Genomic DNA, 72,089 nt, shown 5'->3' on the forward strand with positions numbered 1-72,089 from the left:
CGGCTCACCAGGCGGGTGTGTTTGCCCCAACTGTAGGGTGCTTGCTAATCGATTCACCTCGATGACCGGCAAGAACACCAAGCGTGTCTTCCACAAGTGTCTATACTTCTCGGTATGTCTTTGTTCATTGGTCATGTTCTTGTTTGTTCCTACTTCTCAAGTGCTTGGTTCCTACAATCTGGTGACTATTTTGTGCTCAGGCTGGAGGTTGCCAGTTCTATCAGTGGAAGGATGAGATGGATGTCACTCCTGAACAAATTGCAGCTCCAGTGGCTCTGTAGCCAGTTGCAGCAGGACCTACTGCAGATCCAGCTCATTTGCCCATCATCCATGAAGCTACCCAGGCTGCTGCTAGAGGTGAAGTGGAAGACAGAGCTGATGGGGTTATGCAGCAGCTAAAATGGATTGAGAAGCTAGTCTTTGTTGCCATCTTTCTTGCCTTGTATGCAATAATGAAGAAGTAGGTGTGTGTTTGTGTGTTTGGCTGTGCTCATCTATATGCATGTATGAATGAACAATGATGTATCAATGAATGAATCAATGTTGGAATGTCATTACAGACCACACAATAGTGCTAATTTATGGTGAACATTTCATTTGACCAAACTGATGATACCAACATTGCACAGGCATAAGTTCAACATAGTATTTCAACACAGTCATAAGTTCACAACACAGTCATCAGTTCACATCACAGGCATAAGTTCAACATAATGTTAACATGATAGGCATAAGTTCACAAAAAATGGGTGTTCTCCAACATGAGTTTTTTCAAAAGGACAAGAGTTGAGTCACCTAGCTGAGTCACCTATTTTTTAATTAAGATGAAGCTTTTCTCTGCCTCTGGTATTTGCTGCTGGGCTAGATGGGTCAACTGCACCCTATAGAGTGGAAGTAGCAACCTTCTTTGGAGTGAGCTTCTTCTTGAGACCAATCTTCCTCCTCCTTGGACTGGCAACCTAGCTGCTTCTCTGCTTATTCAATGATGCCATCACTGTGGCACTGTCTGTGGCTTCAGTTGTGGCTTTAGCTGGGCCATGGTAAGGTGCCAAGTGCATAGCTTAGATAGGAACAGGATCATTTGATCCAGTTCTAGATCTTAAAGAAGTAAACACACGTTCAAAACATTGTCCACAGTTAGAAAATTAAAAACATGACAGGGAGAGGAATGACCATCATACCTGCTAGAAAATTACTTCTGAGATGTTGATGCACTTGTAGATGTGGATGAGGTTTTTCTCTTCCTTTTCTTGGTAACAGCATTGTCCACAGCCTCATTTGGAGGGAAAACCATCCCTGCAGCAGGTGTGACCACCACAATACTTGTCTCTGTGTTGGCTGCAGTAGCTTTCTTTAGCTTCTTCTTTGGCTGACTCCTGCAGTTAGGACATCATATTAGAAAAATTTGCAAGATGACTCAAAAAATGCTTACCTTTCTAGTTTCATTGCAGCAATGTCTGCTGGATCACCATTCTTGCAAGTGTACTAGTGGTGCCCCAACTGATGGCATATAGGACACTCATGCCTCTTTATCTTCCTACTGCTTCCTCCTAATGCTCCTTTGTGTTTGTTCTTCCTTCTTCCTGCTGTGGACTTCAACAATGGAGGATGCATAAAAAAGCCATGTGTGGCTTTGGGCCACATAGACTTGTCTGGAATGGATGGGATCACATCATCATATGCAGCTCTGAACCTCTCCACTGAATAGCAGTCATCCACATAGTCCTCTAGCTTCTGTCCAGGAATGAAAGTGATGTAGGCAATTGCATGCTTGCATGGTATTCCTGTTCCTTGCCACACCCTGCAGACACAGGTTCTCTCCTTTAAATTCACCACAAACCTAAATGCTGTATCACTGCTCCCCTTTGCACAAACTTCTGCTACTCCATCATTCTCTATAATGACATCAATGTCTAGGTTGAAGCTGTTCTCCCTCAACTTCTGCACAATGTGGGGTAGGATCTTGCCTTTAAACTTCTTTGCAACTTTTTTCCTGTTATTCCATTTAATCAGCATCTTCTGTCTGATGGTATCCATCAAATCATCTAAAAGCTTGCCCTTTTCTTTCTTTATCCAATCATTGAAGGACTCAGCTAAATTGTTGGTCACATAGTCAACCTTGCTCTGTACTCCATACTGGCTCCTATTCCACAACTTCTTATGAGTTTCTTGCAGGTACTTCATACTCTCTGGTTTGGCTCTAGCCATAGCATTGTAATGCTTATCAAACATGTACCTAGTCCAAGAATAAGAGGATGCCCATAAATGATCAGCAAATATTTTGCCATTGTACCTCTTCTTAAAGTTCTGCACAAGGTGGTACATGCACTCTCTGTGCTCAGCCTGTGGAAAAACCTCACTAACCCCATGCATTATAGCATGTCCACAGTCTGTGCTTATTGTCAGACCATCTAGGGTGCCTATTGCATCCTTCAGCCTCTCCATAAACCAAACTCAATTCTCATTTGTTTCAGAGTCTATGATACCTACAGCAACTGGGTACATCCAGTTGTAACCATCAACTGCACATGCTATGCATAACTGTCCCCTGAACCTTTCATACAAGAATATGCTATCTACTGCCAAGTAAGGTCTACAACCCCTAAGGAAACCATCAACACAAGCTTTCATTGCAAAAAAAGAACCTATTGAACCTTAGCTTGTTGTTGATTATGTGGTTATCAATCACAACCAATGACCCAGGACTCTCACTCTCAATCTATGCCTTAAATCTATACAAGTTGTCAAAACTTTTATCCCATGGACCATAAATCTTATCAATGGCAAGATTCTTACCATTGTACACTCTCATGTAGGGCATCTCCACCTTGAAATGTTCCTTGAGTTTCTTGATCAATTCAGTAGTACCCAAAGTTCCATCTTCTTTGAGCCAGTCCATAACTTTCTCACAAACCCAGTACTGGGTGTAACCAATAGGGACTCCAGTCCTCCTCTTGCTCTGACAGTCATGGCTGGCTAGGTTCACCTTTACCTGTGAATCAAATCATCAAAGTTAAGGCAGTAGACTATGTTAAATATGAACAAAGAATAATGCTAAATACTAATGAACATATATATCACCTGAATTGTTTTACCATCCCTCATGGTTGATGCATGGATTCTCTAGGGACAACCATCATTCCTCCAGTGGCAGTACACTGTGTACCTTCCTATATCACTCTTTTGAATAAAATATCGATTCTCTCTTATTGCAGCATGAGTAGCTAAAGCCATCTTAAATTGAAACATGTCTGCAAACATATTGCCTACAGCCATAGAGGGGTTGTTTCTGTCATAATCAGCTGGTGCCATCAGATTAGGCTCATGGTCTTTCACCATTTCATCTAAGTCATCAGGGTCAATTTCATAGTCATCGTCAGAAACAGCTCTATCAGGACTATCATCAGAAACAACTCTATCATCACTGTCACTTTCATTGCATGCAGCTCTATCAGGACTTGGGCACTCATTTTGTGTGATGGTAGGTTGAGGCTAAGACTGAGGTTGTGGAGGTGGTGGGTGCTGTGGACCAAGGTCAATGTACAACCCTTCCTCATCAACACCCACATACTCATTCTCTGGGTTTGGGTTTGCAAGGATTGCATCATCTGCATTTTCACTGTTTGTTTGACTTGGTTCTGCAAAGCTAGGACAAGGCATGGAATGAGTCATGGTGGGTTCAACAGATTGCTTAGCAGTGGTATCCCAAGAAGGAATGATAGGAGGGTCAGTGTTGGGTTTATGGTAGGCTAAAGTCGTGTAACAGCACTTGCTAGCTTTATTTTTGGCAAACATCTCAAGTAACTACTGGTCATTGGTCAAGGGGATGTTCATCTTTGTGTCATGGCACCAGTAAAACAGACTGAAAACATCCCCATAACGCCCAGGATACTTATCCACAATGCCAGACACCACATTTGAGTAGTTTGCAACATCAGCATCCACAACTTCGTTCAAGCTAAACCACGGCGCATGAGTATTTTCAGCAACAATCCAAAATTCTATGTTGTAGCTACTATTTGGATCCGTCCTACAGATGAACAACAACGATCACAAAAGGCAGCAATCACACATAACACACTTAGACCTAACTGTCCACAATCACCACGAACAAGCAAGCAAGGGGGGGAAATAGAACTCACCCTTCTCGAAACCAGGAAGGTCGGTCAACCGTCGCCGTGTTCGCCTTCATGGGCCGCCAATGCAGAGGATGAGCAATGTTATCTTCGTTGCACCACTATCCCATGCCGAGGCTCAGGAACGAGGGATCGATTTCTTCTCTCCCCGCCGCCGCAGCTAGTGACTGTCCTATCGCCGCTAGGGCTTGGGGGGTGGGGACAGAGGAGGAATCAAGCGAGATGGGGAGAGTAAGAGCGGTCAATACCGGTCAACATGGAGACCTATTTTGTCTCTATACCCATGGGCAACTAGGTCATTTCTCATGCCTGACCCCACATGTCAGGCCTCCCAAACGGCAAAAAACAAGCGGAGAGGCGATAGAATGGCTTGGGCGAAAGAAGTTTTCAAACCTAGGGACGACAGTGATAGACCCAACTTTGTAGGGGCATTGACGATTAGGCCATCTTTTTTTACTGGCACTGGCGTAAAAGGCTCCTGAGTCAGAGGGGAAGCCTGCGACCGAGTGCCGGTAGAAGCAGCGGAGTCGGAGGGGAGCTCGAGCGGAGGCGGGGAAATGATGGAAGGCCGCGAGCGAGCGGAGACGGAGAACTGACAGAAGGCCGCGAACGAGCGAATGGGAAGCGGGGCGCCGCAACGAGCCGTGCCGGGCGAGCGGTGGCGGTGGCGGTGGCGGGTGGAAATCGTCTCGCGGCGGGGAGAACGCGGCCCTCCCGCGCGGTACAGGCAGGGAACGTGGCTGGTAGTAGTGTTTTGTTTCACCTCCCGCTTATCTCAGAATATAGAGGTGCTTGGGTGGGACTATTGGTTATTTTTGTCATGATTTTGATTTTAAGCGGTCCTATGTACCTTCGCCGCAGCGTCAAGACGACGACGGACGGTTCGGATCATAGACTAAATCTTGAATCGGGAGACACTTTTTATGCCAAAACTGCAACGGGTTCGAATCGACAGCTGCGGAGATCACCCGCTGAAAAGCTATCTCTCGCTTGTGTTAAGTAGGCAGGGACTCGATTTGTAGTAGTAATAAATCCCTGCCTCCTCCGCGCTCCAGCTCCTATTTCAGACTGTTCATGAGTTTGCCGTTTAGTGTTCCATCAGTTTTAAATAGAAAAAGTCTACTTACCCCCACACCTTTCATATTTGGTCTACTTCACCCCCAACTATGAAACTGTCTGTTTTACCCCCCTGAACTTTTTAAAACCGTCTATTTTATCCCTGGGCGGTTTTCAACGGCGGTTTTGCCACAGTAACAGCGGGGCTGCTACAGCAACAGCGGGGTTTGCTACAGTGTCGGTGTTTTGAATTTTTTCCCTTATTTTTGGTGAATTTTTAAAAAATCATAGTAAATCATAGAAAAATCATAAAATGAAAAATCTAATTTTATTGGACTCCACATGAGTAGATCTACACAGTGAATATATAATACGGTATGCTTTAGTATAATTTTTTGTAGCTTTAGATTAATTGGAAAATCTAATTTTGTCTGTAATTAATTAGAATAATTTATAGCTGCAGCTTCTATGGTCCAATTATGGTGAAATTTTTATGGTACGCTAATTATTGTATGCTTGAACTATAGTAAAAATTTCGTACTCATTGGACTATGTATAACTTAGTTATAGATAAATTCTAATTAATTACAGACCCGCTGTTACTAAAGCATACCGTATTATATATTCACTGTAGCAGACCCGCTGTTACTGTAGTAACCCGCCGTTGAAAACCGCCCAGGGGGTAAAACAGACAGTTTTAGAAAGTTCAGGGGGTAAAACAGACGATTTTATAGTTGGGGTGAAGTAGACCAAATATGAAAGGTGGGGGGTTAAGTAAACTTTTTCCAGTTTTAAATAGTCCCCAACTAACTGTTGTCCATCATTTTTTACTGGACATCCGTTTTTACTGTTCACTGATATTTTAGCACCACGTTTTTACATATTCCCCGTTACTGTTCGCGTGTCTTTAAGAGTGGGCGCAGCCGCAGCGCGCCTACCGGGCTAGTACTTTATGGGGGGAAAACATCTCGGCTCAGTCTAGGTCGTTAGGATCTCTAGCTCAACTAGGCTCGGTATCCTAATAACGAGCTAAAAGTTAAATTTGGCTCGGCTCGTTCTCTGCCTCGAGTGAGCTCGTTCAGCTCACAAGGTAAAGCTAACTCATGCTAGAATAAGAAGAGAAAGTAGCACTTTGATTCGATTACAATAAATAAACAGAAAATGTAGAACAAGCAATTAATCATCTAAAAAAGTGAAAACTGAGGCTTAGACAGTGGACATTTTTTTCAACTTTATTGTTTAATTTAGTGGGAGATACTCTATCTATCATGCTGGATAGAACCAAAAGCAATGGTTTATTTAAAGGCCTTGTGCCACACTTAATAGAGGGAGGCTTAACTCACCTACAACTTAGATTTAATTGGTATCGTAGGGCTCTCAACATAGGAAATAACCTTCCAGTTCTCACTAGTCTCGAGTCGGTGGATGACACTCGATTAATTAACGCAGCTTACCCCTACATCTCCCGTGTAGAAATAACGCCCCCCTTAAAACTAGCTTGTTCAGCTTCTTTTTTCAGCCGTTGACTTTTTTTTTAATCAGAACAATATTTTTCTCTCACAATAATTTATCCAGAACAGTGTTTTCCAACCAGTTTCAGCAAACCAAACGGAGTCAGCGTTTTTCTCTCACAATAATTCAACCAGAACAGTATTTTCTGCTAGTTTCAGCGAGACAAACAGAGCCATACTCTAAGCGAGATCATCATCTGCGACACAATTGCGTCTTTATCAAATGAACTGGTGTTTCACGCACCAAAGACAGATCAAAGTCTCGGGTAAAAATGGAATACAGCCACACCGCATGACATTCCACACCACATATCATCATGCACAATTACATGTAATTATAAATTATATATATGGTTCCTAATTCAACACAACATATATATCATCCGGTTACGGTCCGTTTGAAGCTGCAAAGCTAGTGGAAGCAGGGCGCGGGCTCCCACGTTCCACCACCACCTTGCCACTCCCTCCTTGCGGGCAACACTCTCCCTTCTCTGAGAATTGAACAGATTGCCGCCATTGTATACAATTTACAGAAGAGAGCTTTCTGCCGCTATATGCATCACTTGGACCTGGTAATGTATGCATTTCGTACTTACCTGCCTCAACTGCAAACACGCCTCAACCGGCCTTGCCGAGACATTAAACCAAGGAAATAATCAAGTCATATTGGATCAATCAGTGCTAGAACTCTATCTTTAACTGCTTTTAAAACTTGTGATGCCACAATCTATACCTATTTGGTGTCATAAATCTTTATAATTGTCTCTATAATTTTTATCAAACTTGAGATGTTTTGACTCTCCGAGAAAGTTGGAATGACTTAATATTTAGAATGGATGGAGTAATACAAAAGCCTTTGATTTACGAAGTGGCATTATCATAGTCTAGTGCGCTCATGCAAAGGAGTATGTCAAATTGGCAATGAACCTTCACATAAAAAAAACAATGAGGTTCATAACAAAACAGAGGTTCCCTTTGCCGACAATGCACAAAGTCAGATGGTATACAACAGTGTGCACCTGCCACATAATCATAATCAATTGTCCGGTCAGATATGAGAAAGATAAGCTATACCAAGAAGATCATTCCAGCAAAAAAAGTCCTAGCAAGTAGCATTTAGTAGCCTCTCTTTCAATACCATGAACAAATATTTCACTTGAACCACTCCCTCTATCCCAAAAAGAATGCAATTCTCACTTCCTGAGAAGTCAAACAATTTCAAATTCGACCAAATCTATATGAAAAATTACTAACACTTATGATACCAAATAAATATCATTAGATTAGTTATGAAATATATTTTCATAGCAAACCTATATTTAAAGAAAGCTTGACTCATCTCAAACCTACAATTGCATTCTTTTTAGGACTGAGGGAGTAGCAAACATTCTCAACTTTGACATTTTGTCCACATAAAGCACATTAATTGCAAACTAGGGAATATTATTTTAGATATAAAAAAAGAGAGAAATATCAACTTTGTTAAGAAATAGACCTGCATTGCCTGCAAATTAGGATGGCAACTAAAATGACACTTGTCAATGCAGAGTACAAATTATGTCTAAACATAACAACAGCTTTATGGTACAAAAAAAGAAAAAAAAGGTGAAAACAGAAACATAGTAAAATCCACAATGTTTTACAGCAGTCTTGCAAGCCACATGATCGCCTCTTTAGAAACCATACATATAAAACAAGAAACCATTGTCGTTAAATAGCTCAGTGCTTTAAACCCACAGGAAGTCTTTTACAACAGTTTTGCAAGCCTTAAGTTGGCCTTTTTGAAAACCGTACAAAAACAGTAATATCTTTAAATACCGCAGTGCTTTAAATCCACATTAAGTCTTTTACAATAGTCTTGCAGACATAAGATGTCCTTTTGAAAATTGAAATAGTTGTACAAAGCACTGTTTCGTTTTGAAATGATAGGTGGAGGGAACTAAAGTTCCTATGAAAACTTTGACCACAGGCATAACTGAGTAGCCAGAAACAGCTTAAAACAGCAAGTTTATATAAGTGCCAAGCAGGAATATGTAGAAATCATCTGGCCACAGTAAAATAGTTATAACCATCCTGTCAAATAGCAAGATAGATTAAAATAAGTGAAACAGTTCTCAAAGATAGTATTTGTGTACAAAGACAACCTTCCCAATAAAGCATAACTGTGGTTTGTGGTCTGGGCTGTCAGTTGAAAACAAGTAATACAAAAATAGGTTGTCAATGCATACGCACTATCTGCATGGCAAACAAAATAGTGCAAATTGGAGACACATGAAAACAATAAGACTTGTCATGAAACTAATTTATGCTTGCAAAGTGCAAACAAAATTTGCCTGCCAGGCATACTGTACGCCAATAACTGAACTAATGTACTACGATGAAGGTTACACGTTAAATGAAGGAACAGCAAAACTGACTCACATGAAAACTGTAGGACTTGTCACAAACCTCAAATATGTAGATAATGAACTACCGAGGACACTGTACAACCAGATGAATAAATACCTCAAACCTCTAGCTAATAGCACAGCTATCCCATATAAGCAGCAAACAGCAAGACAATAGACAATTATTGAAAAATGAAAATACTTCGATGAAGACATTAATAGTTCTCAGGCCATGAATGTAAATTTCAAACTCTAATCCCTGACATACAAACTGGCCGTTTCAGAAAACTAAACCTGAAAAGATAACTAAATTTCTACTGGGGACATGCTAATTATCATCATAAGTACCTGGTTAACCAGAAAAAAATCTAACCATGAAAACAATGCAAATGAAAGATTACTTTTATACAGCAACAATAACGAGGATAGTGGTGAGTCTAACATCTATGGACATGCAAAACCAATTTCCGTATCAGAATCAGAACAAGTAAAATCGCAAGGTTTCTTTTTTTGCAAAACAAGTTTCCTGCAGTTCGATGCATCTACCTGCCAAATCTTACCTAATGACCCATGTAATTTCTTCTGGGGCCTCCTGAAGCAGCACCCCCATACCCACCAGAACCACCATAGCCACCCATATAACCACCTTGCATCCCCGGCACACCGCTACCACCCAATGCTCCAGTTGCCCCATGCGGAGGCAACCCTGATCCATTAGCACCGACCCCCAGAATGCTATTCAAATTCAGCCCAGCCCCCTGCTGGGTGGCAAGCAAAGCTGTCAAGGCCTGCCCCAGAGCAGGATCCACGCCTGGGGCAGCAGAAATACCACCAGGCAGTGAAGCCAATCCAGGTGCCAGAGGTGACATTGGCTGGACAATACCAACAGTTCCGGGCAGAGAATGACTAGTAGCTCCATAACCAGCAAACCCCTTGCCCCCACTTGAAGCCCCAGCACCAAAAAAGCCTCCAGCTCCTCCTAATTTGCTCGGCTTTGGTCCATCAATCGCCTTCTGGCAGTGCAGCACCACTCCATCAAAATGCTTATGTGGCTCCTCAAGAGCCTTCTTGGCACTTTCAATGGTCTTGTAGACAAAAAGAGCAAATCCCTTGGGTTTCCCAGTGACTTTGTCAAGCCCAAGCGGGCCTGCCTCGATCTCACCATACCTTGCAAAGAACTGAAGCAGTTTGTGCGGATCCATATCTGCACCAACATTGCTGACAAATATCTTCCGTTGCGTATACTCTGACACTGGTGGCAGCTGCAATTGAGCCGGGGCTGGCACAGCGCTGTTGGCTGCACCACCAGGGACAGGGCCAACAGAGGCGAGCTGGCAGGCGGTGCTGCGGTTACCAATCTTCTTCTGGGGCTCGCGTAGCGCGGCTCGGGCACCAGAGTGGTGACGGAAGAGGATGAACCCGTACCCCTTGCACTTGCCCGTGTTGCGATCGGTGACGACCCTGAGGTCCTCGATCTCGCCGTATGGGCCGAACGCCTCAGTGAGGGTGTCGGTTGTGGCGTCCCAGCCGAGGCCGTGGACGAAGATCTTCCGCTGAGCCGGGTCGGCGTCGGCCACGTGCCGGATGGCGGTTAGCACGTCGCCGTGAGCGACGGCGGCGTCGCGTAGCAGCTCGACGAGCTGGTCCTTGGGGAACGAATCCAGCAGCGCCTGGATCGAGGCCGGGTCGCTCTCACCCTCGCCATCCCCCTCTTCCACTTCCACCTCCTCCTCGACCTCCACCTCCTCCTCGATTTCCTCCTCTACCTCCTCCTCGCCGCCTGCCCCCTGGGGCAGCTTCTCCTTGGCCGCCTCAGCGGGGGCGAGAACCTCGGATAGACCGGCGGCCTTAGCGGTGGCGGACCTGTTTGCAGCGGCCGAGGAGGCCTTGGTGGTGGTCGGGGAGGCCTTAACCGGCTTGACGGCTGCCGCCGATTTGGGCTCGAGCTTCCGCTTCTTGCCCATGGCGACGGCGATACGGCGTGGGAAGCCGGGGATTGCGCGCTAGGGTTTCGATGGATAGGGGATTTGGGGAGACGATGGGACGACTTCGCCGTCTCGTACGGGTAGTTAACGGCGGCGTCGGACGGGGCTGTCTGTGCATCCTGTGTCCTGGGCCTGAATAATGTAAGAAAGGCCCACTAACAGAGTTGGGGGTTAGTTTTTCTCTTTTTTTTTAGGGGCGGTTCGGATTGAAGAAATTTTGGAGGAAAAAAAAGTACATGAAATGTAAAATGGAGAAAAGAAACTCGGAGAGAGTGTTTAGAATGTAGGCAAGATCGTTTTCTTTCCTTTGAAATACTATTGCCAGCCTACCATTTCGAAGGAAAATAAACATCCACTCTCACCCTTGTTTTGATTTCCTTCGTGAAGTTTGAGGTGGCCTGCTAACTAAAAATATATTCCCTCACGGTGTGAGCAACGGAGCAAGCATGCTGTAACCATGTTGAGAAGCATTAATAAAAAAACTCGACCGGGGTTAAGACTGCCCCCGCAGCATTATAAATAAGAAGAATGACCTTCTCAACCGGCCGAGAAAACTCCCGAACCCCCGCCCCCACTCTTACGTGGTGGCTTTCCGTCGCCCAAGTGAAAATTGGGGCGGTGTGCCCCAGTGCTTTAGTTATGGAGACGGACTAACCTCAGCCTGAAATTCGCTCTCACGGGAAGTTGAACCTAGAACGAGTGCCGCTGGATCACCTAACCGTTTGAGCTAGACGCTCTTTGGCTGAGAAGCATTAATGAGACATCTGTGTATATTTTTTGTGTGTATTCCTGTTTGCTCGTTCCTATGATTCAATTCTTTTTTTTCCCTCGAAAGCTATAACTAAAAATATATTCCTCTTTGCCGGTGGGAACTCATCTTTTGGATAACCATCATTGGTAAGATCAGCAAAATTGAAATACGAGTCTAAGGAAGGCACGTTCCTACTTCCTTCTGTTTTATTAGTTCCTCGAAATCCTCTACTAGTCATTAGTTTCAAAGCAAAGATATCAAGACAGGTTAGTGTTTCCATAGATGCTTGTGGTAAGTGCAAAGCATGACGAAAAATATGGGCTATGGAATGTTTGAATGTTTAGCCAAATCTTACCTCGTCTAAGTAGCAAAAAGATCAAATCTAGTTAAGTGTTTGGATGCAGCTAAAAAATAGTCGTGCGTGCGTTAGGCACGCATGGCCGCCTTCAACCTCATGCCCCCTTTTTCCTCCTGTTAATGGCTGCACTAGTACCTCGTCCTCGGCCCTAGTCGTCGCTCGCGCCCCGCCACGGTGCGCTAGGGTTTGGCCAGAGCTCCGCGTCCGATCGCAGCCGCGGAGCTCCGGCCAAACCCTAGCGTGCCCCGCGGTGGCCGCCTTCCCCCTCCCCCCCCTCGCCGGAGCTCCCCCACCCCGACCTGGCCCAGCCGTCTTCGCCGCCACTAGGGCCCCTAACCGCCCTCTAGCCATCCCTACCGCCTGACCGGCCTTCTTCCCCCAAACCTTCCCTTCTAAGCCTGTCGGAGTTAGGGTAGATGAGAGGAAGAGCTCACTAGAACCCTAACTCGGAGATCCATGAGGAGGAGGAGGAGGAGGAGGCCTACCTCGTCGGATCCACCATGGCCGCCGTCGGATCCGCCGAATCCCCCATGGCTGGCACTGGGGGAGGAGCTCGCGCGGGTGGGGCGTGGACATGGGGAGGAGATCGTCAGGGAGGAGCTCGTCGGTCGCCAGAGAGAGAGAGAGAATGCAGGTGCTGGGAGTACGGGAGTCGGTGGGATGTGAGTGTGCGCACGGGCTAAAAAACTGTAGTGCGTATGAAAGTCTTTACCTAAGTGTTTAGATTGCTGACGAACCTCCTCATTTTCTTTATTGTTGAGGTTTTTTCTTGCCATCTCAGGCTACCTAGCTCCCTCACTATGGCAAGGGCTAGTTTGTCCTAGTGAGACAAGATGAGGTTATTTGATCTATGGGCTTGTTTGGTTGTCTCAATTAGTTTGATTCAAATCTGTGCAGTGCATTTACCTATATTAGGTTACTTATCGAGGTTCTTCTATAGACTTGTACAATATTCAAAGCACATCAAAATACAATATTAGTTAGTATGCTAGTTTTAGTTATATTAAGCAATGCAGATTTTCACGAAGGCAACATATCAGGTGCAAACCAACCAACCAGTGCAAACTTGAAAACTACGAATCAGGACCACTAGATGCTGATCCAATAGATGGGGTGAGGGGGCTTAAGCGCAAAAAAAAGCCGACGGGTAGGGGGCTTAAGCGCAAAAAAAACCCACCTCTCACCCCATCCATTGGATCAGCATCTAGTGGTCCTGATCGATAGTTTCCAAGTTTACACAGGTTAATTGATTTGCACCTGATACGTTGTCTTTCACGAAAGGCACAGTTGATTAGACAAACAAATATAAAATATATTCTCACCTTCCTTACATCTGCTAAAACATAAAGCCTCTAATAGACCATACAACCATAGAGAATACTACATGCCACATAAAAAACAACCAAATATAATTTTACCAAATATATTTTGCATGTACAGGACAATTGCATATTGCCTTGGATTATGCATTTATGTTGTATAATATCTAATTGAAGCTAAGGCTAATGCAAGCACCATATATGCCTATATACTTACCTTGATCGACTAGGTAGAAAGCAAATACCTTCTCCGCTCATATATCCTTGACTGATGAGGCAAAAACTATACAGCCGTCCGTTCCCGTTCATAAATACTTTTCAACAAAATATGATCAAATTAAATATTTAGTTTGAAAATACTGAAGATGTATTTCTCTTAAAATATACTCCATCTTAGAATATATTTACTCCGTTCTAAATTGTGAACCGTCTTAGATTTTCTAGATACACAGTATTTAGAGTTTGATTAATTGCCTACATTAACCTACAGCCAACCATGTGCAATGCAGTCTGCCCATGATTTTTTTATTAGACAATGTAAATTTGCATAAATCGTTGGAAACATAAAACAAAGTATGTCACATTCTTTATTTTTACTATAAATTTGAGAACTCTAATAGAACATATAAGATGACTATATGCAATAAAATATAAACAAATAAATATAATTTTATCATGCAGGACAACAAAACACAAAGACAATTTATATGTTGACTTAAATTGTGTTGCATAAGGTCTAACGAGACTAAGTCTAATATAGGCAACTATATTGTATAGTTACTTAGTTAGAGGTACATAGCCGAGACTTGTTCGTTTGAACTTATCAGTCATGTAACAATATTTTTCTCTCACAATAAATCAGCTTCAGTCAGCCGTACAAACCATCAGCTAAACAGCCTGATTTGAATACAATTTGAAATAGAGAAAATGTTTTTATACGAAGCTGTTCGACTGATGATTTCTGTGACTGATAAGTCGGTTAAAACTATTTTGTTGTGAGAGAAAAACAATGTATCATAGCTGATAAGTCAGGCTGGTAAGTTCAAGCGAGAACAGGGCATTTGTTGGAATTTAAAAATACATTACAATAGAAAAATAATGATTGAAGGCGACATCCGTGACCATGTCTTGACCGGAGTATGTATGTGTTCATGTATAGCTTCAATGGAGTTACCAACGCAAAGAAAAATCTTTCAGCTAGTACGAACACTGTTATTAGCACAGATCAAACAGGCTGCACCATAAAAAGGGTAGTCTTGCAACATGATTCTCCCGGGTTACCACGTTAGGGCAAGATTTACAGACTCCAAGATGTGCAACATAAACTGGCGATAAAAATCAAACACCTAACATGGGAACCTAAAAGTAGCCTTGAGACAACCACTCATTAAATCGATCTAAGCTCCTTTAACACTCAATTAGTGCTTCTTGGTTCAAAACATTCATTGGTCAAAGTTCGAGGCACCAAAAAAGGAATAATCTGGGTCTGCTGATGATCCTAGCAGAGGAATGTACTCTGAACCTCTCACATGAACACTGAAGCAAGCTGAAACACAAGCATATGCAGAAGTTAAATGTTTCTGAGCATGTAATGACTATCTTTAAAAAAAAATGCTAGCAATTGAACTAATCAATATCAAATATCAAATATTAAAGAATGGATGGAGTGCAATACTAACAAACTGGAAACACATGCCTAACACGATAGTATCACGGTATCACAGATATGAATATCTTTCAGAAAAGCAAGCAGAAATATTGACATCTTTCAAAGAAGCTAGCAGGAATGTGGGCATCTTTTAAAAAAATATATAGCAGACTAAGGACACCAAATGTTGCATTTCAAATATTTCATATTTGGTTACTAGTCATATTGCAAAAAGAAAAGGTAACATAACAAAAGGTAGTGACTAGGATAACACTAGCCAACAAGAACAGAGTGCAAATATGTTCTCAGAAATTTAAGCATGTGAGGTAACTACATATGGACCACTGAATCTATAACTCTTATAAAGCAAAACCCCACTACAATATTTTTCTGCAATTCTGTGAAGCCACGTCATCTCAAAGCCCCACCAAGTCACTAAGCTCAGTTACAAATTACACTTCCACCAAATCTATATCTATACTCCTCCTTAATGGCACACTATCCCTCTTCCAGTTCTTCTCCTAGCTCCCACTAAACGCATGATGGAGTCACATAGAACGATAGAAACTGCCTCCACTATATGTGTAATCGAAGGGTCGCCACTAATTAATGGCATTACCTCTTCTCCAGTTTATATTTCCTATAAAGCAAGAGGTATCACACTCACAACCTGTTTTATTTTTTTCCTATAAAGCAAAGAGGCAACCCCTTGCTCCCGCTCATCTTCACTTGCTCCTAGCTATACAGGATGTTCCCAGTCATCTTGAGCTTGATTTGATAGTCGACCAATGCCATCAAATATTGGGGAAGCTAACCTTGGTTGGAAAAAAATCATTGTTGTTTTCCTCCTTCCCCACAAATGGAAATCGATGCACAAGTTCATGCTCTTCATATGAGTCGATCTAGGTGCAAATGGAGACCACCGAAGAAGCAGCGTCACATTGCACTCGCTCCCAGCTGTCATTCATAGCCGGATCCCCAAATCCATGCAACTTTTGTTCTGACCACAGTTCAGGTAAATCTCTCTTAGATGTTTGTTCTGAGCAGAACCAAGGGCCTGCTCCTCTCCCTCTCTCACTATGTCTGTATGTGCAGGTTACGCAAGGAAGCAAATCATTTTCTTTTGGCCTGATTGTCACCGATTCACAACAAAACATACTTTCACATAGCTACAGAACCAAACCAAGCTAGAGGAGAGGATATGACAGTCTTTGCATTTTTAAAGCAAAAACACTTATGGATTCCTTCCTACGCAATTTCAATTTTAGCAACGCATGGTACATGTTCTTTAATCACATATGCCGATTCTTTTTACTTTTGTCTATCTAAAACCAACCAAATATTCTTTAGAAATTTCCGCAGCAACGCACGGGGAACCACCTAGTAATTTAAAACAGCAGAAGACAGAAAGATGTTCAGTGACAAATTATGAAGACATTCATGTGGGTAACTCGTGATGTGGAAAAAAAATTTCCTATCATATTATCAAGTGCTACATTTATAAGACTAAAATCTTTTTCTTCATTGGGCATAACGACTGATTGAGGACACACGAATTTAGGAAGGCAGCAAGACTAGTACATGTCATGTTTGTGTTTTTTCCATCGTACACGTGCACGAGTCTAAAAACATCAAATAAAAAAGAACAGAGACAATTATATATACCACATCTCCTGCTGGGAACAAGCCTCTAAAAGCAGCCATTTCAGGAAATGTGCACAAAAAAAATATATTTCACTTAGCTTCTCCTATATTAGTATATAAGTCAGCATCAGTACTCAGGTCTTGTATTCCTGGTGATATGGACTAGTGCATATCAAAGGGATCAAAAGCTATATAGTATGCCATGCAATTGAAATCAAAGATATTTTTACGTTTCATCTTTTAGTTGAGGCATGCCTGAAGCTTTCTGGTTGGTTATAGTCTTATAGGAGTGAATAAAAAATATTAACTCTGTCAGGCATCAATCAAATAATACCATTCTCAATTTTTACTACACTTTGCAGCATGACCTCCATTTTCTTCTTCATCTCATTATTGTCATCCATTAGAGGCACCACAAGAGTCAGCTCCCTGTAAATATCACGTACAAAAGCACAGATAGTTTTTGCATATTCAACTTCCCCATCAGATATACGGCCTATTGCGAGCCTCATAAGCTCTCCTGACAAATCAGCAACCTAAGACATGGAAAATGCAGAACTGTTAACGGCTTCAAACAAAACAATATTTGACATTGAGAATTGAATTATAGATGTACAGTGTATTTACCCCTAAAAGATAGTCAAGCACATTTAACTGTAAGGGCTCAACAGATTTATCACTTAGTGCTAGTAAAGAATCATTAATTTCAGCAAGACTTAATAGAGTGCCAGTCTTGCAAAATCTACACAGTGTTGCAGCTTCAACATATTCTTGTACCTGCAATGGTCAAGAGCAAACATATCAGATCTATTACAATTTAGAGTAAAGTAAAGTGCACCGCAGGTCCTCCAACTTAGCTCGGGGTGTCATCTACGTCCCCAAACTTAAAAATGTACATCCAGGTCCCTAAACTTACTAACTGTGTCATGAGGTCCAAATCGCCATAACTTGTGTTAATCCGCCCACATGGCAAGCTGATTACGGGATGATGGGGCACCGACATGTGTGTCCACATGCCGGTAGGGGAGAGAGATGAGCCCGGCATGTGGGCTCCACATTTTTGTGCCATGTCATCGTGCAATCAACTTGCCACGCAGGCGATTTGATTCTAGTTTTGGTGATTTGGACCTCACACAACACGATTAGTAAGTTTAGGGACCTGAATGTGCATCATGGAAGGACCGGCAGTGCATTTGATTCTACAATTTATAAACAAATGTAGAAAAGTAAGATTGGTACTAACACCAAAGGTGTAGGCTCTTCTGAGCTTCCAGAAGTCAGTTCCTTGTAATTCTTTTACTAGTTTTGCAATGTATTGATTAACCACTGCAGCAATATCATTTTCTGCCTTGGAGAGAACTTCGTCCCTGTTAACTTTTGTGATTCTGAAACAAATCAACAGTATATGAAGGCATATGAACTCTACAGCAAAGAAACCAGTAAAACAGTTGGACTATTCGGTTATGAAGCCATGATAAAGAAGCTTCTTGGCATGGTATCAGCACTCAGAAACATAGACACTCAACATTTAAGGACACTTGCACATGGCCAACTCATTTGTTACAGCTGGTCTTTTTAGTATAGCATCAAACGATTCACATTCTCACAGGCATTACAATTAACGGAAACATGCTGTCTAGTGAAAGTTGACTTTAAACAGAAATTGATTTTGATCATCAACATGAGAAAAACAAATGATCCAAACAGCTTAACTAATGTATATTTCTTGATTGTACACACAGTAAGACTTAGCAGCATGGGATAGGTTTTTGTAAACCCATGTTTTTACAGGGAGGCAAAAAAATCCAACTGGTATATAGACATACGGAACGTGAACAACTCCGATGATGTGTTGCCACATGTTTAGGTGCTACTGTGCTACCAATGAACGGTAGCACCACTAAAATGTGCAACAAAAATTTCTATCAGCTATTTGAATGAATAGATCTTATCATCATCTAACATCATGCTAAATTTGAGGTTGAACAAAAACATTTGCAAGGAGGAAAGAAAAAGATAAATCAGCTTGTGAATAGCGGTGAATTGTGGCTTCAGATATGAACAGTTGCACCCTCAAGCTGCAACTATTTACATGCTGATTTCTCTTTCTCCACATGCACAAAATTTTATTCAACCTCAAACTTTGCATGATTGTTGTTGATGATATGATATGTCCATTCACATTTTTTGTAGATTTTTTATGCCAGGTGCTACCATGCAAGTGTGATAGCAAGATATACCTATTCATTAACAAGGTTCAGAGTGACCAAGTGACTAGACAATCAGAATCTCTGCCTACAAAACTTACATAAAGCTTCTTTACTTTTTTTCACACAAAACACTGAAACGCGGACAGTATAATGTTTAATACTCAAATTGAGTAATGGCATGGAGAGATCTATGATTCTGAGGATCACAGTCTGCCATTAAAAAGTATGTCCTTTTCTTGTCCTTTTTTTTGCAAAATATAAAATAATGCAGCAGCACAGTTGCTAAATGTTGAAATCAAGCAGAGGTACAAAGCCCTATACTGCTTACCTGTGGACCTGAAAGATGACCTTTTTGCTGTTCATTGTCACATCCCGACTAGCTTTCACAAGCCTTTCTCTCTTGTCATTCTACAGTAAACAGAGAGAAAATATAAAAAAACATTGATAATTTACACAATATTGTCGAACATACTATGTGATAATGATTTCAGATTGTAAAAGGAGGAAAGGCTTTGACAAACTATAAAACTAGTGTGACGATGCCAGGTGCTCGAAACACTTTAATCAAATTTAAAGGAAAGCTAACCAAATTTGTAGCATATGGTTGAAGTGGCTTTGAAGAGTTAAAGACTTGGTCTCATATAAATTAAATGCAATTAACTCGGATAAGAGGATATTTGCAGAAGCGGCAATGTTGCAATGTTGAAATATATTTTGCAGCCATACGCATGGTCAAGTACAAGTATAATTATAAATCACCTATATTGTGACTCGTCTGTGTGTGAAAACAACATGCTAAACAAAGTTTGACTTCAATCAGGAGATATCATGGCTGACATCGCCTGCAGAATACAGTATATCTTGGGAGGAGTTTGGTGTCAACTCTAGACGAATAATTGTATCCAGTGAACCATAGTTCTCGCAAAGGCCATTGTCAACTCTAGACGAATAATTGTATGCCAAACTAAATAGGGGATCGACTGCAGGTTGGCCTGACGCAAATGAATTATGTGCCCGCAAGGTCAGCACACTTGCCTCTCAGAAATATTCTCATTCAACAACATTGATTTAGGGGGTGTTTGGTTCCTACAGAAAAATTTTAGTCCCTGTCCCATCGGATGTTTGGACACATGCATGAAGTATTAAATATAGACGAAAAAAATAACTAATTGCACAGATTGTGGCTAATTTGCGAGACGAATTTTTTAAGCCTAATTAGTCCATGATTTGACAATGTGGTGCTACAGTAAATATGTGCTAATGGCGGATTAATTAGGCTTAATAAATTCATCTCGTAAATTAGTCTCCGTCTATGTAATTAGTTTTATAATTAACTCATATTTAGTTCTCCTAAATAGCATCCGAACGTCCGATGTGACATGGACTAAAATTTAGTCCATGGAACCAAACACCCCCTTAACCTGAACTCCAATGTGATCCTGCCAATATCAGTTAAGTGGACGCCTAATCCAAAATCTGGATTCGTACTAATTCCCCCAAACACCTAGCGCGCGCGCACATTAGGCCCTGGCAGCTCATTTCTCGCACCACCCTACAAACCTATACGATAACCCCTACTCTTTGAGCGCATCGCGCGGGACAAAAAACTCGAGAAGCGAAAGCTTCTCGCTTAACACAAAAGCGGAGGAGCGACACATAGACGGGCGCCGTACCAGGGCGTTGAGGTACTCGGCGTGCTTGGCGAACTCCGCCTTCATCGCGGGGCAGCCCCTGGCGGCTGGAGGATCCGCCGCCGCCGCGACGTCTGTGGCCATCGCCCTGAACCTCTTGGGCACCGACCCGGAGAGGGGAGCTGGAGAGAGCAGAGAAAAAAGTGAGTGCGCGGAGAAGTGGGGGCGAGGGAGGGGGACGAGATGGAGCAGGAATGACGTTGGGGTTTCAGAGGTCAAGAAGACATACGCGAGGGATTGGGGCTCGGGAGGGTTTTACCAGGTTGCTGGGGCGCCGCCATGGAGAGGAAGGAGGGGAAGCGCGGGTGGCGGCCGAAGCGGTGGCAGACGCGCAGAAGCACCATCTGGATTGGCCCAATTGTGAAATTTTAAAGAGACAATTTCACATTACAACTTGGTAAGTACGGATTCGTAAGAGAACAAGCAAGAGGTAGGGATCACTTGTCTTGCTAATTTAGGACTTTATCCGTAATTTTATTTATCTGCTTTCTGATCTTGATCACCAAATAATTTCTGTCTTCCGATTTCCTCAATTTCTGCGAAGACCGGCCTTGTGGAGACTAATGGCTTGGAGCTTGACGTTTGGATGGTAGGAGGGATAGGGTACCGGGAAATATAGAGCTGGTTGGTAAGGGTTATGGACCGGGAAATAACAACATGTTCATTTGGCTGTGGCTTGTTGTAAATGATCGTAAATTTCTAGTCGAAACAGTATTTTTCTCCCACACAAACCAGTCAGCAGTACTTCTTCACGAACCAGCAACGATACGAACCAGCCAACCGAACAGGCTATAAGGTGGTGTTTGGTTCATGGGACAAGGGGGTGGGATAGGGATATCATAACCCAATAGCAACATAACCCATGTTTGGTTCATTGGTTTGGGGGCCTCTCGTCCCACCAAATCTATCCCAGTGGGGAGGGTGGGTTACGAAAGGGATAGCACTGTAGCGACGAGATTGGAGCAGCGAGGCGAGCAAGAACCACAGGCGAGCAGCTCGATTCCGACGGGGTGGAGATCGATCCGACAACTTACAGCTCGATCCTAGCTCAAGTTGGCATATAACGTCGCCGGCGCTGGCACCATGCTGCCTGACATGCGGAGCAGCAGGCGCTGCCGCCACCACGGAGAGGGACGTAGTGGCGCTGTCCATTTGCTCTCCGGAGGTCGATTGGGGGGTGCTGGTGGCTAGTTCGCAGTTGCTTGGATGAGCACCGTCGACCCCGACCTGGCTGCCCTCGAGAAGCTGTGGCAAGAGAGGATTGCGCAAGCCACTGCTCTACGCGGATTGGCAGCCTGGAGAGGGCTTGGATGGTGACGGCAGATGGCAGATGGGACCTAGGACGAGGAGCTCGCGGGCGACAGTGGGCTTGCTGCATGGAGCGTGAGCGGCAGCGGTGGCGACGGCTCCTACGAGCGTGAATGGTGGTGGCAGGTGGGAGGCCGGGGAGATTTGGGAGTCGGGAGAGTCATGGGCTCACGGCCTCACAGGCCACGGTTTGCATTTTTTAATAGAGAAGGCATGGGTCCCACTTCTAAACCCAAACCCATACCCAATCTCATCCAAACAAAGGATTTGCCTTCCAACCTTTATTTCCCCGTCCATAACCAGCTCTATATTTCCCAGTCCATAACCCTTACCCTATCCCTCCTACCATCCAAACGCCACCTAAAGGTTGGAAGGCAAATCCTTTGTTTGGAAGAGATTGGGTATGTGTCGGTGCGAAAAGTGACCAACAAGTAAATATTTGTAGTTTTGCCGTACGTTATGATCGGATGTAGTCTAGCACTCAATGACATAGGATTTATACTGGTTTAGACAACAGGTCCTACGTCCAGTTGAGGTTGGTCGGTGACTTTATTTCCGAGCCCAGGTGCTCGAAGTTTGCTATGGGGTTACAAACGAGTAAGGAATGAGAAAGGGGGTGTTAGAGGCCCGGTCGGACTCTGAACCGAGTGGAAGAGAGTGACAGATGCTCAAATGTGTGCTAAGTATTGGAACGTATGCTCTGTGTGTCCGAGCTTATCAGCTGTTGAGAGCGTGTAGACTGTGTAGCTGTCGAGTTCAGAGCTATTGAGTTGTCGAGTCGACCAGTCTTCGGGAGGGGGCTTTTAGGAGAGAGCTCATCCCCTTTTTATAGTTGAAGGGGATGGCCTTACAAGTTAGAGAAAAAGAGAGAGTGTATACGTGTGTTGTCCAGTCTTGTTCCCACACCATCGGGTACGGGATGGCCATCGACGTCCACAATACTGTTTATGTTCAGACACATCTGGCAGGCTCTACCATGTCCGCTTGGTATGGCAAACGACGGCGCCCATAATACTATTTATACTCTGACACGTCTCGTAGGCTCTACCATGTTCACCTGACATGCCCCGATGGCACCATCCTATAGGTGCGTAGGGCATGGCAGGGTACAGTCCTCGGTATTGCGGTTGACTTGAGTGCCTTACCTTATCTGCTCCGCCTGCTCTCCGGGCCTACACCGAGCGGGCGTCCCCGGCCAGTCGTTCCCAGTCGGTCCCGGTCGTGTCGGTCGGGAAAGAGCAATGAGCAGAGGTCTAACGTATCCTTGATCGGAGAAGGGGGTCAAAGTCGGACTATGGTCCTACCTTGGCCAGGCCTTCCGGTCGGGGACCGGATCGTTATCTTGACCTGTTATTATGTATCTGGGTTGGCCTAGGCGTGTGCTGTCGCTGCACCATCTGCTAGGCCGGGTTTTGTAGGGAAGTGGGTCCATTGGGGACCTCGGGTTTATGAACCCAACAGGAGCCCCCGAGCCCCTTTGGGACTTCTATGAAGCCATGGAGGGGCTGTTCACACACGTTTTGCGTAATATTTGTAAAAGCTAGGGGCTTGTGTTTTTAGCTTAATGAAAACTTGAATTTACTTTGTAATTCATGTACCCATCGTGCCGTGGAGGCGAGCGGTTATTGGAACTTCGGTGTTTTCCCCCCTCAGTTTATTGTACTATGTAGGGTAACCGAGTAGGATTTAGGCGCCTAGCCTCCATGTGGAGGACTGACAAAAGCCGTGGAGGTGCGCAGAGTGGATAAGGGTGCCCAGCCTCCATGGGGAGGACTGGCGAAGGCCGCAGAGGCGTGCCGGAGGGATATTGGTGCCCAGACCCTGAGGAGAAGACTTGCTGGTAATCCGTTTTCTGTAGGGTGCACGCGAGCGCACCCGGTGGGTGTAAGGTAGTGGGTCACCGTTGGATGAGACAGAACCCACGTCCTTAGGGTCGGGTGAGACGGAGCCTGCACCTAAGGAGTCAGGCGAGATAGAGCATGAACCCGAGGGGTCAAGCGAGATGGAGCCCACAGCCTTAGGGTCGGACAAGATAGAGTGCGAACCCAAGGGTCGGGAGAGACGGTGCTCGAACCCAAGGGTCGGGCGAGATGGAGCCCGCGGCCTTGGGGTCGGGCGAGACAGAGCGTGAACCCAAGGGTCGGGCGAGATGAAGCATGAACCTAAGAGTCGGGCGAGACGGAGGTGGGCGTAGCCCCCGAGCCTGTGGCCGACTAGAGAGTCAGTCGGAGGCTAAGCACCTTAGTACTCTTTTCTAGGGCTATGGACTCTTGTGTTTCTTTCGGTCGGGGTGTTTGCCCATGTCCATTCCGACCACAACCTGTGCGGTCAGTCGGGTTCCTAAGTAGGGACCTAGTAGCTCGAGCCCCTGAGCCACTAGGGGTCGATTGAGGTTGGTCGCATGATTTCCTACGTCACCCTATCCGCGGTTTCCATAACCAGAGGGGTTAAGCTGACGCCACTTGCCTCGATGGCTCGAGTGGTGAGCTTCGGTGAGCTTGTTAACTAGTATGTCTGGGTGGAATCTAGATCCGTCGTTCATGATGAGGTTGGCATAGCCCTCAAGTGGCACTCCACTTCTCCTTAACCCACCTCTCGGTAGATGCCCAAACCGTTCCGAAGACCGACTTAGGTGGCCCGCTGGTCTCCCCTCGATGGAGATTCTATAGGCATGGCTTGAGGTCAGGATCAAACGAGAAGGTCAAGATGACCCTGTCTGCTTCTGAGCGGATCAGGTGAGGGCCACTGGGGCTCATCTACGTTGTCTCCCCTAGCTCTATTTGACACAAGGTGGCCTCAAGCCCTTTACGGGCCGGCCTTCGAACCCCGGTCGGTCGTCGCTCATATCGAATGAGACGACTATCGCTTCATGACGCGACGCGAAGTGTTGTGATGCAACAATTGCATATGCAATGCTTGTATGTATGGGATAAATGTATGGATGAATATATGACTAAATGTATGAATGCATGCATGAGAATGGATGAATGAATGCTCATGTACTGGGAAAGTAGAATGGGGGTTGGTAAAGTTACCTCGATGGCTTGAGTGACGGGTCCAGAGAGCTCCTATTGGATATGTCCAAGTGGGATCCATGTCTGTCATTCGTGACGGGGTCGGCATAACCCGCATGGGGCATCCCACTACTCCTTACCTGTCTCTCGGCAGCTGCCCGAGCCATCTGATCGACTCGGGTGACCCGTTGACCTCTCCTCGATGGGGATTCCATCGGTGGGCCCCTCCAAACCCTACCTAGAAAGGCGGAGAGTCGTTTGTGTGCGGTTGTGCCTCGTTTCCCATGCCTGGGTTGTGGTAGTGGTGGGCCCTGCCTAGGCCACGTCCCGTTAGCTAATCGATGTTTTGTCGGGCAAGCTGCGTCCCGTGAGCCAGGGCCACGTCCCACCGCATGCCTTTCCACATTAAATAGGGGGAAGAGAGAGGGCTTTCCTCTCATTCTTTTGCCTTTCTTCAACCACTGCCGTTTCTCCTTCCTCCTTTTCGCTAAGCCTGTTCATGTGCCATGTTGATTTCTAGGAGAGAGGAGGGTAGAGCAAGGGAGAGGAAGAACTCATAGATTCGTTGGTAAATCTCGAGGTGCGATGTCGAACTGGTGGCCTTCCAACGTGGATGAGGTCATGTTGGCCGACTTCACCATGAAGGGACTGCTTCCATCAAAGGAGGTGGCGCACTGGAGGGCTCCCGCGCTAGGGGAGGTTGTTCCACGACCCCAGTCCGATGAGGTCGTCTCCTTCCTCGCATTCCACGAGCGCGGGCTCGGTACCCCGCGCATTGGTTTCTACGTGGTCTCCTCAATGAGTGGGGCCTAGAGTTGTAGCATCTCAACCCAACTGGGGTGTTGTACATCACTGGAATTGTCACCGTCTATGAGGCCTTCCTTGGGATGGAGCCGCATGTGGATCTATTCTAGTGAGTCTTCATCGAGCGAGCCCTGTCCGAGGGGAAACCGCCTAGAACCACACTGGTTGGGGGGTTTGCCCTATAGAAGAGGCCAAATCCGTCGGTCCCCTACCCCGCGTACTCTCCTAGTGACTCCAACTGAGGGTGGCATGACGAATGGTTCTATATCAAGAACCTAGTGGAGGTGCCGTTCCCGACGTTTACCGGAGGGGAGGTCGGAGAAGAGGGAAAGTTGGACGTGGTGTCCTTCCCGTCAATAGAAAAAGCTGGCGATCATCGAGCCAAAGCTTCAGAAGCTCATGCGGAATGGCCTCGATGGGTTGCGGGTCTTCCACACCTTCTTTCGCCATCGGGTGGCCCTAGTGGGGGAAAGGATGCGACCGATGTGGGAATACTCTAGCTTGACAGATCCTGACCATGTATCGCCAGAGGAGTTGTTCTTGTTTTGATGTTTTGATTGATTTTGAGTTGCCCATTTCGAAGGGACTCATGGGCTATAAATCCCAACCACATCTTCTAAGAGGGCCAGAAGGCATGGTTCGGCAAGCTGCCTAGAGGGAGGCTACGCTTGCTAAGAAGAAGAAGAAAGCTGAGAAGGTCCGAAGGAGGTTCGATAAGGAGATGGAGATCAACCGGTGGGTCTAGGGTGACAAGAGCCAAAGCGATGTGGTCGCAGAGCTCGAGTCGGAGGAGCCCATGGAGATGGGTGATGATGCATGTGCCTTGGAGGACGAGGGAGATAGGGGTGCTGCCATGACCTTAGTCGAGTGCCGTGAGCGCATGGCCATGCCCATTGATGGCGGACGCGGTATGGAGATGCATGGTGATGTTCCTGAGTTGAGGTAGCGTGCCACGAGTAGAGACACCATCGTTGAATGAGAGGTGAAGTGGGTGCGGTCGCCATGCCCTTTGGAGGCACCGTTGGCTTCTCAGCCCCTGCTTCGAGTGTGACAGAACACGCCAGTCGGTCGGAGGAGCGTGATCATCCACCCATTCCCTCGGGGTCACCATGAGCTGGTGGTCGTGATGGTTCATGAGCCGAACAAGGACTGGCCATGTCATTCCTACCCTCGGTCGGTCCGAGGGGGCGCAAATTGTGACCCCCAAGCGATCCTCGTCTGGTCGGCTCATCATCAGCTAGTCGGATTTTCAAGCTTCTGCCACTTTCATCTGGGTATGTATTCATGCTTCCCTTCGCCCTCATAGTTGAGTTTTTTGGGTGTGACTAACCTACGCTTGTGCCCTTTTTTCGTAGCGGCCAGGAGCCAGCAGGACTATGGATCTCCTCACTTCCCGTGCGAGAAGGGTGGAGACCAAGCCTGCTGCGGGTTGCGACGAGTGAGGGGGAAGTAGGCTAGTGGCGGTGCAACCTTCCTTAATGGGGGTTGTGTCTTCCCGATCGGTCGTGAGCACGATGGTGGCCGTGATGGCGGTGATCCCCATGGTGACGACGGAGGCCAGGTCGGAGGTGACTCTTGCAGTTCCTCCCCCGATAGTCGCAGAGGCGGAGAGGAGGGAAACTGGGCTACCTATCTTGCCTGGTGGAGGAGCGCATGGTTTGTTCGCCTGATCAGAGCTGGAGGGGTCCGGAGGAGCTATGGCCAGGCCGGAGGTAGAGTAGCCGCCGACGAGCCATGGTGTCCTAGCGGTGGGCATCCCCTTCGATGGCGAGGAAGACACCGAGGTGGAGCCGCTAGCCATCCTGTCATCCTAGGAGTTGGTGATGATTTGGTCGTCGCATGATACTACGATGGCTAGATCTTCCAGCGGGTCAGGGGCAACCTGCGAGCTAGTGTGGCCTTGCCTCGATGAGCCGAGAAAGGCCTAGTTCATCCTTTGTGATGAGGAGGAGGTGAAGCTCTAGCACCTGCTCGAGGGAGAGAGGACTATCGATGGAGTCCGATCTCGCACTTACCAAGGTGAGGTTTAAGGAGGCCTTGGAGAGGGTTGAGCTCATCCATCAGGCCATGATTGTTGACCTACCACGCATTGCAGAGGTAAGTTTTCTACTTTCTTGGTGTTGTCTTTGATTCCTTGGCTTTTAAATGGTTGTCTCAGCATGCCTGCTTCTTGTCTTATAGGACCTAGAGATGATGTCGATCCATAAGTCTTGATTTCTCTAGGAGGAGCATGGTCGGATGGAGCAAGAAGCGGTGGCGTCATGGTGGGTCAATGAGCTCAGGCACTAGCTAGAGTCCACCCACTGTGAGTCCCAAGACTAGGCAGCCAAGGCGACAGGAGCACGGGCGGTGGAGCTGCGTGTGGTTGAGTAGGCGACTGCTGTTGAGTAAGAACTCGACGTGGAGAAGGCCCACTTGGTGGAGACCGAGGTGGTGCTCCAAAAGTCCTTGGAGGCTCTGGAGGTGGAGCAGAAGGCCTGGTCGGACACCGAGCAAGAAGTGGTCATGCTTCGGGGGTAGATGCTCAGGGTAGGGGAGTCGAACGCTCAACTGCTCGAGAGGGTGACCTGGCAAGAGGAAGGGCTCTCCATTCTCGAAAGCACCCACCTCGGTACGTACCTATTTTGCCCTCGGTTGATGCCTTGAATGTTTCTAGAACTAGGTGGAAAGATCGGCTCTCTAGAGCAAGAGCTCAAAAGCGGTGGTCGGTTGGAGCACGGAGGCACTAGCCCAGTCCCTTGAGGAGCGATGCGTTCTTAAGGAAGAGCTTGACTAGCTTTGCAATATTGCATAGGTGGTCATCTATGAGGTGTTCGGATTGGGACCAAGCACCAGTACGCCCACTGTCCAGCTGGCAGAGGTCTCAAATGAAGTTCAGGCTCTCATGTCTAATGGCATGTTCTATGGGACGTCGGGGGTGCTGACCTCGGTGGTGACCGACTACCCTGATCTAGACTTCGTGGCCATCTGAAAGGTCCTTATGTGGTTTTGGTAATTGAGTAACAACCTGGGTGGACTAATTGTGTTTGTGTGAGATACACAGGTGATTAGTCCATGGGTACATGTGTGTAAGCAACATATGCCATGAAGGTGGAAATGGCTCGGAGATGTTGCAAAACTCACACATGTGATGATGAAGGAGCTCATTGCATATGATACATGACATTGAGTCATGTGATCGAGGTGGAGAAGATCAAGACAAGGCTTGGCTTGATGGACCGGTTGCAAGCGTGAAGGGCAAGTCGGAGGCTTTAGAGCGATGGATCACATGGTGGTGAAGCTTGAGCAAGACTTGGCACCGATGGATGAAGGAAATGGTGAAAAGCAAGTGAAGTCAAGATCGATGAACCAATATGATCATGTGATAATATGAAGTGGATCATATCATTGTTGATCGTGTTGGTGCATGTGTTGCATCGACATTGGAGAAGATGGAATGGAATGCGCAAGGCAAAGGTATAACCTAGGATATTTCATTTTACCGGTCATAGGTGTGTAGAGAAGTTTATGACTAGGTTTAGGATAGATGTCCGTACTATCAAGAGGGGTAAACTTGTTTGCATATCGGTCATCTAGTACCACTCGAGTGATCTAACTTTGCATCATCGCTAGGATCAAGTGGAGTGGCAAGTTGAGTGGCTAATCCTTTGAAAAATGTTTGTGAAAAGCTAACACACATACACATGGTGGTGTTGACACATTTGCAAAGGAGAAGAACTTGGTGAAGAAAAGGAGTTAGTCATGCTGGTCACAGAGTGATCGGACACGTCTGGTGTGGATACCAGACGTGTCCGGTATGTTATCTAGACTTCGGGTAGTCTGACAGAAGTGACCGGACGTGTCTGGTATGGTGACCGAATGCGTCCGATATTTGGACCTGAGGTGAGCGACTAAGTGTAAGCGACCATACACATCTGGTCACCATACCAGACGCGTCCGGTATGAATCAGCGAGTGTCGATTTTTAGTGTAACAGTTGATCAGACGCTGGGAGCATCTGATCCAGAGTGATCGGACGCATTCGGTCGACCTAGAGCGGCTCTGGGAGCTCTCTAGATTCGATCGGATGCTGCGTCTCCTGCGCCTGGTCTAGAGTGACCGGACACGTCCGGTCGGCCCTGGGAGCTTACTGGACTTGACCGGACGCTGCGGCTTAGTGTCCGGTCATTTCCTAACAACGTGTCCGATGCAGACATGTTAGAGAGAGCCATTGGTGGCAATGGCTAGTTTGAATGGGACATGTGGTGGGTCAGCTATGATCGAACGCAGGCGACCGGATGTGTTCGGTCACCAGCAAACACATCTGGTGCAAATGACCTACGTGTCTGGTTGTCCTGAAATTTGCCCAGTGAAGGGGTAATGACTAGTTTAGGCCATGGGGCTATAAATAGAAGGTGGTCTTGGTCATGGCATGAGCGAAGCACCTCGGGGGACTTTGTGTCCATGCTTGAGAGTGATAGAACCACCTAATCCAATGCCTCCTAGGAGCACTTGTATTCCATTAGACACTAAGCACTCAAAGAAAAATACTAAATTATAGGGTCCCAGCGGGCACACCCTAGGAGAGAACCCAAAAATCCACATTTTTCCATCAGGCTCACAAATGAGAGAATAAAGCTTACAACATTATTAACCATTTCTTACATCACTTTTAATACAACATCAGAGTATAATATTTATTTTTATAACAGCGGAATATAATCATATTATCAGAGTTATGAACAATTTAATTGAACAACAGAATATAAACATGTGAACAGAGTTACAACGAAATTAAACAATTATTTTTGACATGATGAAATATTGATATATAAACTATGACAACAGATTATAAAACTTCCATTTAATAAAACATTTGGTTTGATTTATAATAAAAACTATGATCGCATCATAAAGGAAATCCTCTCTGAGCCCATTAGGAGGAATCCACATATAAAGGTCAGCTTTAGCATCCACTTGTCACCTGCAACAGGGAGAAATAAAACCTTGAGTACTCAATTGTACTCAGCAAGACTTACCCGATAGGAGGAAAGAAAAGACTCCAAGGATATGCAAGGCTATCTGGCTTGTGAGTTTATTGCATTTGCAGGAAGCATTACTAAGCATGCGTCCTTATATTCGATTTTTATTAACAGCCGCATTAGTTCATTAACCAACAATTCTATGTAAGCACCTGTGCTACTTTCAAGCAGGTTGTAAGCAATCAGATTTCCTTTTTCCCTCTTTTAGCTTTCAGTTCTTACTATGATGCTAAACCGTAGACAAGCTGTACCAGATCGCTCGATGATTCGCGAATCAGTGCTCCTAGCTAGGTACCCCGAAAACACACGTCCCGCTTATACCCTAGGCACAAATAGGACCAACCCACTACCCTCCTATTGTGGGGTCTAGGTCTCCATCCAAACTAGGACTCCAAGCCCTCGCCCCTAAGTCTCGGACTCAGTATGGTGCAAGAACCTCCTAACCCAAAAACCACCAAGACAGTCGGTCTGGAAAGAGCTGAAACTCATGACAAGAGAGTAACAAGTATTCCAAGCACCCATACCTAAGTATGTGCTCGGGATAATAAGTTTGTGACTTGCCTAGAGCCTTATGGAATGGCTGATCCTTAACCGACACAGACAGGGAAAGCAGTGTAACCAAGCTATGCCCCGTGGTCATGGTGACACAACCTCTTACACCCACAAATACCCAAATCATATCCCTGTCCGGTCACCATTTTTCATTTCCACCATTTATATTTTCTAAGTGATAATAATACAGTAATATATTTCCTATCTCTCACGAGTGATAGGCAATCACTCGACTTTTACTAGAGTCCTGTAGCATAGCATTCTACACGATCTTGTAATACTAGTAAGACTCATAGGATAAAGACATATATGCAAGTGTGTTTTATTCAACTCCTTAAAACTTAATGCACAAATATAATTTAAAGTGTAGAATAATAGGGGTTATGCACTGGGGCTTGCCTAGGTAAGATATATATTGAAAAGTTAGTATCTACATCTTCAGATCATCCACCATCAACTGAATAGAAAGCCCAGGAGAGAATACCATCACACCATCTATAGATTCCCACTCATCCTTCACTTGATCCATTGATCCATCATCGTACCTATATGATATGCAATGCGATGCAAATACATAGATGTAAATAATGAATGACAGCCGAAATGCTTAGAAACCCGATCAAGCCTCACAAGCTAATGAGCTAGTTCTAACGACGACCGTACTTAGGCTACATATCCATTTTGTCAAATAAGGCGTTATTTCCCAACAAATGTTTTAGTTATACAAAACCCAAGGTGTTTCTTTATTCCATTCTATCAATTTAATCTTTATTCAAAATAGGGCATCATTATTAATGTAGTAAACTAATTATTCTGGAGCTACAAAAATTATAGTGAGTACCTAATATTGCTAGGAGCCTATTGTAAAAATTTCAGATTCAACACTATTACCAATTTATCACCACCATTCCTACAAGTTTATATTTTTTTATAATATTAAATACCTTAAATTAATTATATAGCTCCTAAAAATATTATCACACTATGTGAACATAATATACTAACAGGTAGATCATGATTTTAGGAGACTAACAAAATTGGTTTCATAATTTTTGGATTCCAATACCATTTTATATTGATTTTGCAATTTAACTAGAAACCTATATTAGAAAAGTATTTAATAACGGAAAGGGCCAGAGGCAACCCTATCAGCTCAGCAACTCCCATAGCCCGCAGACGCACGCATGGCCCAGTGGAAACCAGCGGACCACGCAGACGCGCAGCGCGCAGTCCAAGCGCGGCGGCACAAGGCCGGCCCAAGCAAGCGGGCGTGAACGGCCCAATGTGGCGGGCGTGGCCCAACGCGGTGAGCGCAAGCGGCCTAGGCGCGCAGTCATCGGCAAGCCAGCCCGGCATGCAGCCTACCCAAACTGGCCAGGCAATTTTTGCAAAAATGTCCCTGCATTTACCTCTATTCAACTCGAGATCCACATGCACTATTTAAATGAGTCACGTATTTTATAATAAGAACCCTGTACAAAATTTTACATGGATTCTTACCCTTCTCGTCATCCTCAAAAGTAGAGCACATATGGGGAAACACCGGTCGACATCGGAAACGACGCATCCAGGCATGTGGCTATGCAACGGCGCCGCGCGTGCGTGGGGGGAGGAAAGAGTGTGTGGCCGGGTGGTGGTGGCCACAGTGCATCGGCGGAGCGACGGCACGGCCACGGTGCGCGGACCATAGAGGAGGTGCACGAAATGGAGCAGCACCATGGAGTCGGAGGTCCGGCGTGGCCATAGGGCACGCGCACTCGTGCGCACAAGCGAAGGGTAGGGCGATAGTGTGGCCACAGAGGCACTGTAGGGTGCGGGTCCTCGGCACCGGTGGTAAGGTGCTAAGGTGAGGTTGTACGAAGCTCAGCGTGAGGCAAGCGCAAGCCTAGGGCGCACGGTGGGGCTGGGGCACGGGAAGCAGGCCAGGGCAACACAAGCTCCAGTAGCAGGGCGACTTGGCAGTGGTCTAGAGCAGGGACGTGGCACGTGGCAACGCAGGGGCATGCGACATGGGGAAGAAGAGGAGGGCGCTGGTGCTTGTGGAGGAGCGGGGATGGCAGCGCGGTGGCCGAGCACGGTGGTGGAGCGGTGGTGTGGGGACGGTGCAGACCCGAGGAGAGGTGATCAAGAGCTGGGGCGTGACTCCAGCATGGGACCATGGAAGCTATGCACACTCATGAGGAGGAAAGGGAATATAATGGGGACGGGGATCCCGATCTTCCGTCAGGTAGAGGTAACTATCGTTGTGACGGAGAATGACACACCGATCCGGCTTCAGATCCAAAGATCGAACCCTGCAATCTTAGCACCATAACTCCACCGGTTATCAACTGAGACATGGATACGGTTGACCTCACCAAGAAGGCTAATCCCTACCTGCGCAACGAAGAACACAAGCAAGAACAAGAAAGAAAACAACCAAATTGCAGATGAATGATTAATCTCACTAGTTGGGGTATCACAAATCGATGAACGACGAAACTGTTCTTGATAGATTAATCTAAGCAAAACCCAAAACCTAATGATGGTGGCAGCATATGATTATAAAGGTCTTAGGTTTGTCGCCTACCTTGGATAGGCCCCCCTAATGGGTTCAAAGATGATACACGAGCCATTGGACCAGATATGGTGATGCAGCACCTAGATAGATTCTGGATGCTGACTTGTTTCAATAATTCCTATGGATTCTGAAGAGCTTTTGATGTGAGACCACTTGGATTAGCTTCCTTATCAAATTAGCTTTCCAACCATATGTGGATCGTCGAAAACGGAGTTCGGATATGTCCTAGTGACCAGTTTAAGGTAGACTAGTCCTGTAGGCCGAGGCAGACTCGAAATCATGTTAGACCGGGCCTCCAGTTTCTGTTGGACGTCCTTGCTGATCATCATCGCCTCCACCTCTTCCTCTAAGTCCCTCATGACCCTCTCCAATGTTCCTAAGCAAGATAACATCATTAGGTAGTAGTCCATTCTCAAAAGTATGAAAAGGATCACTTAAGAACGAGCTCACCTCTAAATTGAGTTGACGCATTCGAGCTCGGGTCATTGAACCTTGCATGACGATTGGAGGATCAGCGGGTACATCTGAAGGAGTGATGTCCTCATCATCCTCCCCCTCTTAAAACTAAGTCGTCCTTGACTCAAGCTCATCTTCTTCTCCCAAATAAGGCTTCAAATCTGCAATGTTAAAGGTGGGACTAACCCCGAACTCGGGTGGCAACTTAAGTTTGTATGCATTATCATTTATTTTCTCAATTATCTTATAAGGACCAGCTGCTCTTGGCATTAATTTAGACTTACGTAGCTCAGGAAATCTATCTTTTCTTAAATATAACCAAACCAAATCATCTAGTTCAAGTTTAATTTCTTTTCTACCTTTACTACCAGCAATTCTATACTTTTCATTCATTCTTTCGATATTTGCTTTAGTTGTTTCATGCAACTTACGAATGAAATCAGCACGCTCTCTAGCATCACTATGTGTTCTCTCAGTGGTAGGTAAAGACAAAAGACCAATAGGAGCACAGAGGTTAAAACCATACACTACCTAAAAAGGACTTACCTTGGTGGTGGAATGTTCCGCCCTGTTATATGCAAACTCCACATGCAGCAAACACTCATCCCACACCTTCAATTTGCTCTTCAAAATTGCTCTCAACATGGTGAACATTGTTCGATTCACAACCTTAGTTTGCCCATCAGTTTGGGGATGACATGTTGTAGAAAACAGCAGCTTGGTCCCTAATTTATTCCACAAAGTGTGCCAAAAATGACTCAAGAATTTTTCATCACGATCTGAAACAATAGTAGAAGGCATACCATGCAAGCGAACAATTTCTTGAAAGAAAAGGTTAGCAATATGAACAGCATCGTCACTCTTATGACAAGGAATAAAATGTGCCGTCTTAGAAAAATGATCAACCACCACAAAAATACTATCCCTCCCCCTCTAAGTCCTTGGCAAACCCAACACAAAATTCATAGATATATCAGCCCAAGGAGTAAAAGGTACAAGAAGAGGCATATACAAACCATGTGGGTTCAACTGCGACTTAGCTTTTTGACATGTGGCGCACCTAGCCACGTACCGTTCTACTTCTCACCTTATCCTTGGACAAAAGAAATGTGTGGACAACACCTCCACCTTCTTGGCACCAAAATGTCCCATCAATCTACCTTCATGTGCCTCCTACAACAATAAAAGACGAACGGAGCCAACTGGAATGCATAGGCAGTTAGCTCTAAACAAAAACCCATCATTGATCATAAACTTATTCCATGTACGTCCCTCTCTAGAATTCAGCAACACGTCCTTAAAATCAGGATCAAGCGCAATTTATTCTTTTATTGATTCAAGCCCAAAAATCCGACCATCAAGTTGGGACAACAATGTATATCGTCTAGACAAAGCATCAGCAATCACATTATCCTTCCCTTTCTTGTGTTTGATAATATAAGGAAAAGATTCAATAAATTCAACCCATTTAGCATGCCTACGATTCAGATTATGTTGAGAGCGAAGATACTTAAGTGATTCATGATCAGAATGAATAACAAATTCTTTAGGCCACAAATAATGACGCCACGTCTCTAAAGAATGGACAAGTGCATACAATTCCTTATCATACGTGGAATAATTCAGAATAGGGCCATGCAATTTTTCACTAAAGTAAGCAATGAGTTTACCATCTTGCATCAAAACACCCCCAATGCTAACTCAACTAGTATCACATTCTAGCTCAAAAGTCTTACCAAAGTTTAGAAGTTGCAACAATGGTGTGTGTGTGAGCTTGTCCTTCAAAGTGTCAAAGGACTCCTCATATGCCTTTCCCCAATGAAACACCACCCCTTTGTTTATCAACTCATGCAATGGGGCAGCAATGGTGCTGAAATCTTTGACGAAGTGGTGGTAGAATCCTACAAGACAAAAAGCCTCCTCACCTATGTGATGGTTTGGGGAACCGGCTAGCTCTTTATGGCTTCAATTTTCATATCGTCCACCTCAATTCCCTGTGGAGTTACAACATAGCCAAGAAAAGAAACTCGATCAGTGCAAAAAGTTGCACTTCTCAAGGTTACCAAATAATCGTGTATCACGTAAAGCATTAAAAACAGCATGTAAGTGATCCGTATGTTCAACAAAAGTCTTGTTGTCAATCAATATATCATCAAAGTAAACTACCACAAAATGACCAATAAAAGCTCTCAAAACCTCATTCATTAAGGGCATGAAAGTACTAGGTGCATTTGTCAAACCAAAAGGCATTACTAACCACTCATACAACCCGAATTTGGTTTTAAACACGGTTTTCCATTCATCTATAAGTTTCATTCTAATTTGGTGGTAGCCACTTCGCAAGTCAATCTTGGTGAAAATTATAGAGCCACACAACTCATCAAGCATGTCGTCTAGCCTAGGAATAGGATGATGATATCGAATAGTAATATTATTGATAGCTCTACAATCAACACACATACGCCAAGTTCCATCTTTCTTAGGAACCAAAAGTATAGGAATGACACAAGGTCTAAGGCTTTCACGTATATACCCACGGTCCAAAAGGTTTTGGACTTGCCACTAAATTTCCTTAGTCTCCTCAGGATTGGTTCGATAGTTAGCATGGTTGGGCAAGGTTGCTCCCGGAATCAAATCGATTTGATGCTCTATCCCTCTCATAGGTGGCAGCCCCAGGGGTATCTCAGTTGGAAAATTTTCCTCATACTTCTGCAAAAGGTTAGTGACAGTAGGAGGCATCGAGCTAACAATATCATCAAGCGAAAACATAGCTCGTTTGCATACCAAAGCAAGCAAATATCATCATCAGAAATTTCAGCAAAGTCACATTTTGTTGCAAGCATAACACCACCCTTCAATTTAATCCCCTCGGCCTTAGAAATAGATGTAGACTTATCCTTTTTAGGTGGGAGAATAGAATTAGCAGCTTGTTGATTTTCAGATTGAACATCATTTAAACTAGCAGCGTGTTCTCTATCAGCTTGTACAATTTGAGCAGGGGTCGAAGGTACCAAAGTAATTTTCTTTCCTTTATACACAAAAGTGTATTTATTACTTCTACCATGGTGTGTAGCATCATTGTCTTGTTCCCAAGGACAACCCAATAAGAGTGAACAGGCTTGCATAGGTATCACATCACAATCAACAAAATCAACATAAGAACTAATGTGAAATGATACTCTACAAGTTTGTGTTACCTTTGCTTTTCTAGAATCATTTAGCCACTAAATATGGTATGGATGTGGGTGCGGGTGTGTGGTCAAGCCAAGCTGCTTGACCAAATTAGAACTCACCAAATTATCGCAACTACCTCGATCAATAATGACACGTGCTCGACAATTGCTGATGACGAAGAAAATCTGGAACAAGTTATGGCGTTGTAGCTTCTTAGGTTGCTGTACTTGTGAGCTGAGCACCCACTGTACAATGATGCTCCTATAGGCCATCGTGGCCTCGTCACCAAGGACTTCGCCATCCTCCTCATATGTATCTTGGTCTTCTTCATCCTTAATGTTAGAGGTGCTGATGTAACCATCTTCTGTAGCAATGTATGCCCGCTGACTTGGGCAGTCCTTCTATACAAGGCCAATGCCATGGCAGTGGTGGCACTGAATGCCCGAAGTGCATCCCATCGATGCAACAGATGAGGCACTCTTGGCAGGCACCTGCAAAGAATTTTTACTTGAATCGGAAGGTCGTGCGGGAGGTGCCTTAGGTGTAGCGGTAACTCTAGAGGCCGCTGGTTGCTTGCTCGCTGGTGGAGGTGCCCAAAAAGTGGTTGGCTTGGTCAGCCCTGAAGATGGTGCCGAGCATGGCGTGTATGTGGTGCTGACCTTGCTCTTGCTCTGCTGTTCACACCCCTACAATTTCTTTTCTGCAAGCATAGCAAACTGAAACAACTGGTTGACAGTGTTAAATTCTTTATAATCAACAATGTCCTAAATCTCGCGCCTCAAACCCAAATAAAAATGACAAATGGAATCTTCATTCCCCTCCACAACACTACAACACATCAATCCCTTTTGGAGCTCACCATAGTAACCCTGTACAAATTTCTCTCCTTGTTCTAAACGCATCAATTTCTTACGCAAGTCTCTATGATAAGAAGGAGGAACAAAACGATCACGCATAGCTATCTTAAGTTCTTCCCACGTACCAGGTAAAGCATCCTGTGCAGCTTGCCCATTCCACCAAATAATGGCAAAGTCCTTAAACTCACTAGTAGCTTGTCAAACTCTATGTTGCTCAGGCACAAGGTGGGCACTAAACTTTTGTTCTACTGTCATCTCCCAATCAAGATATCCCTCAGCATCATAATGACCCAAAAAAGATGGTATTGTGAACTTAATCTTAGCATAAGGATCATCGGGCACACGATGATTATTACCTTGATGATGGTGGACACCACTCATACCTGTCATGTTGCGGCGAAGACATCATTGTAATCTTGCTTGTCAGAAGGCTGCTCGATCTATGTTCCTAGTGACATCATGCACCGTGTCTTCTGGCAAGAGACCATCAGTGTTGCTACCGGAGACATCGTTGTTGACCGCCACTAAGGTTTCTAACTCAGTAGCCTTGTCGGTTAGCGTGAAAATTCGTTTGTCCAATCTCTCCATGCTGTTGCCAATGTTGAGTTCAATGAGTGCATCAGTGACGGCCTTCCTGATGGCCTCATTCATCCTTTTTGGGCATTCTCTACAGCAGCTTATAGTTGCTCTTGGCTGACACACTCGTTGAAATCCTTGGGACTGTTATCTCTAGTCTAATCACCTCCTGCCATTGTAAACACAAAAATAGGAACAAACGGTGAAAGTTATCCCTACCAAATGACTACGTGGCTGCAGTGGTGTCACTTTTCACAGCAAGTGGAAGCATCTTACCAAGCTCTTACAAAGTTCTTACCAACATAAGCAGTGGGCGGTACAACCGGTGGCTGGTTCGTGATACCTATGAGGCAGTGGTACCGAGATTGCAAGGGCCTTTTTCTGTACTGATCTGAAGAGTTTGTGGAGCTTGGAAGGCACATAAAGAATAAGATGTATATTTGGCACACAAGTCAGTAACAAAAAGTAATGCTGAATTATAGTCCAAAGTACTTATTCTCGTTGTTGGTCTAAAATGTTCCAAGTGCTAGGTGTGTGACAAACAACTTTGGTGGATAGCAATGTGCTAGGTGTGTGACAAACATGTATGGTGGATAGCAAGAGCAACACAAATAAGGAAACAGACAGCACATGTTAACACAACTCACTTTGGCCTTCTCTATGTGCTCCTCTAGATATTGTTCCTCTTTTGTCCCTCTTTTTTTCTATTTTTGGGCTGTCGTTGTTTTTTGGGAAACTTCTACTTTTTATTTTTATTTTTTTGATATTTTTTGTCACTTAGGAGCACAAAAGAAGTAACCATAGAAAATATGAGCTTAAACAAGTGAAAGGCGTGGCCTGTGGAAAATTCAGAAGACGTGCTCAAAATTGATAAAAAACTTGTGACCACAAAAAGAGGATCTTGTGACCAGTTTTTGGTCAAAATAAAATTTTTTGACCCCAATGTGCCTAGGGATGGACAGATTCAAAATTTTTTTCTAATCGATTTTGATATATGGAACTTCAAAATCCGAGTTTATATGCAAAAACTAGACCAATTTTAAGAACTGACTCCGAATTAGAGGACAAAACTGGAACAATGTGCGCAAAATTGGTCATGGCAGCAAGGATTTGATGGAAACGATGGGGAAAAATACACCTATTGGACTCTAACACGACCTAACCAACAATAAGACCTTGACCAGGACACAAACTCAGCACGACTGACTCTGAAACTGAAATATGCAAAGGTTATGGCGCGGAAGGTTCTAGGACAGGAAAAAAATGAGTATGGCACTAGACTATGGGACGAATGCAAAACACTCAAAACTAGGGGATAAATGTGAACCTGATGGTATACCTTATCTCTAATACCACTTAATAGGGACGGGGATCCCAATCTTCCGTCAGGTAGAGGTAACTATCGTTGTGGCAAAGAATGACACACCGATCCAGCTTCAGATCAAAAGATCAAACCCTACAATCTTAGCACCACAACTCCTCTGGTTATCAACCAAGACACGGATCAAGTTGACCTCACCAAGAAGGCTAATCCCTGCCCGTGCAACGAAAAACACAGGCAAGAACAAGAGAAAACAACTAAATTACAGATGAATGATTAATCTCATGAAGTTGGGGTCTCACAAACCGATGAACGACGAAACTGTTCTTGATAGATTAATCTAAGCAAAACCCAAAACCTAATGATGGCGGCAACATATAATTATAAAAAGGTCTTATGGTCGTCGTCTACCCTAGACGGCCCCCTAATGGGCTCAAAGATGATACACGGCCCATTGGACCAGATACGATGATGCAACACCTATATAGATTCTGGACACTAATTTGTTTCAACAATTCCTATGGATTCTGAAGAGCTTTTGACATGAGACCACTTGGATTAGCTTCCTTATCAAATTAGCTTTCCAACCATATGTGGATCATCAAAAACAGAGTCTGGATGCGTCCTGGTGACCAGTTTAAGGCAGACTGGTCTTATAGGCCAAGGCAGACTTGAAATCATGTTGGACCGGGTCTCCGGTTTCTGTTGGACGTCCTTGCTAGTCATCATCACCTCCACCTCTTCCTCTAAGTCCCTCATGACCCTCTCCAGTGTTCCTAAGCAAGATAACATCATTAGGTAGTAGTCTATTCTCAAAAGTATGAAAAGGATCGCTTAAGAACGAGCTCACCTCTAAATTGAGTTGACGCATTCGAGCTCGGGTCATTGGACCTTGCATGACGGTTGGAGGATCAGTGGGTACATCCAAAGGAGTGATGTCCTCATCATCCCCCCCTCTTGAAACTAAGTCGTCCTTGACTCAAGGTCATCTTCTTCTCCCAAATAAGGCTTCAAATCTGCAATGTTAAAAGTGGGACTAACCTCGAACTCGGGTGGCAACTCAAGTTTGTAGGCATTATCATTTATTTTCTCAATTATCTTATAAGGACCAGCTGCTCTTGGCATTAATTTAGACTTACGCAGCTCAGGAAATCTATCTTTTCTCAAATGTAACCAAACCAAATCACCCGGTTCAAGTTTAATTTCTTTTCTACCTTTACTACTAGCAATTCTATATTTTTCATTCATTCTTTCAATATTTGCTTTAGTTGTTTCATGCAACTTACGAATGAAATCAGCACGCTCTCTAGCATCACTATGTGTTGTCTCAGTGATTGATAAAGGCAAAAGATCAATAGGAGCATGGAGGTTAAAACCATACACTACTTGAAAAGGACTTACCTTGGTGGTGGAATGTTCCACCCTATTATATGCAAACTCCATATGCGGCAAACACTCTTCCCACACCTTCAATTTGCGCTTCAAAATTGCTCTCAACATGATGGACAATGTTTGATTCACTACCTCAGTTTGCCCATTAGTTTGGGGATGACATGTTGTAGAAAACAATAGCTTGGTCCCCAATTTATTTCACAAAGTGCGCCAAAAATGACTCAAGAATTTTTCATCGTGATTTGAAACAATAGTAGAAGGCATACCATGCAAGCGAATGATTTCTTAAAAGAAAAAGGTCAGCAATATGAATAGCATCGTCACTCTTATGAAAAGGAATAAAATGTGCCATCTTAGAAAAATGATCAACCACCACAAAAATACTATCCCTCCCCCTCTAAGTGCTTGGTAAACCCAACACAAAATCCATAGATATATCAGCCCAAGGAGTAGAAGGTACAGGAAGAGGCATATACAAACCATGTGAGTTCAACCGCAACTTAGCTTTTTGACATGTGGCACACCGAGCCATGTACTGTTCTACGTCTCACCTCATCCTTGGACAAAAGTAATGTGTGGACAACACCTCCTCCTTCTTCTTGGCACCAAAATGTCCCATCAATCTGCCTCCAATGGCCTCCTACAACAACAAAAGACGAACGGAGCCAACTGGAATGCATAGGCAGTTAGCTCTAAACAAAAACCCATCATTGATCATAAACTTATTCCATGTACATCCCTCTCTACAATTCAGCAACATGTCCTTAAAATTAGGATCAAGCGCATATTGTTCTTTTATTGATTTAAGCCCAAAAATCTGACAATCAAGTTGGGACAACAATGTATATCGTCTAGACAAAGCATCAGCAATCACATTATGCTTCCCTTTCTTGTGTTTGATAATTTAAGGAAAAGATTCAATAAATTCAACCCATTTAGCATGCCTACGATTCAGATTATGTTGAGAGCAAAGATACTTAAGTGATTCATGATCAGAATGAATAACAAATTCTATAGGCCACAAATAGTGATGCCACGTCTCTAAAGAATGGACAAGTGCATACAATTCCTTATCATATGCGGAATAATTCAGAACAGGGCCATGCCATTTTTCACTAAAGTAAGCAATGGGTTTACCATCTTGCATCAAAACACCCCCAATGCCAACTCCACTAGCATCATATTCTAGCTCAAAAGTCTTACCAAAATTTAGAAGTTGCAGCAATGGTGCATGTGTGAGCTTGTCCTTCAAAGTGTCAAAGGACTCCTCATGTGCCTTTCCCCAATGAAACACCACCCCTTTCTTTGTTAACTCATGCAACGGGGCAGCAATGGTGCTAAAATCTTTGATGAAGCGGCGGTAGAATCCTGTAAGACCAAGAAAACTCCTCACCTGTGTGATGGTTGGGGGAACCAGCCAACTCTTTATGGCTTTAATTTTCATATTGTCCACCTAAATTCCTTGTGGAGTTACAACATAGCCAAGAAAAGAAACTTGATCCGTGCAAAAGATGCACTTCTTAAGGTTACCAAATAATCGTGCATCACGTAAAGCATTAAAAACATCACGTAAGTGATTCATATGTTCAACAAAAGACTTATTGTAAATCAATATATCATCAAAGTAAACTACCACAAAATGACCAATAAAAGCTCTCAAAACCTCTAAATTGAGTTGACGCATTCGAGCTCGGGTCAATGGACCTTGCATGACAGTTGGAGGATCAGCGGGTATATCCGAATGAGTGATGTCCTCATCAGAAGAGATGATGGCGGGCGGCTGGCATGGCACAACAATGCTGGTGCGAGCCAAGCAGAGGAGGGAGAGCAGCATAGGCGCACGAGAGGAAGGCGAGGAGCCACGCACGGCTCAGGCGCACCTACGCGTGGGGTGCCGGGTAGCGACGTCGGCGGCTAGCCATGGCAGGGCGCTGTAGTGGGAGGAAAACAATGAGAGAGTGAGGAGGATGAGCAGAGCTAGGATGGCTCCCCTCGAGAATAGAGAAGAAAAAGGAAGGGGAGGCAGGACTGACTTGGATTGATTTGCGACGCGACTGAGCAACAGTGGCACACATGTAGGCGTAGGCACGTCGGTTGCTTGGCTCAACATAGAGGCAGACAATAGAGGCAGGGCAAGGACAATCAGAGATAGAGGCAAGTAGAAATAGAAAAAGAAGGAGGAAAACAACATGAGTGACCGACCAACTTCATTACAGCGCGGCGTGCGTCGGCAGCTTTGTAGATCGACGAGACGATGCGAGCAACGAGCCGACCATCTTTCTTAAAGGCAAAACACAGTGGCAGCAAAGCAGCAGCAAGGATGCTCGCACAAGGCGTCGGGCGTAGGCCAACAGTGGCATGGACAAGACAGTGAATAATTACCATGCAACGAGTACATTGTATGCCAGGAAAATTAAATGAAGTTGCTGCGCTCTGTCACGTCTGTAACGTGTTTCACACCAACCACGTAAATTTATGAAGCGACCAGATGAGCAGCTGTCGCGGGTACGTTACCAACTTATCATATGGACTAAAATGAGTCTATACTTAAACATGTCACTAGACCAAGGCTATATATATATCGTTATATTTATTGATGGATTTTATTTTATTTATAAAAGTTACTTTTCTCGCTTAATCTAATAGAACAAACCATTTGCTATCTCTCGGCTAGAATTATCATTCGACATTCCTACATATCTTTACGCACTAAGTAATTTGACTTGGACATTTATTTGAGTCCACAAACTAAGTCACATAGGATTCACTTATCATGGCAAGTACGTTTTAAATAAAAAATCCAAGAAACTCATTTTAGAAATTTTTCGTAGGCCTAAATCACGGTGCTAAGCAAGCTCATAACACCAGATGTGTTACAACCAACCCCCCTTAAAAAGAATCTTGTCTCGAGATTTGAAGCAAGAACCAGAAGAGGGGAAACATGATTACATTACGTAGATAAGGGATTACACAAAGGATTACATGACTTCAAATGCTAAACCATACAGGGATTTAGGGATACATGGTTCAGAGCAACCTAATACAATGAAGACCTAATCTAGAAGTCGAGATAGACGAGGGCAATGAAGAAACAACAAGATAATGAATATCCAAAACATTCCGTATGACCAACAGATCTAGAAATAGTCGACTGAGAAGTCAAACATCATGAACCCTAAGACCGAACTAACCAATGGTGGACTTGAACTTCTTTGAAAACCAGATCCTTTCTTCTTCTCAGATTACACCATCACCTCAAATTGATGAACCTAGCTCCACAATGGCGACTGGATTTTGTAGCTCTACTCCAAATGCAAAGGGAATGGGGATGAAGAAGAAGAGCAAGGACCAAGGGTATCTTATAGAGGTGAATGGAGGTGGGGCACAACACACCGGAAGCGGATGCGGCAAGGTTGAGATACACAAACGGTTCATGCGACAGGGATAAACATGGCCATGGTGTGCTCCCTGCACAAGTGAGCAGATGGGAAATAAAGGAGAGGAGTTAAGAGGGTGCGCTTGATGAGGGAGGCATTCGGGCGGTTGTGTCCCCAAAAGAAGAAAGAAAGGAGAGGGAAGGGGGGGTCTGGTATGAGTGACAAGGCATGAGAGTCTAGAGCCGACCGGATGCCAGAGAAAAAGGAAAAGCTCATAGTGCACAAAGACGGCGAGTGCGGCATGATGCCACAGCCATGCGAGAACAGTGTGCTATTGGGCTTGACACAGACGGTGTCTGCAAGGCACGTAGTGACAAGAACCTAGCATGCATAGCGTGGTCAACTAAACACAGGGCTTGGGACATGATGTCCACGCCGGCTTTTACAATTACTCCCGACTATCCACTACTAGCTTTCCCTTCTACTCTTCTTTTTCTTCTCCTTCCTTGTCCACCATGTGTACCAACCTCTGTATGAACTGAGAGCACAACATACACACTTCCTCCAAAACCATGTTCTCTTGCTTTCTTCGATAGAACACTTTTTTATCAACCCATTGTGGATTTCTTGTTTGAACACTTGAACAATTCCAAGGAAATTATTTGTAGCAAAAGCAATATGGCAGTGTAACTTGACAAAGGTACTTGGTCAACAACCTCAATACCAACGCTTGCCGAGCAGCGTCACCATGTGGCAGCTGTTCCACAGGGAGCCCTCGGTTTTGTCGAGGCACCATAAGCTTTTAACTAGGCAACTATTACCAACTTACATGCCATGGAGGCGGTGGGGACATAGACCACAAAATAAGAGGAGTATTGCAAGAAAAGATTCAAACAACAAGGGTTCCCTTTACAACAAGGGACAAGGAATTCAAATCCAACGGTGGATTTGATTTAATGAGATTCAAGTGTTCTGCTGGGACATCCATAATTAGTCGATATAGTGTCCTATGTTCTCCAATCATCGTTGATCTGCTAGTATTTGAATGACAACTTCTCTTGTAACTCACTTAACATCGTCCTTGAAAACTTTAAGCAGTCTAACAAAACTTAAGGCAGATGAACGCAATAAACACAGCGAAATAAATAAAATGCATATTCCAATGGTCTTATATGGGTACATCATACAAGCATCTAGTCTCCCATTCATAGCACATCATTCACCTACGGTCGGATGATCTCAACAACTATGGATGAAAAATAACAGCAAGAGTACAATACTAGAGGACAGCAACAAAAAGCACTACTACTATGGGTACAGTATCCCAAGGCAACTAAGCTACTCTAGCCACACATCTTCATTCCCAGGCGTGGTGGATTCTTCTATCACCCTGGCTATGGATCTGTATCTTCTCATGGCATTGGCTAAGTGAGAGGAATCAAGGGCTCTACTTTTGACACTTCTAAAGGCGGAGGTGCTGATGGTGCTGCAACACCGGTTCTCCTTTCTAGCGGGTGGACAAGAATCCCCTCTAAGATTGAGGGATCCTGCCCTTCAGCAGCAAGCGTCCTCCGCTTGGCCCTGGTGGCAAGATAGGCCTCACCCAGCTGATGGATATGCTGATCTTCAGCCTCCTTTAGAGCTTTTGACATGGCAGTCTCCCGACTCTCTATGGCTGCTGCACTGGCATGCACTTTGGCAAGTTGCACCTGAAGCATTATGGAGAAGATCTCGGCTTCCTCCGACCACCGGAGGTAGATCCTTAGTTCCAAGGCTTGCCAGTCATACTGCTCATCCAGAGCAAGCAGGTACATGGTCAAGTGCACCATGGTAGGACTATCTTCTTACACATCCTACCCTTGCAAAGCCTCCATGCAAGCCCTCTATGCTCGCCGATTCTTGTCCAAAGGTGGAAAGAACCACATGGGGGTACGGGCAATTGGCTCTTCATTGATCTAGCAAAGGTACCGAAAGGCTTTGCAGGACACAACCTAGTAGGTGTTGATGAAGCTAAACCTGGTTGCGGTCACATTCTAGGCTTCAGTGAGGTCAGTGAACTCTTCACTCTTCTCGATGTAGACGGTAACCTCACATCGCTTGGTGCCACGCTCATCATACTCATGGCCCTCATACTCAGGACGATCTTTGACTCCGATCTTTTGCAGGGTGGCATGCAGGATTCTAGGAAAACCCTTAATGTTTAGGCAGTAACTACTAACCCAGGCTCCTACCATTCCTAGCGGTGGTTGTGAGGAAGAACTGAGCAAAAAGCTTGCTAAAAGGAAAAGCTGGACTAGCTAAAGTGCGCTGAGTGGTGGTACCAATGGCTAAGCTAGGCTCTACTTATAAAGGCAGAGCATTCAGTGGCCCTGATGCGGTCCACCAGGGTTCTTACGCAGGGTCACTATGAATGAATCGACCAAATTTTTCACGCGTTCGAGGCGAGTGAGGTCCAAGGCTATTACTGATGGGTACGACTATAGGGCAGGTGTCCGACAAGAGCATAGAAAAGAGTACGGGGAAAACATGGGTCATGATAGGCGTGAACCATGGGTGAACGCGAAGCATGAAGCCACAGTGCAGACCTAACTCTAGAATAGGAACGAGTCAGTTGTGCACAATATGACACATGTCACACCTATGGATGGCGTATCTGCCAGCAATATGGCACTATAATGCCCAAATAGGATATGCATGAATGCACGTCCTATACGTACTTTCACTGTTGCCAACATATAGGGCAACCCTTGTCAAATTTTTGGCACATCGTTCTCTCCCTGTAGCTAGTTGGTACCATCGGACTATGCTCGGGGTTAGTGTACCTGTAGAAAAATTGATTAAACCTACCTAAGTCAACAGAGTGCCATCTATCCTGGATACATAACCATAGTTATAGGGCTACTTATATAACTTCGCAGTTGAACGCCTTAACTTTTTGCAAAAATAGGTTCTCAAGTTTTAGTTTAGAAAAGGGTTTCAAAGCTCTATTTCCTCATTTATGCTCTGATACTACCTGTGGTAGAATTGCCTAATCTAATGCCTCCTAGGAGTGCTTGTCTTCCATTAGACACTAAGCACTCAAGGGAGAACACTAAATTACATGGTCCCATCGGGCACACCCTAGGGGAGAACCCAAAAATTCACATTTTTTCATCAGGATCACAAATGAGAGAATAAAGCTTACAACATTATTAACCATTTCTTACATCACTTTTAATACAACATCAGAGTATAATATTTATTGTTATAACAGCAGAATGTAATCATATTATCAAAGTTATGAACAATTTAATTGAACAGCGGAATATAAACATGTGAACAGAGTTACAGCGGAATTAAACATCTATTTATGACATGATGAAATATTGATATATAAACTATGACAATAGATTATAAAACTTCCATTTAATAAAACATTTGGTGAGATTTATAATAAAAACTATGATTGTAGCATAAAGGAAATCCTCTCTGAGCCCACCAGGAGGAATCCACACACAAGGTCAGCTTTAGCATCGACCTGTCACCTACAACAGGGGGAATTAAAACCCTGAGTACTCAATTGTACTCAGCAAAACTTACCGAACAGGAGGAAAGAAAAGACTCTAAGGATATGCAAGACTATCTGGCTTGTGGGTTTATTGCATTTACAGGAAGCATTACTAAGCATGCGTCATTATATTTGATTTTTATTAACAGACACATTAGTTCATTAACCAACAATTCTATGTAAGCACATGTGCTACTTTCAAGAAGGTGGTAAGCAATCAGATTTCCTTTTTCCCTCTTTTAGCTTTTAGTTCTTACTATGATGCTAAACCGTAGACAAGCCGTATCGGATCGCCCAGTGATTCACGAATCAATGCCCCTAGCTAGGTACCCCGAAAACACACACCCCGCTTGTACCCTAGGCACAAACAGGACCAACCCACTACCCTCCTGTCATAGGGTCTAGGTCTCCGTCCAAACTAGGACTCCAAGCCCTTGCCATTGAGTCCTAGACTCAGTGCGGTGCAAGGACCTCCTAACCCAAAAACCACCAAGACAGTCAGTCCGGAAAGAGCCAAAACCCATGACAAGAGAGTAACAAGTCTTTCAAGTGCCCATACCCAAGTATGTGCTCAGGATAATAAGTCTGTGACTTGCCTAGAGCCTGATGCAACGGTCGGTCCTTAACCGACACAGATAGGGAAAGCAGTGTAACCAAGCTATGCCCCACGGCCACGGTGACACAACCTCTTACACCTACCAATACCCAAACCATATCCCTATCCGGTCACCATTTTTCCTTTCCACCTTTTATATTTTCCATGTGATAATAATACAACAATATATTTCCTATCTCTCGCGAGTGATAGGCAATCACTTGACTTCTACCGAAGTCCTATAGCATAACATTCTACACGATCCTATAATACTAGTAAGACTCATAGGATAAAGACATATATGCAAGTGGGTTTCATTCAACTCCTTAAAACTTAATGCACAAATATAATTTAAAGTGTAGAATAATAGGGGTTATGCACTGGGGCTTGCCTGGGTAAGATATATATTGAAAAGTTAGTATCTGCATCTTTAGATCATCCACCATCAACTGAATAGAAAGCCCATCGCATCATCTCCTGGAGAGAATACCATCACACCATCTACAGATTCCCACTCATCCTTCACTTGATCCGTTGATCCATCATTGTACCTATATGATATGCAATGCGATGCAAATGCATATATGTAAATAATCAACGATAGCCAAAATACTTAAAAACCCGATCAAGCCTCACATGCTAACGAGCTAGTTCTAACGATGACCGTACTTAGGCTACATATCCATGTTGTCGAATAAGGCGTTATTTCCCAACAAATGTTTTAGTTATACAAAACCCAAGGTGTTTCTTTATTCCATTCTATCAATTTAATCTTTATTCAAAATAGGGCATCATTATTAATCTAGTAAACTAATTATTCTGGAGCTACAAAAATTACAGTAAGTACCTAATATTGCTAGGAGCCTACTGTAAAAATTTTAGATTCAACACTATTACTAATTTATCACCACCATTCCTATAAGTTTATATTTTTTACAATATTAAGTACCTTAAATTAATTATATAGCTCACAAGAATATTATCACACTATGTGAACATAATATACTAACAGGTAGATCATGATTTTAGGAGACTAACAAAATTGGTTTTACAATTTTTGGATTCCTATACCATTTTATATTGATTTTGCAATTTAGCTAGAAACCTATATTAGAAAAGTATTTAATAACGGAAAGGGCCAAAGGCAACCCTGTCGGCCTAGCAACTCCCACGGCCTATAGACATGCATGTGGCCTAGTGGAAACCAGCGGACCACGCAGACGCGCAGCGCGTGACCCAGGCGCGGCGGCACAAGGCCGGCCCAATGTGGCGGGCATGAACGGCCTAATGTGGTGGGCGTGGCCCAATGCGGTGGGTGCAAGCATCCTAGGCGCGCAGTCAGCGGCAAGCCGGCCTAGCGTGCGGCCTACCCCAAACCGGCTAGGCGATTTTTTGCAAAAACATCCCTGCGTTTACCTCTATTCAACTCGAGATCCACAAGCACTATTTAAATGAGTCATGTATTTAACAATAAGAACCCTGTACAAAATTTTACTTGGATTCTTACCCTTCTTGTCATCCTCGAAAGCAGAGCACATACGGGGAAACACCGGCCGACGACAGAAATGGCACATCTAGGCGTGTGGCTGCGCAACGACAGACGTGTGCGTGGGGGAGGAAAGAGTGCACGGTCGAGCGGTGGCGGCCATGGCGCATCGGCGGAGTGCCAGCATGGCCACGGTGCACGGACCATGGAGGAGGCGCACAGAAGGGAGTAGCGCCATGGAGTTGGAGGTCTAGCACGATTGTGGGGCATGCGCGCTCGCGCGCACACGCGAAGGGCAGAGCGATGGCGTGACCATAGAGGCGCTGCAGGGCACGGGTCCTCGACACTAGCAGTAATGCATGGAGGCGAGGTAGTGCGGAGCTCGGCGTGAGGCGAGCTCAAGCTTGGGGCGCACGGCGTGGTTGGGGCATGGGAAGTAGGTCAGGGCGATGCAGGCGCCAGTAGTAGGGCGATCCAGTAGCGGTCCAGAGCGGGGACACGGTGCGATGGCCGAGCATGGAGGTGGAGCAGTGGCATAGGGACGGTGTAGACCCGAGAAGGGGCGAGGAGGATCTGGGGTGCGACTCTAGCGTGGGATCATGGAAGCTGCATGCGCTCACGAGGAGGAAAGGGAAGAGATGATGGCGGGTGGCTGGCACGGCATGGTGACACCGGTGCGAGGCAAGCAGAGGAGGGGGAGCAGCATAGGTGTGCGAGAGGAAGGCGAGGAGACACGCACGGCTCGGGCATGCCTATGCGTGGGGTGCCAGGTAGCGACGTCAGTGGCTGGCCATAGCGGGCTCTACGGTGGGAGGAAAACCGCAAGAGAGCGAGGAGGACGAGCAGAGCTAGGATGGCTCCCCTCGGCAATAGAGAAGAAAAAGAAAGGGGATGTAGGACTGACTTGGATTGATCTGCGACGTGACTAAGCAATAGTGGCACACGTGCAGGCGTAGGCACGTCAGTTGCTCAGTTCAGCACAGAGGCAGACAACAGCGGTAGGGCAAGGACAATCAGAGATAGAAGCAAGCAGAAATAGAAAAAAGGAGGAAAATAACATGAGGGACCAGCCAACTTCATTTCAGCGCGGTGTGCGTCGGTAGCTTTGTAGATCGACGGGACGATGTGAGCAGCAGGCCGACCATCTTTCTTAAAGGCAAAAGATAGCGGCAGCATAGCAGAAGCAAGGATGCTCGCACAAGGCATCGGGCGTAGGACAACAGTGGCATGGATGAGATGGTGAATAATTACCATTCGACTAGTACACTATGCGCCAGGAAAGATAAATGAAGCTGCTGTGCTCTCTCACTTCTGTAACGTGTTTCACACCAACCACATAAATTTATGAAGTGGCCAGACGGGCAGCTATCGTGGGTACGTTACCAACTTATCATAGGGACTAAAATGAGTCTATACTTAAACATGTCACTAGACCAAGACTATATATATCGTTCTATTTATTAGTAGATTTTATTTTATTTATAAAAGTTGCTTTTCCCACTTAATCTAATAGAACAAACCATTCGCTATCTCTCAGCTAGAATTGTCGTTCGACATTCCTATATATCTTTACGCACTGAGTAATTTGACTTGAACGTTTATTTGAGTCCACAAACTAAGTCACACAGGATTCACTTATCACGGCAAGTATGTTTTAAATAAAAAATCCAAGAAACTCATTTCGAAAATTTTTCTTAGGCCTAAATCACGGTGCTGAGCAAGCTCATAACACCAGAGGTGTTATAGAGAGTGCTTAGGAGCCCTCTATCTCACATATGCTTGATAGTGATCATTCGATTGCGTGAGAGAGCGATTCTAGTGCGATTGCATCATGAGGTTGCATCGAGTGGCACTTGGTGATTGAGTTGCAAGCCGGTGGTGCTTGCTACTCTTGGAGTCTACCACCTCCTAGATAGCTTGGTGGTGGTCTCTGTCGAAGCCCGCAAGAACCTTGTGTGGTGCTTCGGAGAAGAGCTTTGTGAGGGGCATTGTGCTCACCCCGCGGGAGCCACAAGGAGCAACTCTAGTAAAGCAAGACGCGAAGGGCAACAAGTGGTCCAACTGGGTCAAGTGCTAGAGCTTGTGGTAAGCACTCCACATGGGAGAGTGTGACTTGTGGGTCACCACTAGCAAGAGGACCGGTGACAACCTTGGAGCTTGTCTCAATGGGGACTAGCTTGTTGGCAAGCACATGAACCTCGGGAAAAAATCATCGTGTCATCCTTGTATTCCCATTGATTTGCATCCTTGTTACACAAGCTTGTAATTACTTTCATATACATTGTGCTTGTGTAGTTGCTCTTGTAACTAGTTAGCTTGTGTAGCTCACTAGTTACCTTCATGCTTGTGTAGCATAGAAGTAGCTCCCTTGCGTGGCTAATTTGGTTTGTGTAACCTTGTTAGTCACATTGCTTAGTTTGTGTAGCTAAGTATTTGTGCTCTCTAATTTGGTATTGGTTGCCTTGTTATTGAGCATTGCTAGTGAGCTTAGTTGGCTTTGTGCTTTTGCTTACTAGCATGTGTAGGAGCTCTATTGACAGAATATCATCGGCAGTCCTCCGAGAGGTATCCCATGAAGGTAGATTGATCGGTAGAGAGGCGTGTAATCAAGAACAAGAAGGCAATAGAGACACACAAGTTAGACAGGTTCTGGCCATTAGTATGACGTAATACCCTACTCTTATGGTTTGTTAGTTTGTATTAGCTATCGTATGATATTGCGTGAGTTTGGAGGGGGTCCCTGCCCGCCTTATATAGTCTGGGGGACAGGGTTATAGGCCGGTTAGATCTAAGAAATAACCAGAAAGTAATAACAGATTATAGGAATCTTGAGATCATACGTATCCTAACAGATCTCATAGTATCTTCAGGATATCTTCCTGGTGTCTTGCAGAAGGCACCGAGCAGAGTCGTGCCCCACAAGGCTTCATCTTGTGGGCTAGGCCACCCCTAGGGGCGCAACCCATGTGGTCTACCATGGGTATCCGGGGGCATACCCCCACAACTAGTCCCCAAGCACCTTGTACCCATTGTACAATGTCGTCTTGAGCTTATCTGAGCAGGTGCGAACAAAGCCGAGCAGTCAAACTCATGGTCCGACCATCGTGATGAGTTGTCGAGCATTGTGAATCATAACCGAGCAATATAACCCAAGTATGACTTGCCATTAGGGTGTAAGGAGCTCAAGTTTAGAATCAAAAATTTCCTCATAGTGGACCAAGTGTGCCCACTTAGAGTCCGACCACAAGAAAAGGAGATAGTCTTCTTCAGCTTCAAGGGGCACGGAGTCTTCTAGTATAAAGCAAGCACATTCACCACGAGGTGAAGTGTGCCCACTTAGTCCCCAAGCTTAACAGTAGATGACGTAGTCATGTGGTGCCAGGGTCCAAAGTAAAAGAAAAGCACAAGACTAGCTGAGCAGACAGCCAGTCCCTGGGCGTAGCCCTGAAATGAAAAAAGCACATTCACCATGAGGTGAAGTGTGCCCACTTAGTCCTCGAGCCTGATAGTAGGTGACATAGTCACGTGGTGCCAGGGTCAGAAACATCAGTCAACTTGGAGAAAATAGAATCATGGAGAAAACACCAGAGCAATGGCTATATAGTAGTAATTACTGAGCCGTAACAGTTGGCGGAGATGTCGGTGAATATTCAGTGAGCCGTAACAAATTGCAGAGATAAATCAGCGATACGGGCCAGGAAGCTATGCGAAAGCCTAGGTAATGGCCCACCTTTAGTTGCAGAGAATTTGAAGAAGCGCAAATCATAGGGATGGTTTCCCAAAAACCCTCGAATGCGAAAAGGTGGGGGGTGCTTTATAACTGCGCCGCCGCACCCTATGCTCATACATTTGCCCCTTTGCCATTTCATGTTCCTCCTCACCTATCACATTTCTAGATTCACATCTACTCCTACTTCCACCACCAAACCCTAACCAAATCTGAGAAATGGCACCGAAGAGGGGAGCCGTGAAAACGAAGAAGACGAGCCCCCAGAAGGTGAGCGCCGAAATCCAGCATAATGAAGAGTGGGTGCCATCGCGTACAGGAGAGGCGGAGCTCAACAAATTGGTGGAGGCGGGCGTTCTGCTAGACCGTGTCACCGTCGGATGGCGTCCGGCCCTCTATGAGCCCTTACCCATGCCTCATACCAATGAAGTGGTGGTATTTGAGGATTATTTCTAGCGTGGGTTGGGATTTTCTGTTTATCCATTCCTGAGGGATCTGTTGGAGCTCTGGGTGGTTAGTCTATGCAACCTCCACCCAAATACCATATTGCACATATCTATCTTCATCTATTTCTATGAGGCGTATCTCAAAATCCTTCCACACTTCAATCTCTTGCATCACCTGTTCTGGCTAAAGAAGAGAGGCAGTGGTGGTTCCAAGGTGGTCGACAGAGTGTATCTTTAGCTACATGATGGGATGGTAGGGGAATACCTTACTGTTCCACTAAGCACATCGCTAAAGGGGTGGAACACCAGGTGGTTCTATATGAAGCAGAGCCACCCTGCAGTCCGCTGCAATGCTGACCACATACCAGAGAGCCAAAGGAGCTGGTCGAAGATGCCAAGCAGCGTTGATATGGAGCAAGTGAGGGAGCTCCTTGGCTTAATAAAGGGTGTGAAGACCAACAGTGGATTAGTAGCGGCAAGCTTTATAGTGCGTCGTATCCAGCCCTGCAAGGATAGTGCCCACCCCGTCTTTGAGTTCAAGGGGGAGACCGATGGTACCCGGGAGAGGTCAGAGATGCTATCGAGGGATGTTGTGCAGGAATAGGCCATAGAGCTGTTCGCTCCACTTGCCTCATTCAACTTGATAGGGCAGACGAAACCCTTTCACTGCAAAAATCTACGTCCTCAGGTAAATATCTCAGCTGTGTATTCCTGATGCTTTTGTATCTTTTGTCACTGCCGAGCAGTTGACTAATTTACTCATGCGAAGATCCATTCATAGGAAAGAGAAGTGTACTTCTTAGGCGTGCCGAGGAGCAATTGGCCGAAAGGAGTAGATTCCTGGCCACCACCGTAGCCTAAGGAGGAAGCCATCAGCATCTTGTCGGAGGGTCCATCCTTGGTGTTGGAGAAAATCTAGGGTAAGAGGGCAGCGGTAGACGAGCCGGCCTAGAAGAAGAGAAAGACAGCGGCCATCACTCCCCTCAAACCAGGCGACATCTCGCTTGGTGGCAACCAGACCACTCGAATGCGAAGGACCATGGTGTTCGAGTGGTCGGATGACGATGAAATTTCGGTGACTCCTCCACCGAGCACTGAAGCACCTCTATGCAACACACGCACAGAGGAATAATTGAAGAGAGGTGAAGAAGTCCTTGAGCAGTGGGCGAGGGGAGTCCCCACGCAGCAGACGATGGGAGTTCCCAAGCAGCAGGTGATGGGAGTCCCTGAGCAGCAGGCGACGGGAGTCCCAGAGTGGTAGGCAGAGGAAGTCCCAGAGTGGCAGGTAGAGCAGAGGCCGACGGTGGAGGAGGCAGGACCTCCATGTGGTAGAACCTCCTAAATTATAGGACCCACATGCACTTGTCACTATCCAACGACCTTTGACAACTATGCATATATTCCTGGTAACTTAAGAAGTCTGTCGAGTGTCCTAAAGGAACCCTGAATCATCCATGATTTCCGAGCAGGATCACATTACAGAGTCATTACAGTATTACAACATTTATTCAAATATATACATCAGAGTAAAATAGCGGAAGTCTTATGATAACTTAATTTACAAACTAGTTGTTTCAAACCTTACAAACTAAGTTCGATGATTATTACAAACCATAGTAGTAGTGGAGTGCATAATTGACATAAACATAACACACAAAATAAGCATCCTGCCCAAGGATCACATATTCACTTATCGTCATCGACAGAAACAACAGTCATGTAGCAAGGTCCAAAATAGACCTGCTCATGAGGCTCACCTGCAACAAGGGTCAACGAACCCTAAGTACAAAAGTACTCAACAAGACTTAACCGAAATAAAAACTAAGAAGACTCAGGAATGCAGGCTCAGGGATTCAAGGTATGGCTTTAGCAATACTCAAAGTTCTTTTGCGTAGAAGCTCTTTACAAAATTTTAGTATTTCAACATTTAAACTTCATAAGAACATTATATGAACCTGCCATGATCCATAATGAGATCATGAACTTCATTTCAAACCCTTTCTCAAATCTAGCTCAAGTTTCAGTTATTAACTACGATGATGAACAGTGAGTTGAGTCTCCATAATCGAGGAGCAACGATGATTCGAACCGATTATAAACCCAGCTGGGGATTCCAGACCACACGACATATGTAGGTCCCCAACTTACATATATCAACCTACCTTCGGATCCTCTAAAACAAGAACGGGTCCGCGCCACCTGAGAATACAGTACTCCACAAATCCGGCCCATTGCCACGTGGGTACACGCTATTCCCACCATCTCTCCACTCCTAGTGCATGAGTAGCCATTCTCGTAATAGAATAGCCGAGTTAAGGCTTACTAGAGTATGTGGTTAGTACTACAAAGTCTCATCTCATGCAATTCAACAACAGACGGACCTTAATCGACACAGGCGGAAAGAAGCCGCTCACAAGACCTCCATGTCTTGTGGCTCTCACACACCGAGTCCGCCCGGTCTAGATTTATTACTTCCCATGCTCATATCTCATGATAACATAAGTAACCAAAGATCCATTTAAAATTCTTAGGTGATAGGTAATCACCCGACTAAGCATGACTAAGCATATCTAGACATTTATGAATAAAATAGGTAATCAAGGTAGATATGGAAAAACAAGGTTGGTAATGCACCAATTAGGTTCCCACTTGACTCCTAATCACTTAATGTAGTATATAAAAGCAAAAGCGATAAAATTTGTAAAACACAAGGTTGGGTTAAATGCATCCGGGGCTTGCCTTCGTTGACGGAAAAGTTAGGTTCCGGCGACGTTCCACAAGTATCCGATCTGACCTCAACAGACGGATTAACCTCCTCCGCAACTTAATTAACTACCACATGTTCACCTTTGTTCACTACACGTAGTAACAATGCCATGTCTAACATGATGCGGAATACGAAACATGATGCTTGATGATGGATGTCAAATTAACAATTCGAATACAACTTTCCTTCGCGGTACAGTTGCAAGTCAAACGAACTAGATCTTTTTCGTAACACATACATCAATTGCCAAGGATCATTATCAACTAATGACCCAAGGTCATCACTCAATCCAAAATTTCAAACAAAAACCTAAATCATTAAAGGTTACTATTTGCTTTTATGAATTAATTATTTAATTCAAAATTATGAAATAAATCAACTTATTCCAATGGAGCTCAAAATTTTTGTAAATGTTCATCACATGATAACTAAGTGGCAAAACAATTTTCATAATTTTTGGATAATTAATTAAGCCTAGAAAAATCATGGAAACCCATTTATTAATTAATTGAGCAATTTTTATCACATTCAAAAAGTGCTGAAAAATAACATTTCATATTTTTCCTAAATAGTATTCATCACTGAGAGGTCACACAAAAATTTTCATAATTTTTAGAGCTCTAAATAAATCTATACCAAAATAACAAAAATAGACACTATTCATTCAATTCTAAAAAAGGAAAAATCATTTTCAAACTGCTGAGTCTCTGACACTCGGGTCCCCCCTGTCATCTTCACCTCCCGCCTTGACCACGACAGCGATGGCGCTGACCGACGAAAACTCGCCGACGGTGAGTCCAACGGCGACGGCCAAGGTACTAAAACGTTCACCAAGACTAGGCGCACCTACTGACGTCCCTACTTGCACCAATGACGGCCCTATACTAGCTCAACACTGGCCATGGCGGACGCAGTGGCTCGGCAACACTACACCGGCGAAACGAAGCCGAAATCGGTGAAACAAAAGGCATGGGAAGGTTCAGTAGCTCACCACTAACACGTTGGAGCAAAGAGCGAGACCGGAGAAGCAACGGTGACGCAGGTCGACATTGACAGTGGCCACAGCGGAGCAAGCGACGATGACGGTGGCGCTCAGGCGACTTTGATGGACAAAATGAGCAAGCAACCGGTCATAGAGCATCATGGAAACAAGGCGGAGCTGGCGGCATGCCAAGCACGAGCAGAGACAGACCGTGGAGCTCTGGCCACGGTGAAGCGCGCTCGACAAAGATGCTACCGGCCACGAGGAAGAAAGGCTGCTAGCGGCGGTTCTCGGTGGAATCAGGCAACCACAGTTGGTTGTCTATGTGCGCAAGGAGTAGGCAAAGCTATTGGGCACTTTGCTACGACAGCACAGGCACTGGTTCGACGACGAGGGCTCACCGAAGATGAGCAAGGGCGATGGGAAAAACAGAGCAACGAAAGGAAGGTCGTCAACATCGTCTGAGCTTTATAGAATGGTCAAGAGAGGAAGGAGATGCCACGCAGTGGCCTTCTCCACGCCAACATGAAGCCAAGAGCGGCCACAGGCGCATCTGGAACCGAGCAGAAGGTCACCAGCGGTGGGGCGGTGGTCGTGGCACTGTTCCACATATTTACAGAATTGCCATCCGTTTTAAAATCCAAATTACTCCCAAATTTGCATAACAACTCAAAAATCTCCAAATATAAAAGTTTCTCAAAATCCAAAGTTCTACAACTTTGCTTTTATAACCACCCCCTAATTCTGTCTACATTTTGAAATGAACTTTTGAATTCAAATAGGGGACATTTAACGAATTACGCCTTTTCAAATTACTTCAAATTTTTCATAACAACTTTGAAAACTCCAAAAACAAACTTTGTATAACTTGACAAGCTCTACACTTTTGCTTTTAGGCTCAACCCCAAAATGTGCTTAGATTTTGAAATGAGTTTTTAGGGTAGGATTTAAATGCTGAAAATCATGGTTTTCTTGATAATTCAATTCCAAACCAAATTTTGAACTTGATTCAAACAATACAATTCAACACATACCACATAAAGGTAAACTTGTTTTAGCATATGCATATCAAAATTTTCACTAAATGCCAAATGCTTTGCAATGCATATGATGACATGGCAGGTTTTAGTATTTAAACACCCGAGGTGTTACACTCCACCCCAGAGCACAGAAGTCAACACCACGGCCACACCTAGGGGCTTAGGTAGGCATCGCCAGTTCAAGAAATTGTATTGGTAGACCAAACCATAAGTATTCTTGCCTTGGAGTTACTTTGTTGTCATTTCTTAGTTTTTTGGTGACTGGCGAGATGATCTGATGCAGTGCAAAGTGTGCGGAGGATCCGACCTCGCCTATCTAGACTGTTGAGCAACCGAAGGCTGGTCCTGGAGCAGAAGAGGTGCCGGTAAACCCTATCCTAGAGTCCTCAGTTGCTCAGTGGCCTATGAAGGAGTCAACCATAGCTGCTAGCGGACTTAGCGGTGGCGAGAGGTTGGCTTCAACGATGGATGAGTCGGCGATGGTGCCGGAGGTGACAACGAAAGCCATCGGGTCTTTGAGGGCAGAGGCTGGAGCCACCGATGCCGTGCCAGCATTCAGAGCTGAGGGGCCTACGGTGCCGGTGGAGTAGATGGTGCTGCTAAAGGCATCAGAGGGCATGGTCAGACACACTATCTAGCGATCGAGCCCCCAGGTGGTGCCTCCAACTGTGGCGAAGGAGGAAAAGGTGGAAGAGATTGAGCATGCTGAACCTTGACCCCAATTTGTCCGAATCCTCCATAAGCACGGTGATGAGGTGGTGGTTGTCGAGGAGGAGGACACCACCAAGGAGATGAAGAGACTAAAGTCCACCCTTGCTAGAGTGATGAAACAAATCGAGGTCTATACTGCATCTAGAGTGCTTGTCTTTGACATCGGAGATCGAAGTTCATCATTATCATTGTGCATTTGTAGAGGATAACTCGAACTGTCGAGCAGCGGCACTAGCTGATAAAGAGGATGGAGCCCCTCGTCGAGGAGAACAAAAAACTCAAGGAGGCAATGAACCTCATGAAGAGAAATATCCAGAGGGCCCAGCATGAGTGAGACCTTGTAGAGTCCAATGCGTGGGACCTAGAATACCAGAAGGGCATCCTATTCGAGTAGCTAGCGGCCACGTCCGAGCAGCCACAGAGCAAGTTTGAGCAGCTAGCCACTATCTCTGAGCAACTGAGGGGGTGCTTTAGAGCAGTTGGTGCAGCTATAGAAAGTCTCCAAGCAGAAAAAGGTATGTCCAATCGGCAAAATTGATTGGCGTTGCTAAAGTATCATTATTACTGACGACTGTTGTGCTTGTAGAGCAAGATGCGAAGCTCGATCAGCTATGCCAGGCCATTGAGCAACTCTGAGAGGAGAAGGCGAAGGAGTTCAAGCAGGTAGACAAACTAGTCAGGGAGCTAAAAGGTGAGTACTTCCTAGTCGGAGTTACTATTGAAGTAGTTTCCTTGCTTAATGGAATCTTGTAATGCTTGCAGACTACTGTCGGAGGGTTAAGGCACAATTTGATGTGCTGGGGCAGGAGACCAGGACCCAACAGGAGAAGTTTGATGCCGTAGTCACCAGAGTTAAGCCGGTGCTCGACTGCATTGACCTAGAGGCGGCTCCTTAGCCCGACGGTAGGCCATCACGCTCAGACACTATCATCTAGAGGTGCAAGGCGGTGTGGGAGAGCTTCAACCGCAACACCGTTGTTACCGCCATTACGCATGCCCTTGCGGTGGTTCGGTCCCACTATCAATCCGTTGACCTTCAGGCAATAGGGGCTAGATTTGCCAAAGGGATGGGTGAGGCAGAGACCTAGTAGCTAGAGGATGAAGTGTAAGACGCAGTGAAAAAGCTAGCCGGTGACATAGACCAGTTCGACAAGATAGACGGCGATGGCAGAGCTCGGTGATCTGCCTAGAGAGAATTATCTACCTCATCTAGAGAGAGTAGTTAGAGCACGCGAGAGCACAGAAAACATTTATGTATTTGTATAAATGTTATAAAGTGCATGTTTATGCAGCTTTCGTATTTGTGACAAAAAATCATTGTAGTAATAACCCAATGCAATTATACATAGCATAAGTAGCAGCTGAGCAGTTAGTTCATTACTGAACTCTTTGGCCTCAGCTAGCCCATAGTCCATAACGTCGAGCGCGGAGCCCATGCACGTGTAGGAGGAATAGGCGTGACCAAGGAACCATAGCCACCACCCATAACGCAGAGCGTGGAGCCTGTAGCACATGTAGGGAGAGATCAGAGACTGGGTGTTCTCCATAGAGCATAGAGCAGAACGTGTGCTACTCGGTGGTTGGTGAAATAACTTGGAGATAAATGTTGTATAAGTGGCATCTGAGCAGTTAGTTCTTTACTGAACTCTCGGCCTTGGCTAGCCCATAGACCATAACATCGAGCGCGGAGCCCGTGCATGTGTAGGAGGAATAGGCATGACCAAGGAACCACAGCCGACCACCCATAACGCAGAGCGTGGAGCCCGTAGCACGTGTGGGGAGAGATTGGAGAATGGGTCTTTTCCATAGAGAATAGAACATAATGTGTGTTGCTCGGTGGTCGGCGAAACATTTTGGAGATTTGGAGAAAAGTGTTCGGCGATTTGGAGAAACCTGTCCGGCAAAAACATTGGAGAGTTGGTGAAACATGGTCGGCGATTTGGAGCACCTCATTTGGTGAAATACGCTGGTGATTTGGAGAAACAAGGTCGGCGATTTGGAGAATTTGTTCGGTGAAACACATTGGCGATTCCGTGTTGGAGTTCATTATGGAGTAGCTTAGAGCTCAGCGACTGTAAGTGGAGATTAAACTGTAATGGAGAAAAATGGAGACAAATTATGGAGACCAAAACTTTATTCATCATAAAGTGGAGAGTACATATCTGGAGCGTTTTAAGAATAGAAACGTATAAGGTGCTTGATGTGCCATGAGTTGGGGACATCGATTCCGTCTAAGTCACATAGGTGATAAGACCCTGGTCGGGTAACCTCTTTGATGACGTAAGGCCCTTCCTAGGGGGAGGAGAGCTTGTGCATCCCTTCGGTCTTTTGTTTTCTGTGGAGAACGAGGTCGCCGACAGCAAATGAATGACCTTTGATGTTGCGGTTGTAGTATCTCCACAAGCCTTCTAGATATTTGGCTGTGCAGACATAGGTGATTAGGCATTCCTCTTTGGCCCTATCGATGTCCTCTATCCGAACAACGTTGGCTTTCTCTTCATCATAATTTTCCACCCTAGGTGCTCGAAAGGCAATATTCGCTGGTAGTATGGCTTCTGAGCTGTAGACTAAGAATTATGGAGACACACCGGTGCTGTGACTAGCTTGAGTGCATAGTCCCCAGACCATGGCTGGTAGCTCTTTGAGCCATCTGCCTGGATGCTTTTCTTCTTTCTGATATAGCCTCTTTTTGTGGGCGTCAAGGATCATGCTGTTCGCCTGTTCGACCTGGTCGTTGGCTCTACGATGGGCAATGGAGACATATTTAATGGAGATGCATCGGTCTTCGTAGAAGTCCCAAAAGTGGTGGCCAGTAAACGTAGTTCCGAGGTCGGTGATGATGCTATTTGGGAGACCGAATCTGTGGATGATATCTTTGAAGAGCTCGACTGCTTTCTTTGTAGTAGCCGAGATGAGCGGTTTATACTCGATCCACTTGGAGAACTTGTTAATGGCGACGTATACGTACTAGAAGCCACCTGGCACTGGCTTGAAAGGCCCAATCATATCTAGTGCCTAGCATGCAAAGGGCTAGGAAGCTGGGATGGTCTGTAGCTCTTATGCCGACACGTGTATTTTCTTGGCAAAAAATTGGCATCCTTCACAATGTTGGACGAGGTCTTCTACCTTGGAGATGGCCATGGGCCAATAAAAACCAGCTCGAAAAGCTTTGCCGACCAGGTATCTCGAGAGTGCATGGTTGCCGCTAGAACCAGAGTGAATTTCAAGAAGCAGCTTCACTCTCTCTTCTTGGGTGATGCATTTCTGCAGTATCCCTTCCTTGGCACTTTTCCTCATCAAGTTGCCATCCACCAACGCGTAATGCTTGCTTCGATGGATTAGGCGTTCGGTTTCAGTCCTATCGGCGGGTACTTCGGCGCTGGTGAGGTACTTGATGAATTGTTCCCTCCAATCGGTGGCCGATGAAGGTACCATAAGTACCAACTGCTCAACGGGGGGAATTTCCTTAACTTCTTTCTCTTCCTTAATGGATGGCGCCAAAAGATCTTGAACGAAGACCCCTAGTGGTATCGCGGTGCAAGAGGAGCCTAACTTGGATAGGTGGTCGGTGAGCTAATTTTGATCTCGTACCACGTGGTGATACTCGATACCGTAGAACTTCCCTTCAAGCTTCCTTATTTTGGCACAATATGAATCCATCTTCTCACTAGAGCAGGACCAGTCTTTATTGAGCTGGTTAATGACCAGCATGGAATCCACGTATACCATGAGGTGTTTGACATCGATCTCAATGGCTATACGGAGTCCATGGAGACATGCTTCATATTCGGCGGTGTTTTTGGAGGCCAGAAAGTGTATCCGGAGAACGCATCGGAGCTTATCCTTGGTCAGCGTAATGAATAGAATGCCCACACTAGCATCGTTGATGTTGAGAGCACCATCAAAGTACACCACCCAATGCTTGGGGCAAGTAGCGACAATGGGCTCTTGAATCTTACTCCACTCAGCGACAAAATCAGCAGGCACCTAAGACTTAATTGTAGGCCTACTTCTAAAGTCAATGGACTAAGTGCTAAGCTCAACAGCCCACTTGATGATATAGCCGTTGGCCTCTTTGTTGTAGAGAATGTTCCCCAGAGGGAACTCGGTGACCATGGCGATCTTGTAATACTCAAAGTAGTGGCGGAGCTTGCACGACATAATCAGGACGACATACAGCAGGTTCTGGACCTAAGGATAATGAGTCTTGGGTTCATTGAGAACCTCGCTGATGAAGTATACTGGACGTTGCACCTTATAGATGTGCCCGACCTCCTCACATTCGACCACAATGGCTGTGCTAACGACGCGAGAAGTAGTGGAGATGTAGATTAGGAGAGTTTCATCTAGCCATGGCGTCGTCATGATCGGAGGCTTTGTTAGGAACAACTTGAGCTACTCGAAATCTATGTCTACCTCCTTCAACTAGGAAAAGCGCTTGGAGGCCTTGAGGAGTTTGAAGAACGGTAGCCCTTTTTCACCGAGGTGCGATATGAAGTGGCTTAAAGCAGCCATGCAGCCTGTAAGCTTCTATATATCTTTGATGCTTGTTGGCCATTTCATGTTGGTGATGGTGGAAACCTTATCAGGGTTGGGCTCAATACCTTGTGCACTGATAATGTAGCCTAGGAGTATACTAGATGGAACTCCAAAGATGCACTTTGAAGGGTTAAGCTTCCATCGGTACCTTTTAAGGTAGGCAAACATTTCTTTGAGGTCAACGATAAGATCATTGGTGGTTTTGGACTTGACGACCACATCATTGATGTAAGCTTCGACATTGCAGTTGATCTATTGATCGAGGCACATCTGGATAGCCCTTTGATAAATTGCCCCGGTGTTCTTGAGTCCAAAGGACATGGTGGTGTAGCAGTACACACCAAAGGGCATGATGAACGACATCTTGATCTGGTCTTCTTCCTTAAGGGAGATCTGGTGATAGCCGAAGTAATAATCAAGGAAGGAGAGCAGTTCACAGCCGGCGGTGGAGTCTACAACCTTGTCTATTCAAGGCAAACTAAAGGGGTCCTTATGGCAGTGTTTGTTAAGATTAGTGTAATCAACGCACATTCTCCATTCTTTATTCTTTTTTCGAACGAGAATAGGGTTTGCTATCCACTCAGGATGATACACTTCTTTTATGAATCTAGCCGCTAGGAGCCATTTTATTTCTACCCTAATTGCTTGCTTCTTATCTGGCATGATTCGGTGGAGTTTCTGCCTGATCGGTTTGGCGATCGATGAGACATTCAAGGAGTGCTCGATCTTCTCCCGTGGTACCCCTGACATGTCTGTAGGTTTCTAAGCAAACACGTTGGTGTTGGCATGTAGGAAGGAGATGAGCGTGCTTTCCTATTTGGGGTCAAGGTGAGCCCCAATCTTGATGGTCTTGGAGGGGTCGTCGAGGCTGAGGCCAACCTCCTTGACTTCCTTGGACTTGGTGGAGGCGTGAGGAGGCTCTAGCTTTAGGATCTCCATGTTGTCGGCAGGCACTGTCTTGGCTTCGGTGACCACACTGGCCATCTAGATGGAGAGGTTGGTGGCTTCGGCGAGGGTGAGACTGTCTATCTTGCATGCATAGGTGATAGAGAGGTTGGCCCTCAAGGCTAGGACTCCTGCAGGCAAAGGCATCTTTAGCACCAGATAAGCGTAGTGCGGTATGGCCATGAACTTGGCCAGAGCTAATCGACCAAGTATGGTGTGGTAGGCGGTGTTGAAGTCAGCGATGTAGAAGTTGATGTGCTCGACGTGGTAGTTGCTTGCCGTGCCAAACTGTACTAGTAGGGTGATCTCTCTAAGTGGTTTGGATGCCCTGCTAGGTACCACACCCCAAGAAGGAGGAGTTTGAGGGTTTGAGATCTGTTATCCCGAGGCCCAACTCCTTTAGGGCTCCGACGAAGAGGAGATTCAGAGCGCTCCCACCGTTGATGAGCACTTTGCTAAAAAGCACCTTCTAGATGGTTGCATCGAGGACGAGAGGGAAATGCCCTATGTAGGGGATGTCTGCCCACTGGTCGGCCCTACTGAAGGTGATGGGGACCTCGGACCATGGGCGATAACTGGGGTTGGCGGTGGCGTCTTCCGTAGAGACGACAAGGACCCACCGGGCGGTGAGCTTCCATTCTCTTCTGCTTTCTATGGAGGCAAGGCCCTCAAAGATGGTGGTGACCACCTTGTCATGGTTCTGGAAAGCATTATCATTGCCCCCAGGTGGTCGGTGGCCTCCGGCTCTGTCGTTGGTGTCGTCATCTAGCCTTTTGTCTTGGAACTCCTTAGCCAAGCCGAGGCAGTCCTTCATCTTGTGCTTGGTGTTTTTGTGAAGAGGGCACGTGCTGTCGAGGAATTTCTTGTACTACTCATCATAGTTGCGCTTGGTGCGAGGTTCATTGATGGCAGCGACGATGTGGTCTAGCCAGCGACGGCGATTTTGACCAGACTTGGGTCCTTCTGGCCAATCACGACCGTTGTCATGATGGTAACTATGGTCGTTGTAGCAGTGGTCATTGTGGCATCGATCATCAGGGTGGTCGTCATAGCAGCGTGTTGGGCGATGAGTGCCCGCATCCTCGTTGAAGCGCACCTTGGCTTCCTCAGCTTTGGCATACTGGTTGGCAGTTGTGATCATCTCGCCAATCCCTATTGGTGGCTTGCGGTTGAACTTGGAGTGAAGCTCACGGTGATGGAGTCCTCAGATGAAGGTGGTGATAACCTCAGCCTCCATGATGTTGGGAATAGAATTCCTCATCTCGAAAAAACGTTAGATGTAGCTATGGAGGAGCTCAGACGACTTTTGCTTGATGTGGTTGAGATCATGCTTGGTTCCCAGGCGAGTACACATAGCCATATAATTGTTGGTGAAGACTTTTTTCAGCTCGTCCCAGGATCCTATGGAGTCTAGGGCAAGGCTTGTGAACTAGTTCATGACGGTTGGCGCGAGCATGATGGGAAGATAGTTTGCTATGACACTGGTGTCTCCTCCGACAGCACGGATAGCGGTGGCGTAAGCCTGTAACCACTATGTTGGACTCATCCTCCCCTCGTAGGGCTTGACCCTAGTGATTTTGAAACCACGGGGCCACTGAAGTGTTCAGAGCGCCCTCATGAATGCTGGGGGCCCTTCAGGGTTGTGGTTGGCATTGGGATCTACAGTGTTGCTGGCATTGAGTGGCTCGAGAGATGAGTCTGGGTTTCCATACTCTTGCTCGTACTCCTGACGATGGCGTACTTCTTCTTCATGGCGATCAAAATGGCATTCGTCGATACGTCGTCGTGCATCTCAAAGATTGTTGAGGTGCATTTGGACATCCTGGTTGACCTCTTGGTTGTGTTGGCTATGATGTTTGGTGCGGTTGCCCCTAGCTCCACCCTAGAGGGGTTCCCTATCATCGTGGTGCTAGTCGGTGAAGTGACTTGGGCGGCGATCGGTTCTTGTGGTGACTCATCGGCGAATCAAAGTTATGGAGTAAGAATGTCTCTGATCCTGGCGGATCTCATTGACCTGGCAATGCGCCACTTTAAGCATTATGGCAACCTTGGTGACCTCCGGTGTCTGTAGAAGCTGGGTGAGCTCATTGGCAGCCATGGCCAGGTTGGTGCTTGGGGTCTTGTAGATGTCGTGGCCATCGACACGGACAAACTCATCGTCGAGGTTGCATTGGAGCGGTCTTCCTTGCGAGTCAAGCTGCTGCTCGGCTCTCGTAAGGACAATCTTGTTTGCTCGGCGCTGCGCGCGGTTGACATTCTAGTTCTCATGAGCGGCGCGTTCCTCCTCGATTTTGCCATTTTGAGGGGGACTGTCGACACTGACATTGAAGATTGCGTCGCCATAGAACTGAGGGGGAAGAAGTAGTTCGGTGGTCATCTCGGCGATGGTCTCCATAGAGCCCTAGGACTGAGAGTCTAGATTCTCCTCTAGGATAGTCTGAACATATGCTCTAGAGCGTCGATCGACATGGAGCATGTTGATAACCGATAGAGGCTGGTTGGTGATCTGGTCGGTGGGAGGATGGATATCTCCAACCTAGTCAGTGAATCTGCCCCTTAGGGCATCTTGGTAAGCAGCGGCGGCGTTGGTGAACCTAAAGGGTAGGGCTATAACCCCTAGAGTTTCCTAAGTAGCCTCCAATAGATCTAGATCAGAGGGTGGTCGACACTGAACTAGAGTGTCTAGAGCTAATTCGGCGATGGAGAGGCAATCGGTGAGCTTGAGACCAACTCGATCGATGGATGCGATTAGATCATCATTGTTGATCTGTCTCCTCTGGTAGCGAGGAAGCAGGCGATGAGTCATGGATGAGGGCAACCTTAGTGGTAGCTCTGAGATTAGATCTATAGTCACAGGTGCGGGTGTGATTAGCGCAGAATTGATCTGCATCGGCTCAAGGAGCTCTCTGACTCCATCAGTGTTGATGATCCACGAGATGGATCCGACCATGAAGATTTAGCCAGGCTACGGGAGGGACGAAGAGCCTATGGAAAAAGCCATCCTATTTGATAAGGAAACAATAGGCATGCCCCTACTTGTCGCGCCAACTGTCGATAGGATATCATCGGCAGTCCTCTGATGGGTATCCCATGAAGGTAGATTGATTGGTAGAGAGGCGTATAATCAAGAACAAGAAGGCAATAGAGACACATGAGTTAGATAGGTTCATGCCATCAGTATGATGTAATACCCTACTCCCATGGTCTATTAGTTTGTATTAGCTATTGTATGGTATTACGTGAGTTTGGAGGGGGTCCCTGCCCGCCTTATATAGTCCTAGGGATAGGGTTATAGGTCGGTTAGATCTGAGAGATAACTAAAAAGTAATAACAGATTATAGGAATCTTAGGATCATACGTATCCTAACAGATCTTGTAGTATCTTCAGGATATCTTCTCGGTGTCTTGTGGAAGGCGTCGAGCAGAGTCATGCCCCACAAGGCTTCATCTTGTGGGATGGGCCGCCCCTAGGGGCGTAGCCCATGTAGTCTGCCATGGGTATTCGGGGTCTATCGATGAAATATGGTCGGCAGTCTACCTAGGGGTATGCCCAAGGTAGTAGATTGTCGGCAAATAGATGCGCAAGCCACAAACAAGATGGTGACACAAGACAGACACGTGGTTTTATCCAGGTTTGGCCGCCAAGAAGGCGTAATACCTACGTCCTGCGTCTGATTGTATTGCTGTATGTCAATGAGAGATGTTTTTTAGAGGGGTCCCTTGCCCACCTTATATAGTCTGGAGAGCAGGGTTATAGATCTAGAAACTAATCCTAGCCAGTTACAATTGCCAGAGGTGGCCGGATAAGGATTCCTATTCTAACCAACCAGGATCTTGCTTAATTGCCAAATCTATCTTGACTCCTTACGCGGGACTCCGAATAGGTTGGCTGGGCCATACGTTGTCCTTTGGTGGACCGGACCCTCTGATCTAGGCTGGCCCAAGCCTAGCCGTAAGGGTATAGGGGTCAATACCCCCACAGCTAGTCCCTGAGCACCATGTATTATGCTACGACATGCCATTTTAACCTTCTCCGAACATTGAGGCTTGAGTTCTTGACATCTCTGACCACCGTATTCAATCGGAGATGTAGGTTGTCTGAAGATTGTGTGGTGCTCTTAAGAAAAAAGAAAAAGACTTCTGTCCTAGGAAGTGTGCCCACTTGTATTTCTGAAAAGAAATGTAAGGGCGTCTCGAAGCGTAGCGTCCTTGATCATCATAGGCGTAGTAGTCGAAAAACAAACACATTCACCGCAAGGTGAAGTGTGCCCACTTAGTCCCCGAGCCTGGTAGTAGGTGACGTAGGCACGTGGTGCTAGGGTCCAAAAAGAATTTCCACTGGAGTTAAAAATCCAATCGTCGTACAGGCGATACGAGATGCACCGGCAGGTGCATCGTACCGATTTAGTCCCCGAGCTTGCTAGAAGGTGAAGTATGAGCCTTGTAGCAAGGTCTAAATAAATGTCTCTCAACTGTATGTGAGTACAAATCATATGTAGCCAAGGAGAATAGTCTCCGAGCAGTGGTCGGGACAGTTCCTGAGCATAGCAGTGGTCAGAGCAGTCCCCGAGCACGAAAGTGGTCTGGGCAATCCCCGAGCACGATAGTGGTCGGAGCAGTCACCGAGCATTGAAGTGGTCTGAGCAGTCCTTGAGCATGGCAGTGGTTGGAGCAGTCCCCGAGCACGGCAGTGGTCGGAGCAGTCCCCGAGCACAAGACATGCAGTGAAGAAAAGAACGCCTCTTGTATTATTATTTGGTGTATTTATTTATCTTCTTACTTTGTCAAGTCCAATCTGACACGCCTAGTCAAAAAAGCAGACGAGTATAGCACGTCACACTGTCTTCTTGTCCTTTCTAGCAAATAGTCGCTTGGCACCTGTAAGGAGGTGCGTCAGTGTGGGCCCTCTCACACTAGCAACGAAGAGGCGCGTACACTGGTAACGAAGGGGCGCGTTTATTGGCGTAGATCTCAAGGTTGTGAAAACAACCGTCTATGGCACATGCGCACGTCTCCCAAGAATCTCGGGCAGATGAAACGGTAGAACTCTTGGTTATTTATAATATAGAATTGGTAAGTTATTTTTTACCGATCCCCATTACCATTCGCCGCCGCAACCTTCTTCATCCTCTTGCCAAACCCTATACCTCCAAGATCATCACCAATCACCCCTCCATTGTATCCACCCCTTTATCAAGGATAGATTAATGACGAAGAGAGATGCCCAGAAGAAAGCCGGAGTCATGGCGCCGGAGTGGTGGAAGTCAAGGAGCAACAAGCAAACCATCGAAGACCTCGTCACCATGGGAGTGCTCCACAACAAGGCACTCATGGGATGGCGCGCGCCGAAAGGAGAAAGCTACCCCGATCCACAACCAGGTGAGATTGTGATTTTCGAGGATTTCTTCAAGCGGGGTTTTGGGGTTCCAGTGCACCCTTTCCTTCAGGGGCTCTATTTGTATTATGAGATTGGGATTTGCAATCTGCATCCCAACTCGATTCTTCTTGTCTCCACCTTCATCCATCTTTGCGAAGCATATGGTGGCTTCCAGCCCCATTTCGACCTCTTTCGCCATCTTTTCTGTTTGCGGAAGAAAGGAAGCGGTGGCTCAAAGATAGCCGGAGGCGTATACCTCAATCTGCGTGATGGGATGAAGGCCTAGTACTTGCACTGCCCTTGGAACACATCACTGGACGACTGATACAAGAAGTGGTTCTACATCCATGAAGAGCCGAACACGATCACCCTATGCGACGTGGGGTTCATTCTGGAGAAGAAGAATAGCTGGTCAGAGAAACCCAAGCACTTGGAATAGATCGTAGAACTGCTTGGGATGATCCCATGGGAGAAACTGGATGGTCCAAGTGTGGTCGGGAACTTCATCAGCCGAAGGATCTAGCCCTGTCAGAGGAGGGTACATCCTGGCTATGAATACCAGGGTAGCGCAGATCCAACGAGGACTAGGAAAGAGGCGCTTGACAAGATCAAAGTCAAAGCCAGGATTGGAGAGCTATTCAACTTAGCCGATCCAAATTATGTCAGATTGAGCGACATCGAGCACGCTTTCAAGCTCGCCCGACCTCCCCCAAAGGTAAATAATTCTGCCTTGTACCCATAGTGTTATGTTGTAATAGAAACTTACTATGTTATCGCCTGTATATTTGTCAGATTAATGGTTGTGATAGAGTAGCAGTGT

The 72,089-nt window shown here is 45.5% G+C and overlaps 2 protein-coding genes across 5 annotated transcripts; both read right to left on the reverse strand.

Moving 5' to 3' along the window:
- Nucleotides 1-6,972: 6,972 nt before the first annotated feature.
- On the reverse strand, nucleotides 6,973-11,149 carry LOC136455907 (RNA-binding protein P-like). The gene is made up of 2 exons (XM_066455631.1): nucleotides 9,651-11,149; nucleotides 6,973-8,776 (listed from the first exon to the last, which is right to left on the reverse strand). Exon 1 carries the CDS (start codon nucleotides 11,052-11,054, stop codon nucleotides 9,651-9,653), a length of 1,404 nt encoding a protein of 467 aa, XP_066311728.1. The 5' UTR covers nucleotides 11,055-11,149; the 3' UTR covers nucleotides 6,973-8,776.
- Nucleotides 11,150-14,668: 3,519 nt separating this feature from the next.
- Nucleotides 14,669-21,292, reverse strand: LOC136458041 (uncharacterized). Of its 4 annotated transcripts, none has more exons than XM_066458045.1 (8): nucleotides 21,138-21,292; nucleotides 20,956-21,040; nucleotides 20,679-20,818; nucleotides 19,334-19,413; nucleotides 18,039-18,180; nucleotides 17,423-17,572; nucleotides 17,130-17,331; nucleotides 14,669-15,049 (listed from the first exon to the last, which is right to left on the reverse strand). In XM_066458045.1, the coding sequence occupies exons 2-8, from the start codon at nucleotides 21,038-21,040 to the stop codon at nucleotides 14,946-14,948; spliced, it is 903 nt and encodes a 300-aa protein (XP_066314142.1). In that variant the 5' UTR covers nucleotides 21,138-21,292; the 3' UTR covers nucleotides 14,669-14,945. The 4 variants fall into 4 exon arrangements, with proteins under 4 accessions (XP_066314142.1, XP_066314140.1, XP_066314141.1 ...); XM_066458043.1 differs by having other exon boundaries at nucleotides 20,926-21,040; XM_066458044.1 differs by having other exon boundaries at nucleotides 20,956-21,278.
- Between the last annotated feature and the right edge of the window lie 50,797 nt (nucleotides 21,293-72,089).

This window comes from Miscanthus floridulus, chromosome 6 (genome assembly GCF_019320115.1).
Source record: "Miscanthus floridulus cultivar M001 chromosome 6, ASM1932011v1, whole genome shotgun sequence".
NCBI classification, from domain to species: domain Eukaryota; kingdom Viridiplantae; phylum Streptophyta; class Magnoliopsida; order Poales; family Poaceae; genus Miscanthus; species Miscanthus floridulus.

Excerpts from the sequence above, each read along its gene's own strand:
- LOC136458041 (XM_066458043.1), bottom strand. The coding sequence starts at position 21,040 with ATGGTGCTTCTGCGCGTCTGCCACCGCTTCGGCCGCCACCCGCGCTTC. Across the intron at positions 19,414-20,678 it reads CCGAGTACCTCAACGCCCTG|AATGACAAGAGAGAAAGGCT; the intron begins GTACGGCGCCCG and ends TGTTTACTGTAG. Across the intron at positions 17,573-18,038 it reads GAAGAGCCTACACCTTTGGT|GTACAAGAATATGTTGAAGC; the intron begins GTTAGTACCAAT and ends TGACCATTGCAG.
- LOC136455907 (XM_066455631.1), bottom strand. The coding sequence starts at position 11,054 with ATGGGCAAGAAGCGGAAGCTCGAGCCCAAATCGGCGGCAGCCGTCAAG.